The sequence below is a fragment of the Eurytemora carolleeae genome, unplaced genomic scaffold (assembly GCF_000591075.1).
Source record: "Eurytemora carolleeae unplaced genomic scaffold, Eaff_2.0 scaffold1266, whole genome shotgun sequence".
Classification (NCBI taxonomy): Eukaryota; Metazoa; Arthropoda; class Copepoda; order Calanoida; family Temoridae; genus Eurytemora; species Eurytemora carolleeae.
Genome location: NW_019397151.1, coordinates 20,686 through 92,774, shown reverse-complemented (window position 1 = coordinate 92,774; position 72,089 = coordinate 20,686). Strand labels below are relative to the sequence as shown.

Genomic DNA, 72,089 nt, shown 5'->3' with positions numbered 1-72,089 from the left:
GAGGGGGGAGAGGTCGCCAGACAAATAAGCTTCCGAGCCCAAGAAGCGGAAAAAAATATTCTGCGTTTGAACCCCTCTAAATCTCGATCCTCTTAATCCAATTAAAAACTTCAACTCCATAATGTTTTCTAAAACTTAAAATCTTCAAAATTTGAGTAGATTTTTATTTAGATTTGTCTGGTCTGTAAACAATATTAAGCGTCAAAACTACTGAACCGATCGGGGCTAAAATCTTTTGGGACTTAGCGTGACCAAAGGGATACTTCTTCATCGTTAGTGATTTAAAGTGTGGTTTAAGAGCTTTAATTACAATGTTAATCTGGTTTGAACAAACCTCATGGAACTGAATTAATAAAAAAAAATTATCTAATAAAAGCATCTCTTGCTAAACTTTTTAAGTGCTTCGAAAAAATTATTGTGCGGCCGACAAGATGTCGTCTTTTCAAGATTTAAAATATTTCGTTCAAAATATTATTTTAATCGTTAATGTGAACGAAATACTTAAAATCTTGAAAAGACGACATATTGTGTCCTATCTGTTATTTGAATTATTCTATGGATTTAGCTTTATTTATAAGCCTTGTAAAACTAATTCTAATGTAAATGTGTATTATTATTATTATATGATATTTTTTGTTTAAACATAATTAATAATGCACTTAAAAGTGGCAATAGCTGTTAACAGTTTATGTAAACCTCCCATTATCTGATTATCTGATAAAGTTAGAATTAAGGAATTTCAGAAATATCTTATAAGGACATTTTACAGGAAGGGTTTGAGGGGGGAAATCTCCCTCCCCGACTGTAAGCAGGCTCCAAAGGCTGCCAGCTCTTTTAGGGATACTCGGTGAAAGAACCTGGCAAACTTATTTCTATATTCTTCCCTATTCTCTGCTATTCTGTTTGGTCGAATATTTTCTTTCTTCAGATTAATTTTCTATTGTATCAAGAACATTAATTAAATATAGCCGAGGAGAAAGTGTTTGGGTGTAGGGGCGGAGCGAGAAGGATGGGTATGGGAGGAGGAGGGAGTTATCTATCTATCTATCTATCTATCTATCTATCTATCTATCTATCTATCTATCTATCTATCTATCTATCTATCTATTTATCTATCTATCTCAAATCCTGTCTACGCACCTGCTTCAGAGACCTAGAAAATTAACATTGTTATGACAACGATTATTTCTTTTTTAAAGGATTAACAAAACAAATGTTTTGATCTCTTTTCAAGACAATTTTTTGGATTTTCAGTAACTTTAAATTCTTTATATTTAACCCTGAAATAAAATATTTTATATTTTTCAGTTATTTATTTTTATTTTTACTTTTATAAAGGATTAAAACACTGATTTTCTAATCCCTATATCTGTACATCACAGTGTCGTTGACCTTAGATATTATAAAACATAATTTCTGGTAGGTTAAATAATTTAAATTTGAAATATCAAAAGTTTTCACGAGTACGTTGCTAGAAAACTTGAGTTTGTGGCAAGAGATTCCTTTCAAACCTCCATGTATAAAATCGTGAAATCCTTCATCTGGTATTTTCTGTTTAATTATTAATCCTCCCTGCCGACTGAACACACTTCCTACAAGTTTGCTGATATCCCTATTCTTAATCCTCCATTGCTTTATATTGCAGTAAAAAGAAGGTTAGTTTAATGAACTGGAGAGGATGGTAAAAAGCAAACAAATCATTAAATATAAACTCACATTTAGAAATACTAAACATTCTTTAACAATACACTACAATAACACATACAGCTAACGAATATATTTGAACAACTAGAAAATTACCGGCTTAATCCATGGACCAAAGCATGTCTATGATATATCCATGCCATGGTTATTATTTTTTAGTTCATACAGTTGCCCGTGCCATACAGTGTTTAGGTTTTGTTGTTCCCGAATTGCGTGTTCCACCACGACCTAATTCTTTTTCACTAGGCAGAAATCAACCTCAACTGTCTAAACGACTTATCTTACAGAAAGTGCCTTCTCTTAAAAAAATCTGCACAAAAGCTTAGTCTAGGGTGAGCCCCTTTAAATGAATATAACTAACGTCTGAATACTGTATGGTGGTGCCCCCTGGCTAGTGGAGAGTTTAATGAATTATGCAGTTTCTAGTTGGAAGTTTAGCTAACGGAGTTAATTAGGTGTCAGGATAGTTTTATACAAGGAATACAAATATAGCCCTAGAGATCTTTCTAGACCTAGGGAACCCGTAGGGGGACCTAGAGGATACCTAGTAGTAGGGGGACCTAGAGGATACCATGTAGTAGGGGGACCTAGAAAATACCTAGTAGTAGGAGGACCTTGAGAATACTTAGCAGTAGGGGGACCTAGATGATACCAAGAAGTAGGGGGACCAAGAGTATACCTAGTAGTAGGGGGACCTAGAGGATACCTACTAGAAGAGGGGCCTAGAGGATACCTAGTTTTAGGGGGATCTAGTGGATACCTAGTAGTAGAGGGGCCTAGAGGATGCCTAGTAGTAGGGGGACCTAGAGGATACCTAGTACTAGGGGGACCTGGAGGATACCTAATAGTCGAGGGGCCTAGAGGATACCTAGTAGTAGAGGGGCCTAGAGGATACCTAGTAGTAGGGGGACCTAGAGTATACCTAGTAGTAGGGGGACCTAGAGGTTGCCTAGTAGTAGAAGGGCCTAGAGGATACCTAGTAGTAGGGGGAGCTAGATGATACCTAGTAGTAGGGGGACCTAGAGTATACCTAGTAGTAGGGGGACCTAGAGGATACCTAGTAGAAGAGGGGCCTAGAGGATACCTAGTATTAGGGGGACCTAGAGGATACCTAGTAGTAGAGGGGCCTAGAGGATACCTAGTAGTAGGGGGACCTAGAGGATACCTAGTAGTAGAGGGGCCTAGACCTGGAGGATACCTAATAGTCGAGGGGCCTAGAGGATACCTAGTAGTAGAGGGGCCTAGAGGATACCTAGTAGTAGGGGGACCTAGAGGATGCCTAGTAGTAGAGGGGCCTAGAGGATACCTAGTAGTAGGGGGACCTAAAGGATACCTAGTAGTAGGGGGACCTAGAGAATACCTAGTGGTAGGGGGATTTAGAGGATACCTAGTAGTAGGGGGACCTTGAGAATACCTAGTAGTAGGGGGACCTAGAGTATACCTAGTAGTAGGACCTTGAGAATACCTAGCAGTAGGGGGACCTAGAAAATACCTAGTCGTAGGGAGACCTAGAGTATATCTAGCTGAAAAGAGACCTAGAGGATACTTAGCGGTAGGTGGACCTAGAAAATACCTAGTATGAAGAGGACCTGGAGAATACCTAGTAGTAAGAGGACCTAGAGTATATGTAGCAGTAGGGAGACCTAGAGGATATCTAGTACTAGGGGGACCTAGAGGATACCTAATAGTAGAGGGGCCTAGAGGATATCTAGTAGTAGGGAGACCTAGATGATAACTAGTAGTAGGGGGACCTAGAGGATACCTAGTACTAGAGGGGCCTAGAGGATACCTAGCAGTAGGGAGACCTAGAAAATATCTAAAAGTAGGGAGACCTAGCGGATACTTAGTATTAGGGAAACCTAAAGTATACTAGTTGGAGGGTGACCTAGGGGATACCTAGTAATAAATGGAACTGGAGAATACCTAGTAGTAGGGTGGACCTAGGAGATACTTAGTTGTAGGGGAACCAAAAGTATACCTAGTAGTAAGGGGACCTAGGACCATAGTGTTAGGGAAACCTAGAGGATTCATAGTAGTCATGGGGACCTAGCAGTAGTAAGACCTCGAGGTTACCAAGAAGTATGGATATCCTTAGATTTAAAAATGCCCACATTGAATATCAGAGAAATCTCAATTAATGAAGTCAGAAGGCCCCCTTTTTGTAGTTATTTCTCTCTTTTGCTAATTTTACATTCATATATACTTAAAGTAAAAAATAATTCATTAAAAATAAATGTTTACATATATTTCACAAAAGTATCTAATACAAATATATAAATATAAAGATATAAAAATATAAAGATCAGTTCAAGTCAATCACTGGTTTTCTAAAGTTCACGACAATAATAAAAATAATTAAAATTAGGTTGGTTTAAGGCTATCACAAGAAAAGAACATTTGAACCAGATATATAAGCAACATCTGATTTTTAAACCACCTAGCTCAGTTCATTGTAGATTCAGTGTCAGTGTCAGAAAATATGTGTTGGTTTGTTTTTGTTTAAAAATCTGTTTGGCGAACCTCTTCGTGTCTCTTTTTTCTAAATCTTATTCTTAGTTTGAAGATTTAACAATTGTTAATCAAGGTGAAAAATATAAATATTTTATATACATCATACAAGGTTGGAAATATACTCTTATAATATATTGAACATAAAAAAAGTACTGAAAGTTTTGATTTTATAATTTTGAATTTATTTTTCCGTCTTGATGAATTCATCTTGACCAGCCATACTAACAGTCAGCTCCCTGAAATACAGTTGTTAGACAAAGTGAAAATTATAATTAAGTTTAAAACAGATTTATTAAAATTGTCAACTCACCGATTGAATCTATTAAGTTTAAAACAGATTTATTAAAATTAACAACTCACCGATTGAATCTATTAAGTTTAAAACAGATTTATTAAAATTCAACTCACCGATTGAATCTATTAAGTTTAAAACAGATTTATTAAAATTGTCAACTCACCGATTGAATCTATCTGCTTCCCTTTCAAACTCTTGATTACTAAACAAAATAGTTTTTAAAAATTAATTTAGATCATTAAGATTACATAAATTCCAATGTCCAAAAGTAAAGAGCTGGAGTAGTTAAAGTATGTTTAATATGTATAATGTATATATATAAAGTTGTTATCTCTGTTTAGGTGTCTGTTTATATGTACGATCGTAACTCATGAAACCCCCCTTGACCAATTTGTCTCAAATTTAGATTGGGGAACTCGTGAGAACCACGACAATGTTCTTGGCTTGGCTTTGAGTTTCTAAATTGAGTGCCGAGTGGGTCCACCTTTTAAAGGAAAAATAGCTAAAATCGTAATTCACGTCCAAGCGCGGGTAAACGACGGGAGGAGCTATACGTACCCTGGGGCCGCATCGCTGGGTTCTAAAGCTTGTATCAAATTTATTTGTACATTTGCATTTTTTTTTGGGGGGGGAGGGGGAGGATTTAGGGGCCGAGAGACGTTTCTTTGCTAGACTAAGTTTGATTTGTTTGTTTTGTTTTCAAGGAGTCAATGTAAATATGTTAAAGAATGAAAAAATATTTTGAATTGCTAATACCTGAGAGCAGATTTAACAACACGTGACATCATGTCTCGTAACTTCACTCTTTTCGTTCTAGAAATAATTTAATCAGTAAAATTCAGTATTTAGAATTTAAAGATTAGATAAGAAAATTTAAAAATGGGGAATATTGTAATTTTGATATTGTATACCATTAATCCTAATAGGTAAAAAATCTAAGTTAGAAATGTCAAAGGTTTGCATCATCAGGTTGCAAAGAATGAGCATCATTGCATGCAGTACAAAAGTCAATCTAATCACTTTAAAGCCTTTGGTTAGAGCATACCAACCTTGCACTTGTAAATTTTGAGAATTTCAAAACATCAAAACAGCTTGTTTCTAATTCCAGAAGTGAAAATCCTAATTATACCTTGTAGGATTATGAGAAGGGGATCCAGGTTCAGATTCTTCTGTTTTCTCAATTGTGAATTCTCCAGGAGCTGGTTCCTCGTATACTCTTTCAGTTCTTAAGTTTTATATATTATTCTCCATGCACAAAACATTTTGGGTTCAATTTTTTGAAAATAAGTTTAAAATCACAATAAAAGCAGAATCCTTAAAATTTGAATTCAGTTCAAATATTCTATTAAAGGTTTATTTTCTCGTTACCTGAGTCGATCCTCAGAATTTGGTGGACAATTGAAAACAGTCCCTTTATCTTCTTCAGGTTCGATCTTTGGTGGTCCATAATCTGTAATATAAAATCACAATTTCGAATATCGTCTTCGATATTTCCATTATGTTAAATAATATGTTTGGATATTTTTGGATATTTTACCTTGTGTTATTGGTGTGCTAAATTGGTGGAAGGAAAACCCTGGTCTTGTTGAACCAGAATCCACCAAATAACCTGTAATCAATCATTTATTAAAAATGCTAAAATTCATAATAAAATAGAATAGTTAGGCTCTTTAAACAATCTTTAAGATATAAATACTTTTTTTCGAGGATTTTAAAGTACAGTACGGTACAATACTGAACACTACAGCACAGTTCAGTACAGTACAGTACAGTACAGTACAGTACAGTACAGTAACGTACAGTACAGTACAGTGCAGTACAGTACAGTGCAGTACAGTACAGTACAGTAAAGTAGAGTTTTGTGCAATTCAGTACCTGAAGGTTGTTGGAACCCGGGCCGATGGGATAAATTTGAACTAGAGAAACCGAATCCTTAAATATATATGTTTTTTCTTCTTCTAAAGATCAAAATTATTTCCCATGCAAACATTTTAACTCGACAAACCGATGGCGAACATATAAAGTCCAGAATTATTTACTCGACATCATCGCTATCGGCACATATAGTCGGTGAAAATGTTTCCTGGGTCTGATTTTTTATAAACGTTATTTCTATAAATACCTGGGTTTGGTTGAAATCCTGATGGGCCGGAGAATTGATCTTGAAACTGTCCTCTTTGATTTGAAAATTGACCTCGAGGTTGACCAAGCTCTTGATACTGTCCTCCAGATTGTCCTTGGTTGTAGGATTGGCCTCCACCAAACCCAGTTTGTCCTGAGCCCCACATTGTCTCGGAACTTTTCTGTTTAGAACTTTTCGGTGAATCTTCGATATCCGACTTTTTTTGGGGTTCTGTTGATCGGCTACCAGGAGTACTAGGAGTACTTGGCGATGATTCCAAAGATGATTCCGAGGAAGGAGAAGATGAAATGTCGTCGTTTTCTGCCGAGAACCGTGAGAAATCTTCCATCTAAACAAGAATGAATTTTTTAAATTCGAAAAAAATTGTAATGATATAAATTAAAACATGACTCCCCGCAGTAGGATAGAAATGTTCTGGGCTGTAAATATTTTGTTCAAAAGTTTCGTTTTTAATTCAAAAGATCAAAATTAAGAATCACAATTTTATAGTTAGAATTATTATTCAAAGTTTGAAATATCAAACGTTTACACTATCAAGTTGCAAGGATATAAGGATACGAAAACTTAAGTTTTATTTTTTTTAGTTGCCATCCAATTATCGGTTATCTTATTTTTTTATGCTTATAAAGGCCATACTCTTTTAACTTTCAAAATATAAAATACAGGATTATTTATAATAACTTTTAGTATTAAAGGACTGTAGTCGTAATTTCAAATGACTCTCCATTTCTAAAGTGAGATGTCCGATTGACAACGGCGTCCTTAAAAGCTTTGTCTGATCAAGGATACATAAAATATATACATACAAGGCTTTTAGGGCGCTTCGCGCCCATCTTCTAAATTGATTGTGAACATGTTCTCTTTGTGTACATCGTAAAACAAAACAAAAATAATTCGCGGATTTGCGCAAAAAATTTCGTGGATTTTCAAAATTTTCAAAAATTTAATGAAGATCGAATTTTGATGGAGACAAATATTTGAAATTTTGATCATTCAGAAACCTTCCCTGGGGTCCCTAGATGTCCCACAAAAAAATTGGGCCCGATCGGTTCAGCCGTTTTGACGTTTATTGGATACAAACAGACAAACAAATAAACAAACAAACAATTTATCTATAGATTAACTCATAATTTTAAATATGGTATGTCTACATTGTTATCTTCACATTTTCTGCTACAGAACCATTGGGAGGAAATAATCAGAATAAAACACTGTTGTCCAAGCTAGAAAAACGACCAAATCTTCCTCAGTTTTGGTCAAATGAGGGTTTATAAGGTACTGTTGTAAATCGTACATGCCACTCTCTTTTAAATGGAGGGTATTTTGAAGTTACATTTACAGTTCCTTTCAGGATAAAGTGTTTATTTACCCGAGGAGATATGGTAGTTAAGATGTATTTATAAATACTGATCAACAATTAGAATTTGCTGAAAACATTACTTCCGATTGTCATGTCTCCAAATCAGGGACAAAAAATATTTTCCTTTTAAACCATATTTATTTTTTAGCTTAAGAAAACACAATCAGACCTGGTCATTATAACTATTTGGAAAGTTTTATTTTAAGGTAGAATTAGTCAAAATTTTTTCTGAGATAAAATTTTTAGGGCTGAAAATCATCGAATTCATAGTTTCAAGATTGGCTTGTTTTAAATAACCCCCCCCCCCCCTCCCCTCGATGATAAAAATAGTTTTATTTAAATCTTCCTACACCCCTAGGATGAATGGGAATGGGTGAAAACTAGATGATAATTGATTAGTTGCATGTTTACTTGGATCTCAGGTGTGATGCTACTAGATCTACAACATGTAATTAGGTAGATAAATAGATAGATAGTTATCAACTTGTGTCTTGTGGTTGATTAATATCATTCATATTTTGAAAATGTTTCTGACGAAAAATCAAAGTTTTTTCCCTGAGTTTTTTTAGTTCGACAGTCTACTTCAAATTTGTATTTGATTTATTATTCAAAAATCATAAAACAAATTTTATTCATTCATTAAATTAGGATTTTAAATATTGCCTTATTTAACCGGGCCAACAAAATTTAGTATTCTTCTTATATTTTCAAAACGTCTTCATGAATTTAAAATTAATTTTCAATTTCAATTTGAAAATTTATTTTGAGTCTTTGAATTGTTTAAAATAGAACCATTTAATTTTGTATTCCTTAATTATGCTTAGCTCATATTAAAGGCTTTTATTTGCGTTGTTATTTTTCATATATTGGCTCTTATTTCTCCAGAATATGAAGACGACTTTTAGAGTAAAGTTATGACTTTACATAATCCAATGAGCATGAGACACAGAAATTGTGCAGTGTAAACAGGCCCATTTCACTTAATTAGGGATTTAATAAGTGTCTAGTAAAACTATGTTCTTTGAAACAACATAAAATACACTTTAGTATTGCTGTAAAGTCGTCTTCGTATTTCAGAGTTTTCTAGTTGTAAAATCACTGTAAAAAAAACGATTGATTTTTCCTATAAAAATTTCTTTATTCACCTTACTACCCCTCCCCCCCCCCCCTCCCTCTCCCCTTTTAAAAAAGTAATAATAAATAAATATTTTTAAATGTTTGGTGGGTAAAACAAATACTCCGACAAAAAAAAACGGAAAAACATTAAAGAATTGGTCAAAGATACAATTTTATCAAATTAATGAAGCTTCCCACACAATTATAATCATTACTATATATATACAGAAATATATATATATATGCTAAAATCCTTGGCAAATATTATGTGAAAACATGAATGATATTAGAGACACTAATTAAACATGATTTATTATTAATAAGCTGAGAAGAAAAGTTGAATGAATGGAGGCTAGAATATTATCATGTGGTCAGAAGTTTAAACTCTAACATTCATTCATATAGATGTATTTCTTCTTTCTTTTATTTATTCTATATCTTTACTGTTTATACACTACCATTCATATATACGTATTTATCCTTTCTTTTATTTATTCAATATCTTTACTGTTTACACAATACCATTCATTCATATATTTATCCTTTCTTTTATTTATTCTATATCTTTACTGTTTACACAATACCATTCATTCTTATATTTATCCTTTCTTTTATTTATCCTATAGTTTTACTGTTTACACAATACCATTCATTCTTTTATTTATCCTTTCTTTTATTTATTCTATATCTTGACGGTTTACACAGTACCATTCATTCTTATATTTATCCTTTCTTTTATTTATTTATTTTTTATCTTTACTGTTTACAAAAAACTCATCCACAGGGAATAAATGTACTGCAATATTTTACAGCAAAGGATGTTCTGAGAAGGTTTATAGGGATAATTATTCTGAGAAGGTTTATAGGGAGAATTATTCTGAGAAGGTTTATAGGGAGAATTATTCTGAGAAGGTTTATAGGGAGAAATGTTCTGAGAAGGTTTATAGGGAGAATTATTCTGAGAAGGTTAATAGGGAGAATTATTCTGAGAAGGTTTATAGGGAGAAATGTTCGGAGTAAGTTTATAGGGAGAAATGTTCTGTGAAGGTTTATAGGGAGAAATTTTCTGAGAAGGTTTATAGGGAGAAATGTTCTGAGAAGGTTTATAGGGAGAATTATTCTGAGAAGGTTAATAGGGAGAATTATTCTGAGAAGGTTCATAGGGAGAAATGTTCTGAGAAGGTTTACAGGGAGAAATGTTCTGAGAAGGTTTACAGGGAGAAATGTTCTGAGAAGGTTTATAGGGAGAACTGTTCAGAGCAGTTTTATAGGGAGAAATGTTCTGAGAAGGTTTATGGGAGAAATGTTCTGAGCAGGTTTACAGGGAGAAATGTTCTGAGAAGGTTTATAGGGAGAAATGTTCTGCAAGAAGGTTAATAGTGGAGAAATGTTCAGAGAAGGTTTATAGGGAGAAATGTTCTGAGAAGGTTTACAGGGAGAAATGTTCTGAGCAGGTTTATAGTGGAGAAATGTTCAGAGAAGGTTTATAGGGAGAAATATTCTGAGCAGGTTTATAGGGAGAAATATTCTGAGAAGGTTAATAGTGGAGAAATGTACTACGAATATTCACAGTGGAAAAGTATACTAAGACGATTTACAGAAGAAATGTACTGAAAAGGTGTACAGTGGAGAAATGTACTGTGAAGGTTTAATGTCCTGAGAAATTTTACAATGGAAAAACTTACTCAGAAGGTTTATGAACAAATGTACTGAGAGGGTTTAAGGAGAGAAATCACTGAGAACGCTTTAGGGGAGAACTGTTCTGTAATGAGAAGGTTTACTGGGGAGGTTTACAGGGGAGAAATGTACTGTACTGAGAAGGTTTACAGGAAAGAAATGTACTCTACTGAGAAGGTTTACAGGGGAGAAATGTACTGTACTTAGAAGGTTTACAGGGGAGAAATGTACTTAGAAGGGTTTCAGAGGAAAGGAACTGAGTTTTTGACACAAACTAAAATTTTCTAATCCCTTTATCTCTGCAACCTGATGGTACAAACCTTAGATATTTCAAACTTAGGCTATTTGATCTTTCAGAATTAAGAGTTTGAAATATTAAAGATCTACGACATTGGGTTGCAAAGATAAGGGGGTTAGAAAACCAGAGTTTGTGGCAAAAACTCAGCTCCTTTACTTAAAAAGAATTACAGAGAAGAACAACTGTATTGTTGTATTCAAATGTTTTAAAAAAGTCTTGTTGCAAAAAATATATCGAGATAACTCTACGGAAGAGCTGTTTTAAAGATGAATAACTGGATGAAAAACCTACCCTGTATGGAAGTATCTGGGTTGGAATGTATGGAGGTATCCAGAGCTGAACCCATCCTAAAACTGTTTAATCTTAAACACCAGGGTTTCCGTTTATAACCCTAGGACAGTGCTCGGATAGCGGGGTTTAAAACATGAAATTTAAAGGTTGTGTTAATATTGAAAACAATATATTTAGACATCGAAACATCTCAGAAGTCTTGAATCCTTTTATTACTAAAACTTACAAATATATAAAATCAAAACAAATTAATTCTTTTAAATTTCCGCATAGACATTTAACAATAGAGTTGACCATGCACCGGACTTCTTCATAAGAATCTCCAATTTTAAAAACAGTTTATTTCTGATTTTTTTCTTTACAAGAAAGTTCATCGTATGTTTACATACACAATATACGGCCATAAAGAAAAGAATATATAGAGAGGAATTTACTAGAAAAAAGTGTAAAACGGCCATTTTGTTGTACTGTTTCCATACTGCAGGTGTACTTCACATATTTATGCTATATAACCTGTTGGGCCCTGGAACATCATTTTATAGAAAATCTAAAATTATTGTTAAAAGAAAACCAAATTATGAAATAGGCTGGTTTCATAATTGACCAATGATCATTTCACATAGACTCTATGCCTTCCACTTTACAAACGATGATTTTCCGTTATAACTATAAATCAAATGATGTTTTTATTCACCTAATTCATTATAAAGTTTATTTAACAGTTTAGAAAATTCGAAATTGAAATGGATAGTCTAGGGAACATACTGTATTAATGTACTCTACTGCATATAATTTGTGAACATTTACATGATTTGTACACTTTGAACTCCCTTTCAGGCTGAAAGGGACTGAAAAAATTCATACCGAGAGATTCTTTTAATTCCTCTCTATATATTCTATTCTCTATGTATACGGCATATATGAAGTCAAAGCTTTTGTGCTGTAAATCTCCAGATTAAATATTGATCTTCATATTTAATTGAGGGTTTCATTATTTCTCCCTAGATTTAAAATTGCCCACATTGAATTATTAAGATAAAGCATTTAAGATTAACGGTACTATACACGAAAGATAAGTTTTTTTTTCAGAATAAAGGAATTGAGTCTGATTTTCTAAATTCTATATATTTGCAACCCAATGGCATAAAACTTTGATATATTAAACGATAAATTAAGTCAGATCAAACAATCTTAGTTTAAAATAGCAAAGATTACACAATCAGGTTGCAAATATACAGGGATTTATGTGCGTGGCAATAACTCAATTCCTTTGTTATTCTAAAACTTTATTTAGTCTTCAGAATAAATATTTTACCTAAAAATGTTTTTGTTCTCAGTGATATAACTAATTAGAAAACAAAAAAGGAAAAACAATTAGTATTTGTAAAAGTCATTTTAAAAACTCTTTAAAGTTTAGAGAGAAACTATTTTTCTTTGAAATATTAGGAGAAACATTAAACAAAATAAGTGCTAGTCTTCCCTAACAATCACATTGAAATAGAATATTGTCCCAGATGATAACTTTGATTTCTTATTTTTTTATTTTTTCCCAGTGTCCGAATTGAATGAATTTTAGCCGCGTATCGAATCCGCAAAAACTGGTTTCAATTAAGCGCCGGCTTATATTTTAACATTGAATACAATTTTATGTGGATACAAGCATATTTAAGCCGCGTCTGAAATTTAAGAATTTCAGAAACTTTCATTCCGTTGAATTTGAAAACATAACATGAAGTGTTAAGATGAGGGTTTTCTTCTAAAATTTTCTAACTTTTGATAATCTTTCCTTCCTCAATAGAAAACTGTTTCGATGTCTGATCTTAACTGAGGAACCCCTGGACCAATTTGCCTCAAATTTTGAGTGGGGAACTCGTTAGAACCACTTGGATGTTCTTAAATGGTTTAAAAGTCATGTAGATTGACTTTAACAAGAGACATTAGGTTCTAAGTACAGCTGGGTTCCTAAGATAGGTTTTTATGTTTTAAAACATGCATTATTTCGTTTAAAATATTTTATATGTATATGCATATATATACATATATATATATTCATTGCATATTTTCATTTCAGCATTCTCTCCACTGGGAATACAATTTGACCAAAGACAACTGGACATAAAAGTATGAATTCTGTCGAGTTTCAACAAACTGCTTTTATCCACATCACTCAACCAATTTATGGTTACTTGAAGCTTTTTTCAGTTTTACCCTTTATTACTTTTTAATTATCTGAAGTTAAAGCTTAAACCGAAGTTAAGTCGGAACCGAAATCGGAGCTAAACCGGAGCGAAAATGGAGCGAAACTGGAGCGAAATTGAAGCGAAAATCGAAGCACAAACAGGACCGAAACCGGAGCGAAATCGGAGCAAAATCAGAGTGAAATCAGAGCTAAAATCTAAGACGAGAAACCATCATCGACTTTATATTAAGTTATTGTAACGTTGTTTTCCCTCATTTTATATGTAAGATCCCTCTTTGCTTCCCCTTTAAACATGGACCATTCCCTCGCCTTCCATTAAAGGAAACCCTGGATAAAGAATTTGTAACGGATGCTCGGACCAAAAATGGGGTAAAACGAAACCTTAGATTTTAATTTCCAATAAATATTCTCTTTACTTAATAAAAGTGACAACTTTTTTTTAAAGACAAATGGTGTACGTGCAAAAATGTCTGCTATAAACCATAAAGATACTTTACAAACTAAGTATGCAAACCACAAATTTAAACATTATTTTTTGAAAGAATTTTCATCTAAAACCAATGGAAGAATATTTTCCCTGTTTTTTAATATTGTGTTCTTTATGTCCCCCTCCTGCCGCCACCAACTGCATCTGGAATTTGCTCGGGTTGAGAAGGAAATAGGCGGCAAACTTTTCTGACAACTGATGTATGATCTTTGAGCGGTTTCATATGATTCAAATACTGGTTTTAGTTCATGGAACTTTCATCATTACATCAGGGTTTACAGCAGAGTTTAAAAATAATTGCGCTCAAAGTTTTGTTTGCGCCTTGATTTATACTTCCTTGTGGATCAAAATTCCTATTTTCGCAATTTCCACACGATCATGTGCAAATGTTAAACAATATATATGTTTTCTTCTGTATCATGCCAAACACATTATTCAATGCGTTCTTTAACTGCTTTCTGCTTTATGATTATAATAATACTTTCTTTAGATGTTTTCTGCTTTAAAAACATCAATACGCTCTTTAGCTGTTTTCTATTTTAACACACCAATACATTCTTTTGCTGTTTTCTGTTGTTAAAATAAAAATCGTTTCTTTAGATGTTTTCTGCTTTAAAAACAGCAATACATTATTTAGCTGTTTTCTGCTGCATCACGCCAATATATTCTTTGGCTGTTTTCTGCTTTATCACATAAATATATTCTTTGGCGGTTTTCTGCTTTATCATGCCAATATATTCTTTGGCAGTTTTCTGCTTTATCACATAAATATATTCTTTGGCGGTTTTCTACTTTATCACGTAAATACATTCTTTGGCGGTTTTCTTCTTTATCACATGAATACATTCTTTGGCGGTTTTCTGCTTTATCACATAAATACATTCTTTGGCGGTTTTCTGCTTTATCACATAAATGCATTCTTTGGCGGTTTTCTGCTTTATCACATAAATACATTCTTTGGCAGTTTTCTGATTTATCATATAAATATATTCTTTGGCGGCTTTCTGCTTTATCACAAAATACATTCTATGGCGGTTTTCTGCTATATCACAAAAATACATTCTTTGGCAGTTTTCTGCTTTATCACATAAATACATTCTATAGCGGTTTTCTGCTTTTTCACATAAATGCATTCTTTGGCGGTTTTCTGCTTTATCAAATATATACATTCTTTGCCGGTTTTCTGCTATATCACATAAATACATTCTTTGGCAGTTTTCTGCTTTATCACATAAATACATTCTTTGTCGGTTTTCTGCTTTATCACAAAATACATTCTTTGGCGGTTTTCTGCTTTATCACATAAATACATTTTTTGGCAGTTTTCTAATTTTTCACAAAAATACATTCTTTGGCGGTTTTCTGCTATATCATATAAATACATTCTTTGGGGGTTTTCTGCTTTAAAAACAGCAATACATTATTGAGCTGTATTTTCTTTGGCGGTTTTCTGCTTTATCACTTAAATACATTCTTTGGCGGTTTTCTTCTTTATCACATAAATACAGTCTATGGCGGTTTTCTGCTTTATCACATAAATATACTCTTTGGCGGTTTTCTGCTATATCACATAAATACATTCTTTGGCAGTTTTCTGCTTTATCACATAAATACACTCTTTGTCGGTTTTCTGCTTTATCACAAAATACATTCTTTGGCGGTTTCTGCTTTATCACATAAATACATTCTTTGGCAGTTTTCTGCTTTATCACATAAATATATTCTTTGGCGGCTTTCTGCTTTATCACAAAATACATTCTTTGGCGGTTTTCTGCTTTATCACATAAATACATTCTTTGACAGTTTTCTGCTTTTTCACAAAAATACATTCTTTGGCGGTTTTCTGCTATATCATATAAATACATTCTTTGGGGGTTTTCTGCTTTAAAAACAGCAATACATTATTGAGCTGTATTTTCTTTGGCGGTTTTCTGCTTTATCACTTAAATACATTCTTTGGCGGTTTTCTTCTTTATCACATAAATACAGTCTATGGCGGTTTTCTGCTTTATCACATAAATATACTGTTTGGTGGTTTTCTGCTATATCACATAAATACATTCTTTGGCGGTTTTCTGCTTTATCACATAAATACATTCTATGGCGGTTTTCTGCTTTTTCACATAAATCCATTCTTTGGCGGTTTTCTGCTTTATCACATATATACATTCTTTGGCAGTTTTCTGCTACATCACATAAATACATTCTTTGGCAATTTTCTGCTTTATCACATAAATACATTCTTTGTCGGTTTTCTGCTTTATCACAAAATACATTCTTTGGCGGTTTTCTGCTTTATCACTTAAATACATTCTTTGGCGGTTTTCTTCTTTATCACATAAATACAGTCTATGGCGGTTTTCTGCTTTATCACATAAATACATTCTTTGGCAGTTTTCTGCTTTTTCACAAAAGTACATTCTTTGGCAGTTTTCTGCTTTTTCACAAAAATACATTCTTTGGCGGTTTTCTGCTATATCATATAAATACATTCTTTGGCAGTTTTCTGCTTTTAATTCTCAAATACATTATTCAACTTCTGTTTTCTGGATTATTCTGTAGAATTAATTTCCCGTGCCGACTTTTCACAAGCATATCCATCAAACTAGGATAAAATACTAAAACAATTTAATTTTAATCAAACATCTAGCAGATTGGATGGACAGGGAAATAGGGGTATATCCACACATATGTAAATTTTTCTTTCTATTATATCTGTATGTTTGCATATTCATGTAAATGGTGTTTCCCAAAACTTTGAACGGAATTGAGTGTTTGTCGCAAACTCTGATTTTCTAATCCCTACATATTTGCAACCCAATGTCGTAGACCTTAGATATTTCAAACAATTAATTAATCAAATAATCTAAGTTTGAAATATCAAAGATTTACAAAATCAGGTTGAAAAGATAAAGGGATTTTAAAATCTTAGTTTGGAGCAAAGACTCATTTCCTTTGGTAAAGTCTTGGGTGGGACTTGAAATCGCTCAGATGTATTTATCGCTGTTCAGGATTAAAATAGTCTTTTATTGAGAACCACACACAACTGAAAATATTTAGTGATAACTTCATCAGACGAAGAATTGAATGACATCGTTTCGAATTAGACATGCAAAAAATACATAAAAGAAACCATGTATATCAGATAATGCATACATAGACTTAACATACTCAATTTTACTTTCTGTAAACCTACTCTAAACCAGTAATAGGAAAATTTGATGACAATAGAAATACGATTAAGAAATAAGATGATACGTAGTATACATCCTAAATGAAATACAAGTATCATGTATAATGTTTATGTCTGATTTAATTAATGTAAGTAGCGCCATGGATTCCTAGTTTTAAACAAATAAATTGTCAAGTACAATATATGGCAACCGAAAAAACGACCAATTACACACGACCTAACAAGCGTAAATATGTAAATGTAAAAATGTAAAAAGAAAGAAGACATTTTGTCAAACTAGTTGATGATTTACAAGATTCAGCGTTGCCAGCTATTGTACTTCACAATCTATTTGGTTTTATATACACCCTGGATTCCAAGGTTTATACACACTGTTTTATATACACCATGGATTCCTAGTTTTATATACAGCCTAGATCCTAGGTTTATATACACTCTAGGTTCTTAGTTTTATATACACCCTGGATCCTAGTTTTATATACAGCCTAGATCCTAGTTTTTTATACAGCCTAGATCCTAAGTTTTTATACACCCTTGGATTCCTAGTTTTATATACACCCTAGATCCTAGTTTTATAACACCCTAGATCCTAGTTTTATATACCACCTTGGATTCCTAGTTTTATATACACCCTAGATTCTAGTTTTATATAAAGAATTTGTAAAATAATATTGGTATAAATGTAGGACTCCCTCTGGCGATTTAGTTTTAAATATTTCAAACTCAGAAATTGTGTTTAAACTCCATATAGGGGATGGAAGACATGAATATATATAATATATATATGTATATATATATACTTATAAAATCCAGGGTCTCCGAAAAAAGGATGAGTTGTGTTATTCAGCCCTTTTGTGCATTTTTAAGCCAATGATAGGACACATATTCATCGGCCCTTTGTTTTGGGACACCCTGTATAAAACAGAAAATATATTCTGGTATTCAGACAAGATTGCAGGTATTTAGGGGGGGGGGGGGCTGAACATAATCTTAGCAATCTTTGAAATGTACAGGATGTTCAAGAAACCGGTACACACTGCTGATGGTTGAGAATACTTAACGGTTTCGTAATTGGGTTAAGACAATTTTGTAGATAAAAATTGTTGGTTCGAATTATTATATCAAACGATTTGTATTTTTATTTCTAGTTCTACTAATTAAAATCTACATTACACAAATGTCTAGACACTCGGGAGTTTATCCAACGATATTCTCTTCAAATTCCGTTTCAGGGGTATTGATATAAATTGTTACTGCATACTTATCTAGTTTTATTTTGATTTGTGATTTTAGATTTTTACTGAAATTGAATGGAATCGATTGTATTGGAAGCAATTTTTATTTATTGATTATGTTTATAATAAAGCACTAAAATTTAATCTGAAACCAAAAAGAATTATTATTGGATACAGAAATAAACATTAATATTAATTATTCTATTTTCTCATTTAAACATTTTATATTTTACGCAAGGCAGCAAACAAACAAACAATAATATGATGAGTATAATTAAATCCAGCTTTTGAAGTAAAAAATAACAAGATGCAGAAGATCTAAAAACTTTCACTGTTCTCATCATGGCTCCATGAATTAACACAAGCTATATGAGGCCAAAGTAAAAAATAACAAGATGCAGAAGATCTAAACACTTTTACTGTTCTCATCATGGCTCCGTGAATTAACACAAGCTATATGAGGCCAAAGAAAGGTCTACACTTAAGTTATGAAGTAAATTTGATAATAGAGGCTTTATGAATTTTTGTTGTATTGTGCTAAACACGACGAATCTGGTTTACATAATCTCTGACCAGCTGAGGATTATAGAAGAGCATATCTCTATCCACTGCTCCCTTTCCGAACAGTTTATGATGATAGTTGTATTCATCATCACATGCCTAGAAATCAACCAATCAATTTATTTATCAATCTTAAACTTAATGCGGGTAATTTATAATCCCAAGTTATTAAAGTTAGAAAAAGTAAACCAAAAAGAAATTTAGCAAAGTGATTTGGAAAATATACGGTCAAAAGAACAGCATTAGATAATCAGAGTTTGAGTAGAGTATGAATTCTTTTTCATCGCAATATCTCCCAACGTATATTTTTTAATTGAAATCTGATCTATCTTCGATTACGCGCTGAGATAGTGTTAGAGTTGGAATTTTAATTTTTTATTGTTTCGTAGTCATCAAATTTTAAAAATGATTTGAGTAAACTTTGTAAACCTTGTAAACCTTGTAAATCTTATAATATATATTTATTATATATCATAGAGAGAAAACAGACTATTTGAAATATCATGGCCTATTTAGCATGATTGGTAATTCCTTATCAAAAAGTAACTAAAAAATAGAAAATGATTGCAAATAGAAATACTTAAATTGATTAAAAGATATGTAAAAATCTCGACATAAGAAAGATGCTCCTGGTGAATGTAGTATAATAAAGTAAGATTTTTAAGACCACCATGTTTGCACATAAATTAAAAAAATCGGTCAGGCCTACCTTCTTCGGACAGAATCAATATAATGTTTTTGAAAAAAAGGAAATTGAGTCTTTGTCACAAACAATGATTTTCCAATCTCAATATCTTTGCAACCCAATGCCGTAGACCCAAGATATTTCAAACTTTCAATTCTGTTAGATGAAAGACTCTAAGTTTGAAATATCAAAGGTTTGCACCATCAGGTGGAAACAATATAGGTATTAGAAAAGACTCAATTCCTTTAGAGCACAAAAGTTCTCAGATTTGTTTTTAGAAAAAAAAACATTTAATGTTTTAAAAGCATAAAATAGACATCTAATACTTATAATAAAGGGATTCTGGATCCTACCTGAATAAAGGGATCCTACCTGAATGTCCTATACTGAATAAAGGGATCCTATACTGAACAAAGGGATTCTAATTGAATAAAGGAATCCTACCTGAATAAAGGGATTCTGAATCCTACCTGAATAAAGGGATCCTACATGAATAAAGAGATCCTACCTGATGGGATTGTATGGAGTATTAACGTTGTCGAGTGGTGAGTGAGGTTGCCTGCGATCACTAACGATGGATTTAATTATATTCACACGTGCCATTGCTGAAACAATTTATAATTAGTAGATTTCTTATATTCCACCATTTTCTGCAAAATTCTGCAAAATATTTGCAAATTTGAGATTACCTTGCTGTCTCATTTACAAGGTTGGATGATATTAACTGCATTGTACTGTACTGCAGGAATATCAACAAAGGGTTAAGTAACTAAGCATCTGCCCGGGAAATGACAGGAACAAGAGAAGAAATATATAGGTTCACTATTTAGTATTTAGCATAATTCTATAGAATTCAGAGTTCAGAAGAATGATGTTTTGGAACACACTGTATTGAAATCTATATGCCCAGCCAAGGAGCTGAAAGTATTTCAGAATTCAAACCCTGTCTAGCAGATTCAAGACGATCTCTCATTTCTAGATAAAGAAAATAATTAATTTGTTAAAATAATACTTAATTATTATACTTTTCCTTTTACTTTTTTCCCCCAAACTATCGTTTCTATCTATATTTCTACTTTCCTCAACCATTCCTTTCCGTTGCTTGTGCTATGTAAAAGAAATTCCCTTATCTCAAATTTTTTTTCCCTTTGCTAAACTTGTTTACTTTTACTTCTCTCCCAGATTCCCCCAATTCTTTTTCACATTTTGGTTTCCACTCAACCAACCCGTTCTCTTCTTGAAATGAAAAAGCAAACATTATTTTTCTTTATTTTCCTGGGTTCAGTGGATCTCGTTCAGTGTAATCTGGTTCTTTTTGTTTGAAAGTGCAGATTTTTGGTAAATTAGCCATTTTAAAAACCATGTCATGCAAGATACGGAAAACAACGTCTTAAGGGAACGTAATTTCTAGAAACCCTTGAAGAGGTGAATGTTCGATTCACAATGTAACCCTTTAAACCTTCGACTAATCAAGGGCAAAGTTATCCTTCTGTTTTCCGTAGAAACGCTTTTAATTGCTGAAAACGTTGTAAGATAGGGTTTACTCCAGGAGTCATCGAAAAAAAACATTTTTTATTCTAAAGAAGAAAAATGTTGGAAATTGAATATATAAAGGGAATCGGACACAACACTCTATAAACAAATAAAAATATTTTGATATTTGCAAATAAACTGCCCTAGTTCTGCTGAATCCATGTTTAGAGAGAAACTACAAATGTATCATTTCTCCACATATTCATATTACGTAGCTTAGAAACCCAGTTTTGTCTGGAAACTTGTTGTTTTTCCTGTAAAGTTAACCCACTCAAATTAGAACTTTTAAACCATCCTAAGAATATTCCCATCGTTCTATAACTAGTTCCCCAATCAAATTTTTAGGCAAATAGTTTCAGAGATTGGTACAGTGAGAACTAGAAAACATGGAAGACGACTTCTAGACTCAAGTTATGAATTTAAATAGTCCAATAAACATTAGACGCAGCAATTGTGTAGTGTAAATAGAATGATTATAATAATGATTACAATTCCTGGGGGTTTCGTGGTTCATCATATCCCTGCAAGCATCCCTTATCCTGCACGCGGGTATTATATGATTGTTTTTAAAAACAAATTTATACAAATTTCATTTAAAGTGAAAATAATATAAAATCTGTTATAGTTATTGATGCTGGAAAGCCTTATGTTCTATTTTTAAATGAATCATTGTTTCAAGTTAAAGGCAAATGATTTAAAAAATGTATTGATTTCGCACGCTTTTAGTTTTTTCTTATATTTCCTTGCTAGTCTATTCCGTTGTTTGATCTCGTTGTATAAGGATTCTCCCATCTCATCCCTCTCCTCTCTCTCCCTCTATACTCACAATTCACAATCAACATTTCACAATTCAAAACTCACATATTATACATTGGTAGGCAATTATATCAATACCATGATGACGACTTTTTTCTTTAAGTTGTTTGTTAACAAGCATTTTTCGAATTACAAGTTTACAAGTATTAAAAAAGAAGGTTGATTAATTGTAAATCAAAATTGAAATAAAATTTTTAAATTTTTGCTGAATAAAAAAGTCTCGTCAATGTCATGCAGCCTCTCCCCCAGAGAAAAATTAAAATTGGAATTTAGTTTGAGGCTTATTTATAATAGAAATTTTGTTAGCCCATGTTTTCTATTTAGATAATTAAAATAACAGATAGGACAATAGATGTCGTCTTTTCAAGATTTGGATGAAATTCGTTCACATTAACCCTGAGGCAGAAGCCCAGTCGGTGAATAATTACAAGACAGACAGAGAGCCTGTTCTACGCCGACTGCGCAAAACTCCTCAGGGCTCCTGCCTCAGGATTATTGTGAAATAGTTTCATCCAAATTTTAAAAAGACGACATCTATAAATGATCAAAACTAAAAGTTTAATTTAAAATGGTGTCAGAAATGTCAAAACAGAAAGAAAACTAAATAGATTGATACACATAAATAAAGAAGTCAAGAGAAACTGTCAATTCAAAAAGCTTCTCAAGGATTACTTGTAAATTTGTTATTCGAGAAAAGCTAGTTAGCGATCAAAACTGAAATAAAAAAGTCGTCTTCATTGTATTGTTATTGCCTACCACTTAGGAAAAGATAAAATTGCCACTGTTAAAAAATCATGAATTGTCTCTTCAGAACCATGACGTCATAGTATCAGCTGAATTTTGCAGTGGAAAGAGATATATGCTTTTAGTCCCTTACGTAATATCAAGTATAAATGATGTAGGTCATGTTAAACTTTATGTTTATGTTGCCCAGGTTATTCATAGGAACTCCAGTCGTTTACCTGTGCTTGGTCTTAAATTACAATTTTAGTTTTTTTCCCTGTACAAGTGGACCCACTCAACTTGGAATCTCAAAACAAAGCTAGTTGAACATCCCCGTGATTCTCCTGAGTTCCCCAATCAAAATTGAAGCAAATCAGTACAGGGGTTCATGAGTTATGATCGGACATACAAACAAACAGAGATTACAACTTTATATATATATATAGATAGATTCTCAACATTCTAGTTATAACTCAAGTTAATTCATAAAGGAAGCAGCATATTTCAATGAATTCCCATTTAGAATAAAAATAAATCTAAATAAAATAAATTGTAATTAACATTTATAGGATTTCTGATCCATCACATTTGAATTAAAGCAATTTTTACCGAAGTGTATTTTATTACATGTATGAACTAAAAATTATATGTACAGGAAGACCAATAAAACTGTGGACTATAAAGACGACATTTAAGTACTGTTTTATGCCTTTATTGTTGTTATAGGGCAAATAGTTTTTCCAGTAGCTTCAAATCAACTTACAGGAGAAAAGACCGTTTGTGTAAACTGTTTAATCTATATTAAAATATTATAAATCTAATAATCGTCTTCCTATTCCACAGTTTTATCATTTATTTTGTGACTGTGAGCCTATGCCTGTGATTGAAGTAATGACAGTTCTCTTAGATATTCTTTTCTGCATCTGTATAACAGGTAGGAGAACAGTTGGAAGCCATCATGAAAATATGCTCCAAACATTTTTAGCGAAGCTTCATAATAAAATAAAAAACGAAGACGACAATAATTTCAAAGTTTTCCAACGTTCAAGGTATGCTTGTTAGTGGGAAGTACAGTTGGATAGCGTAGTATATATATATATATATATATATATATGTACCACTGTGGAATGTCCATTAGGGTACATTGTTTTGCATACATATACGTGAGATATAGATAAGTATCAATGAGGTCCCCCGTTTGAAAACCAAAATCTTACAACCTTAAATGGACAGTAGTCGGAATTTCAAGTGGACCTTCCTTTACAGATTGGTGTGTACGATTCACATCAGTAACCATCAAACTTTTGACTGATCAAATTAACCTTGTTTAATCCACAGAAACATGTATAACTTTTGTTATTAAACAAATATTATTATTTACTCTCCGGTGTCCGAATTTAATGAATTTAAGCCACGGCTTAAATCTGCCAAAAACCGGTTTCAATTGAGCGTCTGCTTAAATCTTGAAAAATTTAATACATTTTTAAGTGGAACCAATTCTTTAAATTCGGGCACCGGAGTCAAAGAAAATTAATATTTGTATTCGAATTTTTAAATCCGCGTTGTACACATTTGAAGTTAGTTTAAAATATACGCTAGCGTACACTCCAGTTTCTCAATATTATCTGGTACACCTTGATCAGACCAAGGGTTAAAGAGTACCGTTGTGAATCGGAAATGCAGTTTTAAAAAAATGTTCACTTCAAATATGTTTCACTGTAAACTCCGGTTCATTTCAAGGACTAGGCCGTTTAATTAGGTAGATCAGAGAAAGCTGTACAGTACAAATACAGACTTTATGATCCAAAACGGGACTGTACGCCAAATAAATTGAAATTTCTGTGGTCTACAATTCCGTTTACTAAAATTATCTCAATTGTTCCTATTCCTGTCATTTTTAGCAAAACATCCGAGTAGTTGGCGGTCAGAGTAGGGTGAACACATCCGCCCACCAGCGTCATGAAGCTGATTGTAGTGTACTGCAGCTTTAATAAAACAATAAATCAGCTGATTGTAGTGTACTGCAGCTTTAATAAAACAATAAATCAGCTGATTGTAGTGTACTGCAGCTTTAATAAAACAATAAATCAGCTGATTATAGTGTACTGCAGCTTTACTAAAACAATAAATCAGCTGATTGTAGTGTACAAGATTAAAATCTACTTTACAGCGAAAAACATGCAGTAAACGCAATATGAGAGTTAAAAGAAGACGATGTTATAAAATTATATGTATATTTAATACATTTATATATATATTTAATATATTTAATAAAAAAAAGAATACAGATGTTACATCTGTTACAAATGGAAACTTTTGATAAAACATTAACTTCTTTGAACACTTTTGATTTAAAATCAAGATGAAAACATTCAATTATTTATTACAAATGCGTTTTTTCTGCGAACAGTAAACAAATTTTAACGATCTGTTTTTTCATTTATTTTCAAACAAGCTAGATTTAAATCCGTTGTAGTTTTTGCTATAGCTCTAATCGTTGGATTGTATAGACTTATCTCATGAAAATGATCATTACTTTTCAATTGTTTAATTGAAAAAATATGTAATGTCAATATTTTACATGTATACTAGAAGTAGAGTAAGAGAGCTATTATAGTTTTTCGTTTCAATATCTAGAAAACTTTCAAATCTATGATCTGAAAGTCAAAACACGTGTCTGAAATGTACAGGGTGTCCCAAGAAACATTACAGTAGCATGACAAATTGAAGGTCGTCTTTATTCCTTGAAATAATTTGCCAAATTTATTCGTAAACCTAATTTTAGAAGTAAATTTCTAGAGTTAATATTCACTAATTACCGGTATCTCTGATAATATTGAGAGTACAAAAAAGGCAGACCACATTTTGGAAATACCAGGACTAGGAGAATTTTATGGTCGTTGTTTTAAGAATCATACATGTGAAGGTGGATTGACGACTAAATGTAACAAATAAATTCAAAGTTCAAAGATAACTTTCAAGTCGTCTTGCTACTGTCATGTTTTGAGGGACACCCTGTATAATCAAGAAAACTTCAATCTTAATGATCTACAAAACTCCAGTATCTCTGATCTAAAAAACTAAAATCCCTACATTCAAGAATTTTCTAGAATCTCTAAGACAACTCTAGAATCTAGAATCTATATTCTAGAAGACCCTATAATTCCCAAAAGCTCTATAGTATCTATGATCTAGAAAACCTAAATATTTACTTAAAAATGAAGATTGTTTCCAGATTTAGTAAAAGAGTGGGATTCCAAGTTTGTTCCGTAGAATCATCTGTTCTATCTGCTTTATGTAATGATCCCTACCGTAACCAGTATATTCAAATACATGTCATTTCAATGGAAGATCTTCGCAGACTAGTAATTATTTGTATACAGATTAACCCAGAATTTATAAAATGTACACTTCACTATTTTTCTATGGGTTTGTATACCATCCCATCATACCTAAATCTACATAATTGTAAAATTAATAAATAGTCATAAAATATGCAGAAACGTTTAAAGAGCTCCATATAATTATCAAATTAAAGATCTAAATATCTTCATCATTTTATTATATATCAGAAGGTTGAAGGGACCGTTCACTTATTTGGGTAATTTCAGGGTAAACTAAACAGTCTATTCGCTCTTGATTGGTAATAATCTTACTTTTCAAAGACAACTGTGGCCGGAGAAAAAGCCGATTTTTCGTTCAGAATTCGAGCGCAAAGGGACGGTCCCTCTCTATAGACACTAATTGATGTTTTTTTCAGTATGTTGTGAATCAAAATAAATTTCGAATATAAAAGTAAACTGTAGTATCTGATCGTTAATTGTAAATGTCATTATTTTTAAATTTTTGTTGTTTTTTAACTTTCAATTTCTAAAATAACACTATTTTATCGCATTCAAAATTGTGTATTGCCTGTGTAAAAAGCGGAATTGAACGCGGCATGACAAATGAAAAGTTGTGCACATACGTAAACAAAATCTACAAAAACCAAAATACGAGTAATGATTAATTGATTGTCGTAGAGACGTCGTCTTTGTATACATATTTTACATGTTTTAATACGAAAAACGTAAATTTCTTGCTAACTCAAATATCAAAAGTTTTCATATTTTAGTTCATAATAACGAACACATAATGACATTAAAATATAATAAATTTAAATGTTATTGGGCTGCTGTTACTGAAAAAAACATCCCTTTCCGCTCAAATTCTGTCCGAAAAATCGGCTTTTTCTCCGGCCACAGTTGTATTTAAAAAGTAAGACTATTACCAATCAAGAGCGAATAGGCAGTTCAGTTTACCCTGAAATTACCCGAATAAGTGAACGGTCCCTTTAAGAAAACGACAATTTAGAAATTTAGTCGATGTCTTCGAAGTTCTGTGTTAATCTGTAAGAAAATGGTCGGAAATTTTGCTCTTGCAGTGATAAACGAAGGAACACAATAATTCTGTTAAAGGAACTATATTGCGAGGATTCATTAATGAAGCAATTAGTAGAAAAATGAAAAATTTGACTATTGGTTTGATTACCAATGTTTGACCATTTGTTATTACTTTTTCCGCAAAAAATTGTTTATTTTCTTCCAAAAGTCATTATGGTCATCACTGCCGAAAAAGTTAAAGTTTATTTATCTGAAAAATTTTGCAAAAATATTTATATTTAATTTGAAATACACCTTATAAGTTTGCTACTTCTACAACCAACAAAGATGAAACATATTGAAAAAAAAAATTATTTTTGTCGAAACATAAAAGTCGTAATTTCAAGCGACAATTATAGAATGGGATGTCTAATTCACAATAGTACCCATCAAATATCTTTATCATCAGATAACAAATAAAGGACCTATTCTTTAGTAATTCTCAAAAAAATGATTATTTTCAATTGTGGTTACTCTGTGAGAAAATCAAGGAAATTGTCAGAAAAGCAACCATTCCTTCCGCATTAGCACTTATATAAACTCATCGTATCGTTGTGAATCGGACATGCCAAATCATTCATATTTGTGTATGTCTACGAAGTTACCCAAATTATAATCTCAACACACTGTAAAGTTTAAAAAAAGTTTTGTATGAAAAAGATCTTTGTATTCTCCTTGTAGGGGTCAGATGTGTATTGGTTTTCTCTCCTCTTATTCTCAAATTCAAAACTAAAACTGAAAAAACAAATCTATCCAATCTTTTATCAATTATACGATTTTGGTATAAATAAGATCATAAATTGTAAAAAACATGGTTTTCGTCTTAGAACTGGTTCTTCTTTTCAATATCTTAGCAATAAAGCGGAAGCTAAAAGTTAAAGTGGACGCACAAAATTTGATACACTACAGAAAACACTATAAAGTGGACGCACAAAATTTGATGCACTGCAGAAAACACGATAAAGTGGACGCACAAAATTTGATGCACTGCAGAAAACACTATAAAGTGGACGCACTGATGAGGAAAATCTAAGGATGACGCACAAAAGTCTTCCACAAAAAACGTGCATGCAGCTTTACTTTATAATTTGGGTATTAGGAGTAATTTGATATTGTTAAATTACTTAGTTGAATACATTATTAGATTCAGTCTTCATGAAATAACAACTACAGCCATCCATGGGGGGGGCAATAAAAAACTTTTTTTTAAATAGAGAAATTTCTAAAGGTGCATGCATAATTTCAAACACATTGTTGCTAGCAAAATTGTGTTTAAAATGTTAATATGTATAAAGCTTGGATCGATTGGAAGTTTTTAAAAAGGGGTAGAACAAGCAAGCAAAGGATGATCATTTCATTTTTTTTATGCTCTTAGTAAAAATTGATTTGTATAAAATATAGAAATGTGATTATTTGTTTTTGAGCAAAAAGAAAAATGAAGAAAAATTAAATGTTGCAAGGGGAGAAGATGGGATATTGAAATAAATTGTGCAAAAAGGAAAAATTACTATTTTCTAAACAACAACGATTTGTCATTTATTTTTCATGTTCAGTAATAGTTTACCAAGAAAACCTTTGTTCTTACATTATTATCCTTCTTTTTATACTTTTAGATTTCACATTCTCGTATATATATATATACACATACATATATATATATATATATATGTATATATATATATACATATATATATATATATATATATATATATATATCATAATTATTATGTTCATCATAGTCAGTTTTATATATATAGCTTAACCCAGAACTTCGGAGCATCGAACGAATGTATAAAATGTCGTCTTCTAAACCAACTGATAATGGAATGCTGCAGATATTTAGTTTTTTAATTAAATAATTATATGGAGCTCTTTAAACCTGTTCTCGAATATTTCATGGATGTTTATTGATTTTTCACATTTAACGAGATTTAGATATGAAAGTGTAAAAACAATGGAAAAATTGTTAAGACGACATTTTATTAAATTCTTTTGATGCCTCCGAGGTTCTGGGTTAAAAACGTTTTTTTACATACTTGTAATACTTGATTTTAATTTTGGCCAAAATATTTTTCAACTATTTTTTTTATTCATAAAAATTAGGAATAAAGTAAATTGTCCAACCTGTTGTGCCATTGGTCTCTTTGATCTGCTTTCTGTACGCATTTTTCAAGAAATCGTCCAGATTATGTTTGGCCGACGATTTATCAGTATACCGCCTATTTAACAAAGAAAGTAAACCTTTTCACACAACACATGGCTCACTATCAGGTCCAACATGTTTATTATTGAAATGTTTTCTAAAGAGTAAGATTATTTTCTATTATTTATAATATTTATCTAAAGAACTTTCCAAATATTATAAATGAAAACGTAAAGAGAGCTATTTAGAAACCTAATTGTTTTTAAAAACTGTTTAAATCTCCGATTACTTCACACATACCTTTGCAATCTAATGTCGTAGATCTTTTATATTTAAAACTAGGAATTCTACAAGATTAACAAGTCGAAGTTTGAAATATCAAAGTATTACACTATGACAAGGGATTAGAAAATTAGAGTTTGAGGAGAGAAAATAGTTCCTGGGTCCTGATCTAAAATATGATTTTAAGTAAAAAAACTACAGGGTCCCAGCTGTTGGTGAATATTTTTAATGTCTTCCTCCATATTCTGTATCAGATATTAACGACTTTTTGCATTTTTTTTGTTAAACAAATCAATTACTCAAATATATTTTAATTTGTTATAATTTGACCGCAATATAATATTTTTATTGTTCTCTTAGGTACTAAAAACTTATTGCAGACGACATTTTAAACTATTTACCAACTGTCATTTTTGGTGGGACACCCTTTTTAAAAACTTACATGTTGTTAAACTTGTCTGATGTGACCTCAGCACTGTGTGGTAGGTATACTGGTGTCCTAGTGTGGTAAGGTCCATAGATCTCCTTCTTATTCAAGTACTGGATCATCGGCTAGAAATAGAGATTAGTAATCAGAGGGTATGGATGGGGGCTAAGCCCCCCTGAATCAGAAAAATTCATGGTTTCCGGGGTTTTCCGGCCCCAGCGAACACTGAGCCCCTCCTTGAAAGAAATGTTTAAGCAACCTTCCTCCCCCCCTCTATGGTCCAATTCATGTGCACGGCCCTGGTAGTAATGCACGGCCCTGGTAGTAATGCACGGCCCTGGTAGTAATGCGCGGCCCTGGTAGTAATACGCGTTTAATTAGATCAAGGAGAATTGAATACAAGGAGGGGGCGATAAGGTTTCCGTGCACTTTGCTGTGACGTTTTTGGACTGCTGAAGAACTAGTTTTTGCGTAACACCAATAATAAAGATTGTAAACAATAACACAAATGATAAACAGACATCTGGCGCATCTTTGGCGTTAGATGAAGATTTGCCGTATACTAACTCATGTTTGTTTACATTAGATCGGCTGCCTTTATTATTGTTGTTACGCTAAAACTAGTTCTTCAGCAGTCCAAAAACGTCACAGCAAAGTGTACGGAAACATTATCGCCCCCTCCTTGTATTCAATTATCCTTGGATTAGATATACCTTGTACTATTTGTACAGGGTATCATGATCGAGTAAACTGATACCAATCTATGACTTAATAACTCTATAACTCCACCGTCTCGTACACTTTCCAGGGNCCATCTTCACACTAAGCTGTTTACATGGGATCCTTTTTCCCCTTATGTGGATTTATCGTATTTTGTGATAATTATATATTGTAAAACTTTATAAATTCTTCATGTATAATATTTAATTTCATTTGATATAAGTTAGAAACCATAGAGTACGTTTAGAATACCATATTGATGTTTTCAATATTTCCTAAACTGGGGTGTGCACTGCAGTTCTGTATTTCCTTATCAAAAATAATTTCAGTTCAAAACATTAAACTTTAAAGGGAGTGGCCGGCTATGTAAGGTAGTTGAACTGAGTATGCAGTGTTGTAGAAACTCCTACTTTGGGAGTGAATACGTTTTCAGAATTAGTTTTTTTAAATTATTAAATAACGACGACATAAAATGTAAAAAAGTTCTACAATAAACTACAGACGTCATGCATGTTGAGAAAATAAAAATTAATCTTATCATCGAAAATAAGTAGAAAGAAAATAAGAAATTCAATATAATAATGAAAAAGAAATAATCGATTTTGGCATTGATTTATTGACAAAACTTCTTTTGAGAAATATGTTCCTAACCATCTAATTAGATTACTGTATAATGTTACTTTATTTTTCGTTGTCGTTATTTAAGTATTAAAACGAACTAATTCTGAAAACGTATCCACCCCAAAGTAGGAGTTTTGAACGTCGAATTTGCGCTCAAACTCAGGATTTACAGATTTTTAAAAAGTTTAGTATGTCTCAAATGAATCCGAAAGAAGTTTTCCACAACACTACATACTCAGTTCAACTACCTTACATAGCTAGTCACTCCCTTTAACCTTTATTCGTAGAACATATTTGGGCTTTTCAAAATTAAGAAATATGTCAAGAAAATATAAACACAAAATATTGTAGAAACATTCCTTGATATTGGATTTTCATAATTATACCCTACGTACTAAATGTATACATATTTATTTGTAACAAATCTAAACTTTTAATTAATTTCTACCAAATAAACTTGTTTAGATATGCATTGCATATGCATATACTTTGCATAGAGATAGATATTATAAATTTGATTTTTAAAAACCACAAAGTTTCTTTGTTAAATGGGAAAAGAGTTAAATCGTTCATTTTGTTCATGAAGAAAATAATTAATGCATTAAAATTAGAAAAAATGAGTCGAACTTGCTCTGTCTAGTTGAACTACATCCGAGATTAACTTGATAAGCAAGAAGAAGTGGATCAACTAGCCATACCTAGTTAAACTTCTTCTCACTATTCATTAGTTCCATCTTATGTCACCTGCTCGGAAGGACTTTACCATTTAAAAACTGCTCGTTTTTTAAATTTTTTGTTACATATTGTCAAACCTTTCCAGCAATTAAAAAGGTATTTCCAGCGTACTAATGACATATTGCAGTGTAGTATTATGATATTGATTTTACAAAAGAGAAAAGTGTGATTAATTCTTTAAACTGTAGTAGATCAAATATCAAGTGAACAAGGTTAAATATATCTGTATAGTGTATACCAGAGGACGAAACTTTGTAACAACAACCTCAACTCTATATCAAGAATAGATATCTTTAGTTTGAGCGATTACGTGCTTTATCCGTGAAAATATTTGACTAACATTTTATTGTTTGCAGACAGCAAATAATTGGTTGAACCTTTTCGAGATATCTAAAAAGCAATGATTTAAACCGTCGGACTTTAAAGATAGGGATTAGTGTAATTTAGAATGGGTTGACGTTACAAAAGTTCTAACCTCAGACCTGAAAAATTTAGAATGGGATATTCTAAATCCCGATCGGTTCATTTATCTGGAGATTAATAACAAGAGGAGAACAAGTATTATTTAACATGGAGATTAAGAAAAAGTGTGGATTAAGCATTAATCCAGATATCCACCATTCAAAAGTTCCCAGCTCAGAGCTGAAAACTTTAGAATGGTGGATACCAAGATAATTGCTTGATCTCCAGATTAAATATGGCTTGTTCTCCTCTTGTTATTAATCTCCGGATTAATTGACAGATCGGGATTTAGGATACTCCATTCTAAAGTTTTCAGCTCAGAGCGGAAAACTTTAGAATGGTGGATATCGGGATTAATGCTTGATCCTCTCTTTTTGATAATTTCAAGATTAACATAATCTTGCAAGATTATCTTAAAAGTGTACGAAACACTGCAGTAATCATCAGAGAAACTGTAGCAGCCAATCAGAGAAAAGCGGGCAACCAATGAGAGAACAGAAATATTCTTATTGGAGAAAACAATTAACGGATATCCAAGGAGAGAGAAAAAGAGTGGATTAGGACAAAAATGAAAAGTTTCCACAGTGGATATTCGGATTAAGAAGTCAGGATTAAAGTTTATCCATTCTAAAGTTCCCAGCTCTGGACTCTTAACCTTTGAAACTTTGTGTTCAAAGCTAATAAAGCAATTTCAATTATCTCTTCCTAATAAAAGCACGGTTGATTAAATTAAATGAATTTAACTTTAAATAACTTCTGTGAATTTCAAATAATAATTAACTTTATTTTCTTACGCTCTGGCAAAAAAGCATAACATTTTTTGGTAACACCAAATATTCAGAGACGTAATTGAAGATAAAATTGAAAATTAAAACAACTTATTTATTTTGAGTTATGGGTAGCATCTATTCTCTCATAGCTACTAGTCTAAAATATTTAGTCCCTTGTCTAGTCTGTAATCTGTAGTCTTTAAGTACATTTTACACTTTAAGCTACAGTCCACTCTCCACGAAAACCCGCTATTCATTCGGTCATTGTACTAGATCACTGCAGTACGTACAAGAAATTGATTTAAGGTGATCGACTTAGCCAAGAAACTACCGAACCGAACACAATCCAATGTATAGGTGTGGGGACATATCACAGAGAAACATTTCATTTTTACAGTGATAACCAGAAAACTCTGAAGTAGTAAGACGACTTTTAGAATCAAGTCATAACTTTGAAAACCCAATGAGCATATAAAACACATAATAACTTAATAAATTAGTGATTTAATAAGTGTCTATAAGTGAAACAACATCAAATACACAAGTATTGCTATAATGTCGTCTTCCTATTCCACTGCATTCTGGTTATCAATGTAGAACATTTCAACGACAAGCCATTTCATAGATAAAGTAAAAAAAGATAAAAGAACACTTTTTTATCCTATTTTATAAATCATACAATGTTATTTCTACGATCAATCAGTTTGAAATGTCCTGTCTATACAATGTTATTTCTACGATCAATCAGTTTGAAATGTCCTGTCTATAAAATGTTATTTCTACGATCAATCTGTTTGAAATGTCCTGTCTATACAATGTTATTTCTACGATCAATCTGTTTGAAATGTCCTGTCTATACAATGTTATTTCTACGATAAATCAGTTTGAAATGTCCCGTCTATAAATCTATGAAATGTCAGTTCTATGAATTAAGTTGATGACTAGATAGATGAAATAAATTAAATAGATAGAATATTTAAGAAATAGGACATTTCAGAGATCTATAATCTATGATATGTCCGTCTATGAAATTTCCTGTCTATGAAATTAAATTAAATAAAAATAACTCCTGATTGTACTGTGTACTGTGTATAACTATATGTTTATGTATCTGGAAATAATAACCCCAGAACTCCTGATTGTACTGTGTACTGTGTATAACTATATGCTTATGTATCTGGAAATAATAACCCCCGAACTCCTGATTGTACTGTGTGCTGTGTATAACTTTATGTTTATGTATCTGGAAATAATAACCCCCGAACTCCTGATTGTACTGTGTACTGTGTATAACTATATGTTTATGTATCTGGAAATAATAACCCCCGAACTCCTGATTGTACTGTGTACTGTGTACAACTATATGTTTATGTACCTGATAATAATTACCCCCGAACTCCTGATTGTAATCATAAACCTTCATCCTAGGCCTCCTCCATGATCCAGCAGAAGTCATCTTTAACATTAAATAATTAACGTACAATCCCTTTGTTTACCATCTTTAAGAAAGATTTAACTATTATAAAATTAAAAACAAATTGTTTAGATTTAAAATATGTCTTTCGTAGTTTAAGATACAACGACGGTGTACCACTTTTAGAAAAATAACGCTTAAAACAGTTTTATTTCTATACTACATATATTGCTTTGTCCTTAATCTGCTTTTAAATCAAAGACGATTTAAATGTCGTCATCTAATTCCCATCTATATTTGGCAAGCAGTTTAAATTTGGTAAAACTTAACATAGAGAAATTACAATATTTTAGAGTATTAAGAGAATTACTTTCATGAGATGAATTTGTTTGGGCAATTTTTTATATTTTTAATTTTACAAATACAATATAATTCTTTTTTATATTTTTCCAGGAACTCACTTCACTAAAAATGCTGATAAGTTCTAGTGAATAATCAATGAATTTACAAAGTCAGGCATTTTTGACAAAGAAAACAAGAAGAGATTATTATAAATCATAAAAATAAACAAAATATTATTATAAATGTTGATTTAGAGGCCATCTACTCATATCTATTTCTGGTGTTTACAACTGTGTTTAACCTTTAAACAAGTGCTGGCTAGTACATACTAGCGAACATTCTTAGAGCTTTCTCATATAAAAATAAGGATATTTTTATATCTATTTGATTAAAATATCTCCCCCATCAATGTTGACTACACAGTACAGCTGATGAAGGTCAACTCAAGTTAGTTTACCCAATTTTTTTTTGTATAATCAAAATCAAAATTAATTAAACAAAATTCTTAATTTTTGTTTATTTTTCAGTAAAAATGTAAATAAAAACATTGAAAAACTAGATATTTAATTAGATATTAAAATATTATTGTTTAGTTCTAGAGTCTAGAGTAGTATATATTACCGTGTATGAGTGCAGGTCAGCGTGAACCTGGAAACTAAAGCAACTAAAGCCTATTCTGGCACAGGGCCTGATTCTGCCTAGATTCTAGATAGCTTAGCTCCCGGCAACCTATAGCATTTTAAGAAAAATCTCTTTTTTAAAGATGGGTTGCATATTTAACTTGTATTTTACATAAATACATATAAAAATATAGCTTTAAAAAAAGTATTTACAAAAGATAATTTTAGTTATATTTATATTTATTGCATGGCTAAGTAGCATCAAAATTGTGCCATCATATTGAAGTTAAAAAAAAAAAATTATAACAATGTTAAAACAAAAATTTAAAAGTTGTTGTGACAGCTGTATGCACACCGAGAATTTAGTGCTGGATACTAAAGCCAAGAGAAAGCTCAAAAAAATTTGTATTGGTAAAAGATACAGAAAAAAAACACTTATGATCGCAAATCTATTTCCTTTATGTATTTTTACCTATCGTAGTTTGGGATTGCCTGTGTTTACAAAAATTTATATGATGAAAATTAGTTGAAAGAAACTTTTGAAAATGTAAATTTTATTCTATTTCAATTTTCTCTACTCATGTCACTGTGCTTATTAACTAATATAAAGACAAGTTTTATTTCAATTTTCTTAAAATTTATCATTCCAGTAAACTAGAAAAATGGAAAGAAGACTTTGGTACGACTTTGTGACTTCGGAGCTTCTTTGGTTTTGAATTTACTCACAATGCGCTCTCATTATTCCCATCTAGAAATTGGGGGGTGTTTTTACTGGGCCGGTCGAGTCCTCGTACTGTACTGTAATCACTTGTACCCCATGATATAATGCTTGGCTGTATTTCAATATTTCGTTAAAATAACCAGATTTAAAACAGTGATTTTCGCCGTATTTGCAACCTCTATGGATCTATCCAGTCTGTAGTTAGTCTACATATATTACATATTAGATATTCAAAACATTTTTTTTTTCATCTTTTTAATAAGTCCGAATTTCTGGTAAATTAGTGAATTTGACGTAATTTCAATTAAAAGGGGTCGTATTCCGATTCATAGCGGAACCACTTAAACCCTCGGCTGATTAAAAATATCTGTAAAAGGAAAAAATAAAAAATTTCTATTGCAATTTGCTAAAGAACCGTGGAGGGAATTAATTATATAAATTCATTTTTGTTTATAACAGAAAAATTAACGATTTTACTTTACTACTTGCAAATCAGTTACAGTTCAGCGCTTATATTATACAAAATTTGGATATTTTTGTTATTAAACTTAAATAGGTGACCAATTTCTTTGTTATTAAACTGAAATAGGTGACCAATTTCTTTGTTATTAAACTGAAATAGGTGACCAATTTCTTTGTTATTAAACTGAAATAGGTGACCAATTTCTTTGTTATTGAACTGAAATAGGTGACCAATTTCTTTGACTACAGAGTGCTCCAACATTTAGATCGTCTTTAATTAACAGTTATTGTTTTCCGAACACCATTATTTTCTTGATTGTAACTTGAAGAAATACTAGCAGTTCCTCACATAATTTCACATAAGTTCATTTGGTGTACTGTTCCGCTTTGCCTTTTATAGTCTATATGTGTACTGTACAGCTTGCCATAGCTGCCGAAAATTCGGACCGGTACTTGAAATGGACCGGAGTTTACAGTGTGCTTGTTTTAGTAAATTCCTGATCTTGGGAGTTCCAAACGGAACCCCATTTTTAAATACTCTTCATACTTTAAGCATTTCCTTGAAGCAATCTTTGTCATTTATCTCTAATTTGTCTCTAACATTCAGGGATATGAAAAAACTGATTAACCATCGGTATATATATTATAAATATAAATATTGATATATTATCTCTATATTCTTCGATTCCCACCTTCCTCAATCCATCTCCGGTTTCTAATTCCTTTCCTTAATAATTGTTTTAGTAGTTTAGTTTATAATGTTGTGTGCTAGAGTATATATCAGTGTGTGATTACAGGATGAAAATATCACTGTTACTCCTGCTTGGAGTATTTACTAACAGTTTACTAACAGGAATTTTCTAAATGTCCAGCTTTAGAAATAAATAAAAATAATTAATTGATTGGATTCAATTTCTGCTTTTAAACGACGTTTGGGAAAACAGAAGTTTTAAGCTAGGGAGGGAGAAAGGACATTTGTGAATTGTATCAGCAATCTCTTTAATTTCTCCGCAAATTGGAGAAAAAGTTACGCGCATATTAAACAAGCTGTATACCCGATTAGCAACAGTACCATTAAAACCTTTATCTTAGCAAAAACGAGGAAGATATTCTTTTTATTTCTCTCAGAAAATTGATGCTTTTGTGATAAAAATTTATTTAGTATTTATTTACTAGCTTAAGGGCCCGGCGTTGCCCGTGAAAAAAATTTTAAAAAATAATTTTGAAAAAAAATATTTTGAAAAAAAAATCGAGTGTCTAGAAAAAAATTCAGTCCAATCCGTCCAGACGTTTGGCCGGCTATAGACAACATATATATATATATATATATACAAATGTCTTGATTGATTATATAGCTTAGCTATAAATTTGTGCTTTTATGATAAAAATTTATTTATTATTTATTTATTGTCTATAAAAATGACGTGTGGATTTATGCCGCTAAGAGAAAGAAAGGAATTGACAGAATTGTTGCTTGGATAAAGACCGGGTTACCGTCGTGAAGCGGGAATACAACTGTCAGGGGCGTATTTAGGATTTTGTCCATAGAGGGGGGGGCTTAAACTTTTTTTCTTTACAGGGGGGGCCGGGGGGAGGACTCAGCGCCCATTGGAGCCTGAAACCCCCATCAAATACATAGATTTCACTGGTCCAGTGGGGGGGGGGGGCTGAGCCCCATAATTCCGCCTGAACACGCCAACTATTTAATAGTTGGGTCACTTCGTTTACATATTCCCTCTTGGTTGTTTCTATAGTATTATGAAATATAATAATTTAAAAAGGAAGTTTAAAGTTCTTAAACATTATTTAAACTGATATTTTAAGTTTTGTGAATAAAGTGTAAAGGCGTAACTGAAGTTTTATCCTAAATTTAACACAATTCTTGTTTTAAAATCGACTTTACAATGTTAAGAGTATCCAGGGCACGAAATATTCTAAAATTATGCGCAAGGAATTCAACTTGAATTTCCCATTGAAAATTTTCCAAAATTATTTATAGATTTATACTTAGAATTATTCTAATTTAATTCAATTAAAATATTCAGTCTTTCTGAAATATTTTTACTTAATTTTTATAAAAAAAATCCTACATATTCAAATCTTGAAAGATCAGTAAAAGTTTGTTTTGGCAAAACTAAAATTAAGTTTGTTGTTGCTATGGCTACAAAACCATGAGCACAGATATATTCTAAAAACTTGTTTTTCTTTTTGCACAAAATATATTTTGCACAAAATATATTTTGCACAAAATATATCTTGCTGGGAAAGTTGGTAGATAAAGAATCCCCGTCACGTACTAAGCTTCCCATACATAAAGAAAATATAACAAATACATTCATAAATGGAATGGGGCCAGTTTTATAATATTATTATAATATTAATATAATATATTGTACGGATAGTTTCAACGACCTTCCATACTGTTAGATGAAATTCTATCATTGTGTTCGATTATATATAAAAGACAGTTAGGCTAATATAAAACTCAGATAGAATTTAGAGTACGTACATATAAGATAGATGGATACATAATGAAGAATTTTTATCGAATCTTGTACAACCAGCTAGATAGGTCATACAGATACTCGTACCGGCTAGGTAGGCTATGTTAGGTACTTTCCCAAAGGCTTTTCCCAAGCGGCAACTTCCCAAGGGTATTTTCCCAAGTGGCAACTTCCCAAGGGTATTTTCCCAAGCGGCAACTTCCCAAGGGTATTTTCCCAGGCAACTTCCCAAGGGTATTTTCCCAAGCGGCAACTTCCCAAGGGTATTTTCCCGATTGTGCAACTTCCCAAGTCAGTGCTAGTCGCAGCGCTCGGCCCCCTAGCCCATCCTAGCCACAGCGCTCTTATAAAAAATTGAAGATAAAGTAGTTTTCTGATTCAAGAATTGTTTAATTCTGATAATTTCGATCCAGTCTTACTAACTAGCAAGAAGTTCGCAAGTCCTTTTCGCAGTGTAACAACAAATCAAAATAATCAGTTTTCAAAAACAAAAACATGGAGTTCTAATTCATAATTTATCGATCATGTAAAGTTTTAAGGGTACCGTTGTAAATCGGACATTGCAAAACTGTGCACGGAGGTTCACTTAAAACTACGCTTACAGTCCCTTTAAGCACAACTAGACTGATGCCCCTTATGAGGGTTAGAAGAACATATTTGACAATCAAGATTCATTACGGTTTTTCATTTAGCCTCCATAGGAGTGTTAATTATACAAACGTCGATAATTCTCCATAGACAGTCAGCAATTATGTTCTGGTTATATAATTGTATCTACATACTGCAGTATATCCCATATTAAAGAAGACAACAAAAGAATTGTCATAATGTTGCCTTAAAAAATATCATTGAACACAATGCCACTATGCGTCATGTACTCAAAAAGATCACTGATCCTGTCTTTTACTTTTCCAAGCTGTCAGAGGTTTCTGATCCTGTCTTTTACTTTTCCAAGCTGTCAGAGGTTTCTGATCCTGTCTTTTACTTTTCGAAGCTGCCAGAGGTTTCTGATCCTGTCTTTTACTTTTCCAAGCTGTCAGAGGTTTCTGATCCTGTCTTTTACTTTTCCAAGCTGTCAGAGGTTTCTGATCCTGTCTTTTACTTTTCCAAGCTGTCAGAGGTTTCTGATCGCAGCTTCAAAAGTTCAAAGGAACTTAAAGGAACTGTACGAGTAATTTCAAGTGATTTTCCATGCAAAAAAGGCCAGGCCATATTTACAACAGTACCCTTTTAACATTTGATAGATCAAGAAAAACAAAGAATCCCGTATTTATCTACTATATACATTTTCTAGTGAAAAAACTAATTATTTGCGAAAACGCGTATAATGGTTATATAATAATATAATAAATAATAATGAATTTATATAATAATATAATGAATAATAATGAATTTATATAATAATATAATGAATAATAATGAATTTATATAATAATATAATGGATAATAATGAATTTATATAATAATATAATGAATAATAATGAATTTATATAATAATTGATTGATTTTTCAGTTTTCACTTGATCCTGATTGATTTTTCAGTTTTCACTAGATCCTGATTGATTTTTCAGTTTTAACTTGATCCTGATTGATTTTTCAGTTTTCACTTGATCCTGATTGATTTTTTAGTTTTCACTTGATCCTGGTTGATTTTTTTAGTTTTTCTTGGCCACGATTGATTTTTCAGTTTTCTCTTGACTAAGATTGATTTGACAGTTTTTACGATAAATCTTGATTGATTTTTCAGTTTTCGCTAAATCTTGGTTGATTTTCAGTTTTCGCTAAATCTTGGTTGATTTTCAGTTTTCGCTAAATCTTGGTTGATTTTCAGTTTTTGCTTAATCTTTTCTACTTGCAGTGGATCATAATATTTGTTTCTATTTGTTACCAAGGTCTCGGCCTAGATAAAGTAATATATAGATGATGGACAGTATCAGTATGTTTACATGGAATTTTAATCAAAATAGTATGTTCTAATGCATTGTCCAGAAAAGAGAAAAAGGACATTTTTAACCAAATTCTAAACTGATTCCATGAATCTTCTTATAAAAAATTGACTATTCTGATTTATATCCTTTAGTGAATTTTCACTTTTAATGAATTTGATTTAATGAATTGAAGAGGTAGCTGAACTATCAACCTCGCCGATTCAAATCCTAAAACACTGATTAAAATCCTCGTGAATCTTTAAAATTGAAGCGGATTCAAAATTTGAACCGGTGGAGGGTGGTTCAATTTTATTAAATTCAGTCCCAGCAATCAAACTTTTACTGTCTATGAAGAAGAAGAATATTCTTTTGAATATGTACGTCCGTTCTTTATCATCGATCTTTATAAAGTTTTAATCCTTAAAAGGGGCAAAGTTGACAAAAATAGCTTAGATGCGCAATTCAAAAAACATTCTTATCATGGAAAGCCGTGCCGGTACGAGCATGGGCTATCAAATTCGATCAGCAGTTTTTATCATTTATCGTTGGATTCACAAAGGAACGAAATAAAAATATGTAACATGAAACAAATAGTAAATTCGGATTCGTTAAAACGAAGTTCGAATCCAAAAGAACATTTGCTCGTAAATCTAAATACCAAAAATAAATACTATGTATATTAGCTTCCTTAGGCAAAATTTCTCACTTAAAGGATCAATCGTTTTGGGCCGCAGGAAGATCTTTGACATTGCTGAGATCATAATCTAATCATTTTTAAATCTCATTTTTTGGTTTTATGTGAACAATCCCTTTGAGTGGAATCTGCAGTATCATATTTATAATGCTAAAAATACATAAACAATTTAGAAATAATTTCCGTAATCTTGTTTCAATAGAGACTTTAAAACTGGCAGTTTAAGAAACTCACTTAATTTTAGGTTTTGCCAAAAACTTAGATTCTTCAGAAAAAAAGCCTGAGGGAGAAAATTTTTATTTTAATTCTTGATTTAAAATTCATGAAAAGAAAAGTGTTTCGCAGGATTTTTTAAAATTATTTTTTAAAATAATTTAACTGGCCTTTAACCCTATCTAGCCCTCCCCTCCTTACCGCTTTTTTGCCATAACTTAAAAAGTATTTGATCTAGGAAGCTCAAATTTTCTGGCTTTTCTAATTAACACATGCTCCTCACTTAAGGCTTAAAGCTGGGCTTTTATACCTACTGCCTGAGTCCTACTGTCTAAACGCCTTATTTTACCTATACCAGATTAAATCAATATTAAGACCTGCTTCCAGTCATTGGATGTCAACAATTATAGCTCTTTGGAAAGCCTATAACATAGAAATTTTGCACAGATTTTTGCCTAGACGCATTTAAAGGGAATTTTCAGTTTTTCTTGAATACACATTCAGGTTTTAAAAGTTTGCAAATGTTTTTTCACATTTGACTTAGCTGGGTCAAGGGCTTTTCAAAAATGTATAATTTGTTGAAATTTGGGCATTTTTTGCACATTTTTGCTTAAAAACTAGATTTCAGAATAAATATTTGGATTTTTGCAAATTTACCATTTTTTGGCAGATTATTGAAATGTTATAGATTCGTATCACAATAAGAAAATTGAGCGGGGGNACCCTATCCAGAATCTAAACCTGAAACACCCTATCCAGAATCTAAACCTGAAACACCCTATCCAGAATCTAAACCTGAAACACCCTATCCAGAATCTAAACCTGAAACACCCTATCCAGAATCTAAACCTGAAACACCCTATCCAGAATCTAAACCTGAAACACCCTATCCAGAATCTAAACCTGAAACACCCTATCCAGAATCTAAACCTGAAACACCCTATCCAGAATCTAAACCTGAAACACCCTATCCAGAATCTAAACCTGAAACACCCTATCCAGAATCTAAACCTGAAACACCCTATCCAGAATCTAAACCTAAATCCCCCTATCAAAAACCTGAACCTGAAACACCATATACAGAACCTAAACCTGAAACACCCTATCAAGAGGCTAAACCAGAAAACCCTATATCACCCTATCAAGAACCTAAGCCTGAAATAACCTATTCAGAACCTAAACCGGAAACCCCCTATCCTGAACCTGAACCAGAAACCCCCTATCCAGAACCTGAACGAAAAAAAAACTCTCAAGAACCAAAATCTGAAACGCCCTACGCAACACCTAAATCTAAAACACCCAACAAAAGTGATAAATATGAGCAAAAAATAATTAACCAAGATATCAGGTTTAACGAAGGTAAAAACACATACTCTGTAGTAAATTTACATGAAAGGCCAATCACTTTAATTTTTTTAACCAAGCAAACCATATGGTTCTATCGAGTTCCACAGTCAATTTTTGGAGTATTTCTGTCAAAGAGTTCACGAGTTACGATTGGACATACATAGAAAAAAAACAGAAATTATTACTTTTGATATATAGATATATACATGTATCCTTACTAGAAAATTGGTATTTTGCTGCCACTTTTTCTTTCCGAGACTTTTTTATGAATTCTAAAATTTCATCCATTCATATCCATTTCATGATCATTTATCTGATCTCAAAATATTTTAAGATTTCTTACAGGACCGCTTAGATTTTGTTATCGACACATGTGATACAGATGACAAACATTCCTGAAAATTAAATTAATTTTTTTATCCGTTTTTTACCCCAAGAGAAAGCTAATAATAAATCCCTTTAAACCAAGAAATATATAGACCAGGAACCACCATATCTGATGCGTCAAATCTGTGTACTGCAGTGGGAGGAGATCAAAACAAAGAGATCAGGGGCAACGCAAAATTTTTGAGGGAAAAGGACCCAAGGTGTGGAATAAAAATATATTGCTATTGTACTTTCCAAATTGACCAGAAAGCCAAAAATTATAAGTGTTCGCTTTGACTTCATATATTAACTTGTTTTTTGTTGGACTGTAATATCACTTCATGCTCTAGTCCTTTCCCTTCAACTTCTGTGGGGACACTGGGTTTGTTTACATTCCTCCCAAAGAGTACAGTACACAATTTGCGTATATCTGAGTTGGGCGTTCCTGTATAATAGTTCCTTACTTTAAACTATTGTATTATCAGATGCTAGAGAAGATTTTAAGAAGCTATATGACGAACTCATCTACCTTGAACAGTATGTGCATTCCCTTACATCTTCGCATGCTGGATACAAACCATATCCAGCGGAGACACCAGATACTGGATACAAACCAGGCCTAGTAGAGACACCAGATACTGGTTACAAACCAGGCCTAGTAGAGACACAAGATACTGGATACAAACCAGATCTAGCGGAGAAACCAGATCCTGGATACAGACCTGCTGAAAACCCAGATGCTGGATACAAACCAGACCTAACGACGATACAAGATACAGGATACACACAAGATACAGTAGTTTCACAAGATACTGGATACACTCCAAATAAACGAGAATCTAATGCAGGTAAGATTTAACCTGTTTTTACTAAACTTGAAATTTCCAATCCTTTTATCTTTTAAATTTGATGATGTCAATTTTTGATATTTCACCAGGTTACAAAGATATCAAGGGTAATGTAAATACTAAACCTCCGACTTTGTGTGTGCAAATCTTCATAAACGGTTCCTTCCCATTTAAAAATTCTGCTTTTTAAAAAAAACATTTATTGTTGTAAATTGAAAAAAAAAGTTTTTAAATTTTTTAGTTTTTTCATTTATAACTTAAAATGTCACAAAAAATATTTTGCATGCTGATTTGGATAGATGAGTTTCAGTGTCGAGATTACGCACTTTGTATATATATCGTTTAATTACTGTTTTGCCAGGATTAAAATATAAAATAAAAACTGAACCACACTTAGATTGTATCAAAATTGGACTATTTTTAAACAGTTCGTCTGTCCTCCTTTTTTCATCATCTATTTTTTTCACTCACCAGTCACCAAACCCNACAATTTCATCAGGACTTTCCAGCTTTTCACAGAATCGTTAACAAGTCTCGTATTCTAAATCTCTTGTAGACGTTGTTATGTATACGTCTAGTAACGGCCGAAGTAATTACCAGTATAATTAACGCGATAATTAATCGAAGTTAATTGATGTAATTGATTTGGTAATTTCATTACTGCTATCCTTCTAATTAGGATTTGTATGAAAAGAGAATCTAATCTCTGGACAATCTTTTTATTTAAATGTTAACTCAAGTTGGGATTTGCACAAAAATAGAAATATAAATGTTAAAATAAAAACAAAAATAAATGAAAATAAAAATTTTACTCCAATAAAACACTGTTCTATTGAATAAAATAGAATTCAAGGCGTTCCGTGCCCCTCCTTTATGCTTTGCTGACCTTTGCACCTTTCAACCAATAGGTCGCGAAGCATATTATTGAGGTCTTACATTCTGGTAAACCATGTTTTTTAAAACTTGCAAAGACGATTCTTGAAACTAAGATTGGGTCAATCATCTTAAACTGTTTTATAAAATGTTTTATAAAATGTTTGTGCATTTTATCATTCACTATTTTGAGAACCCAGCGTTGCCCAGAGTACTCGTACTTAGTTCTCCCAAGTTTACCCGCGCTTGGTCGTAATTTACGATTTTAACTTTTTTTCAGTATAAAAGTGGACCCACTCAACTTAAAATCTTAAAACTAAACTACGAACATTCCATGGTTCTCTCAAACCAAATCGGTACAGAGGTTCATGAGTTATGATCGGAATCTAAACAAACAGAGATTTCAACTTTATATGTATATTATATATTTGTTTTATTTCTTTGTAGCAATGCTGTAATATTAACTAGCTGTATAGCTCGGTGCTCTAAAGTTAAATTAGTTCCCAAATATTTTTCAAAAAAATTAATGATATTTCTAGAAAAATATTTTCTATTTCAGTGAAAATAAAATTTAAATTACCTTTTTATTTTCTTTGTCGAAAACTGTTTTATATAGAAAAAAGGGTAATGCACTAAAAAATCACAGTGTATTCTTAATCTCACATAGGTCCAGACTTATGCAAAGTCACATTTTTAAAACATGGGTCTTTTGGCCTTTGATTTAAACTCATTAACTAACTTCTATTTTTTGTAGCCCTAGATATATAAATTTTAAACATATAAAACTCTTGTTTTCAGCTTTAGTTTAAATAAGGGATCAGAAATTTCTCCTCAAATTATGCGTCCAAGTTTGCAACCCTGAATCACTGTAATAATATCTTAATTCACTGCAGTTCTAAACTAAACCCTATCAAAATTTGTTTTAAAAATAATTCAAACAGCCCTAAATCACATATTTTTTGTAAATTGTATATTTAGAAGAAGATATGAAGTATAATATGCTGATGATGGAGATGAAGAAAGAAGAAGAGGAATTAGGAGAATTGATAAAGTTAGTGAGAGAAAACATGAAATCTTAAAAATAAATTAACATTACAAACATTTTGTATTTTGAGAACTTTGAACTTTTGAACTTTGTGTGTTGGTCCATTGTGTGTAAAGGTAAATACATAGATAAAGATAGATTGCGCATAAGACGACATTTTTCATCTTAAAAGATATAAATGTACAGAGATATTCCTATTATCATGGAACAACTAGATTAACTAGGTTGGTTGTGAACATTGGCTGTTCTTATGTCATTGAGTACTTGTGGTGTACATGAGTTCTGTAGAGAGAAATTTAAGTTAGTTTAGTCCTTCTCATGTCCTTCGTCAGTTCTCGTCAATATGATACAGGGTGTCCCAAAAAACATGGGAATTCATTGACGAATTCGATATCGTCTTTATGAATAATTCTTTGATTTAGTAAAGTTATACCTACTGAGAAAGCTGTAATCTGTAAGAGTTTCGTCTGCTATGTTTACATTTTGTTTGTTTATGTTTTGACTGCAACCGGCTGTACTTAGTAAAATAAGAAAATTACAGTATACAAACAGAGTAAACTTGTCCGTATTCACTGTTCATCTTGCGGAGACATTATAGACACATCTTTTCAGTCTTTTACCCTTTTCATTAAATAAACTCTAGCAGACATAATAATATTATGGCTTTTGAAATTAGGTATTACAATGCTAATTCATAACAAAGACGATATCGAATTCGTCACTGAATTCCCATGTTTTTTGGGACACCCTGTATATTGCTCAGTGAAATATTGTTGTTTTAATAGTTCCATTCCTGGAGTTATTTTAAAATCTATTATGAAATCCATTAAAACACCAAACCACCCGGCTTATCATTGAAGTACACTTTGACCCTTAGAAGTATGAGTTCACGGACTGTACAATTCTTGGTGATTTTGTGTACATAAGCTTTCTATGTTTATTTATTTATCTATGGGTAAATAAGATGCGGCTCTGGGACATTTCTAAGCTGAAAACGAAATAATGTGCTTATAGAAACGAATCTTTTTTATTTTGACTTTTACTCGTTATAAAATAATTGCTACATACATATTACTTGAAGTTGTAAATTTAGTGAGGCTCTGACAGTAAATAGTATAAAATAAATGTCGATAGCATCATAGTTAAAAATTGTTGTGGTATATCCACCATAAAACTAAATTTTATTACATTGTATACTTTTTTACAATCTAAACATTGATTTGTTTAACAGGGCTATATTTTTTCCCATTGTAAATATTTTCTATTCGCGTAAGTTTTGAGAGAGAGTTAATAATGTTGGTTCAAAGAATGAAATTCTTCAGATAAGATTAAACCCTGTATAAAGTGTATATCGACTTCTGCTACAATTATACAAAATAAAATACTATAAGATTATGAAATTATGCTATTGTTATATTTCCTTAGAATAGAAGGAAGGTACTTAGATACAGTATCATTTTACATTTAGACAGAGACATACATTTTAGGGATAACAGGCGATAATAGGAGATAACAGGAGATAACAGGAGATAACAAGAGAAAACAGGGGATAACAGGGGATAACAGGAGATAACAGGGGATAACAGGAGATAACAGGAGATAACAGGAGATAACAGGAAATAACTGGAGATAAAAGGTGATAACATGAGATAACAGGAGATAACAGAAGATAACAGGAGATAACATGGGATAACAAGAGATAACAGGGGATAACAAGAGATAACAGGAGATAACAAGAGATAACAGGATATAAAAGGAGATAACAGGAGATAACAGGATATAACTGGAGATAACTGGAGATAACAGGAGATAAAAGGAGATAACAGGAGATAACAGGAGATAACAGGAGATATCAGGAGATGAAAAAAATATAAAAAGCACATAAATAGAACGGAATGGAGAGAATATAACTGGATATAACAGGAGATAACAGGATATAACGGTGGATAACAGGAGATAAGAGGAGATTAGAGGAGATAACAGGAGATAACAGGGGATAGCAGGAGATAACAGGAGATAAGAGGAGATAACAGGATTTAACTGTAGATAACAGGATATAACAGTAAAACAGGAGATAACAGGAGGTAACAGGAGATAACAGGAGACAACAGGAGACAACAGGAGATAACAGGAGATAACAGGAGATAACAGGATATAATAACAGGAGATAACAGGATATAACTTGACAGGAGATAACAGGAGATGACAGGATATAACTTGAGATAACAGGAGATAACAGGATATAACTTGAGATAACAGGAGATAACCGGAGATAACATGAGATTACAGTAAATAAGAGGAGATAACAGGAGATGAAGAAAAGATAAAAAGCATATTTATATATAGGACGGAATGAAGAGATGGTGGGTTAAATCCGAATAATGAACCAATCAGTAAACTAATTAAACTTGTCAATCTCTCTCTCTAGATTTATTTTCCAATCTTATTTCTTTTGTTCTAGTTCATCCTTTAGATTCCTATCGGTTTTAACGAGTTTTATCGGATTAAAGGGAGTTACCTGCAATGTATGGTAGTTGAACTGAGAAAATGTAGTATTTCAATTGTGGAGAAATTTTTTAGGGTTCATTTGAGACACATAAAACTAATTAATGATGTTTAATTACTGAGTTTGTGCGCAAAGTCGACGTTCTAAATCATTCATTTGGGTAGTTACGTTTTGAGAGTCGATTTTTTTTCAATTATTAAATAACGACGACCAAAAAAATTGTAAAAAAATCTTCAGTAGGAAATGTTCTGCAAAGTGATAATTTAATGACCATATATTGCAATAAAAAACGAGCTATTTTCATTTCAAAAATTCATTCCCTTAACCAAGAATTTTATTTTAACAGTCCTGATGTTATTTTGAAACTGTATAATATTTCTTGTTGTAGTTTTTATGGATCTAGTATTTGGGACTTGAGTTCCCAATGTGTTTCAAAATTGTATAAAGCATGGAATACTGCTATTAGAATTCTTTTTAATGTACCTGATTGAAAGTTACTTGATTGAAAGTATTTCACAATGTTTACATGTAAAAACTATGTTAGCTAGCAGATGTGTGTCTTTTTATAAGACTATTGATGCATGTTCTAAGCTTTTCATTAGATTTCTTTCTAATTTATGTAAAAATGACCTTAGCAAAGTTCTTGGCAGAAATTTATTTTCTATTGCAAATGATTGTTCTGTAAATCCTTCGGATATTAGTAAAATGTTAGTTAAGAAACAAATGAAATATTTTGATGTCCCATTGGAACATGCATGGAAAGTTCCGGTTTTACAAGAACTTTTAAATACAAGAATGAATAGTTTATATGTTGAAGGATTCGATGATTACGTAATAACTGAAATGATAAATATGTTATGTAAAGAGTAATAATCAATGTTGTCTATTTGCATAATTTTGCATATTTTTCTCTATTGTGTTGGAAACCGGTATTTTCAAAACTTTATTTTAACAAATTTAAACTACACCATTTATAAATGTATTTATATCTTTGTGTGTGAATAAATCTTTATAATATAATAATAATTAGCTGTTTAGGAACATATTTCTCAATTGAATTTTTTTCGATAAAGCAATCTTAGTATCATTCTTTCTTTTTCATTATTATATTGAATTGTTTATTCTTTATGAATTTGTTCGCAGATTTTTTCAAATGTCGTCTTTTTAATCAAAAGTCCAGGAAATCTACAGAAAAGGTTTGTGAACAATGGGACATTACAGAAACCAATAACTGAATAGGATCACTTATTTTCGATGATAAAAGTTAATTTTCATTTGCTCAACCTGTACCTTAACAACTAATTAGTTTACTGTAGAATTTTTACTGCATTTTTTGTCGTCGTTATAGAAGCTATGGTTAATTCAGAAACTTTCACTGTATAAAACTTTTCATTTCTGCAAACACCATAAAACAAAACCCGATTCTCAAAATCATCCCTCAAAAATCTATGAAGATTTTAAAGAATGGATTTTCTCTCTTGCTGAACAAATATGCACCGTATAAATGTCTTTTAGGTCTCAAATGATTACCAAAAACGGAATTGAGTTTTTGCCACAAGCTCAAATTTTCTAATCTCTATATCTTTGCAACCTAATGGTGGACACGTTTGATATTTCAAACTTAGATTATTTGGTCTTACATGATTCACAGTTTGAAATATCAAGGGTCTACGACATTGGGTTGCAAAGATATTGGGATCAGAAAATCAGAGTTTGTGGCAAAGACTCAATTCCTTTCTCCACAATAATGTATTCTTTTACAGCAACATTTTTAAGATAAGATTTTTACCGTTACAGGAAAAAAGCTAGAGAAAGAATGCTATGTAGAAATGTTCACATTCATGTTTATTTCAAAATACTTTTGTACAAAAGATATTTTGCATAATTAATATGGCGCCAGGAGAGGAATGTACCTTACTACCTTTTCCTGGTTTAAATATATTCTAACCTGACCGTTGAGGGGTCATGCTTGCTTTCAGGACGAAATTGTAAACAGTCAGACATTTATTTTGTTATGATCGGTTAATAATTAAGCCTCTGAGAGAAAATGTGTAAAGAGTTTTTTTTAACACCCTTTATTTGTAGGTAGGTAGGTACAGTAAATATTTTAAACGGTTTTTTTTGTGTTTCTCAGAAATACAACATAGACATTACACTGCACATCGGACTAACCAGAGTAAATAGCATTCGGTTTCTTCTATTTAAAATCAAACGTGTTTTGGTCTATAATTCAACAATCTTTTACGTTACGGATTTGTTTATACTATACATTTTCATTTAAAATGCATATGCCGATAAAAAATTATTCAAATTATGTTTAATGGGTCAAATTGTGATCGAAAGTTACAGCTTTCTGTAATATTGACAGAACCGTTAAATCCACGTGACTGGTTGCTTGTATATGTACAATAATCACAAGGAAAAAATGGCTGCGTGGAAAAATATAAAAATTTCTGTAATTACATATAAACATTGAGAAATCAGCAAAAACTGTTTCTATCTGATTGCGATTATGGTATTATTAATACTTGTGTTCACTCCACCAATTTTCCTACAAAAACATCCTCTCTGTGGTTTCTGGAACAGATCAGATTCCCATTTGATCTTATCTTAGCAATATTACAAACAAAATTAGCAAAGTTTTGGAGGAGAATGAAAGGTGGGTTATCGTTGAAAGCACAAAGTAGGAGTTTTGAACGTCGAATTTGCGCTCAAACTCAGGATTTACAGATCTTTAAAAGGTTTTATATGTCTCAAATGAATCGTAAAGAAGCTTTCCACAACACTGCATACTCAGTTCAACTACTACGTTCAAAACTCCTACTTTTGGGGTGGATACGTTTTAAGAATCGTTTTTTTTTTTAATTATTAAATGAAGACGAAAAAAATGTAAACAAAACTCTGCAATAAACTAATTAGTTGTTTAGAAACCAGTTGAAAAAATAAAAAATTAATCTTCTCATCGAAAATAAGTCATCTTGTTCAATTATTAGTTTCTATTTTCTCATTATTCCTAAAGATTTTCTGCAGATTTTCTGGAGTTATTATTGAAAAGACGACATTTGAAGAATTTGAAGAAATCTGCGAATGAATTCAAAGAAAATAAGAAATTCAATATAATGATGAAAATTGAATAATTGATTCTAGCATTGATTAACTGACAAATTTCTTTTGAGAAGAATGTTCCCAATAATCTAATTAGATTACTGTATGATTTTACTTCATTTTTCGTCGTCGTTATTTAGTAATTTAAAAAAAACCGATTCTGAAAACGTATCCACTTCCAAAGTAGGAGTTTTGAACGTGGAATTTACGCTCAAGCTCAGGATTTACAGATCTTTAAAAAGTTTAATATGTCTCAAATGAATCCTAAAGAAGCTTTCCACAACACTGCATACTCAGTTCAACTAACTTACATAGCCGGTCTGTCCCTTTAAGGCTAGTAATTCTGTTTATTTCCCGTATCTATCGTAGTAAACTAGCATGCATGCAAGCAGGTTTTAAACTTAATTAAACTTATTAAAATCCAATGAGTAAACTTGATCACAATTAAACTTTAGAAAACTTCTCAACTAACTATAGATAAATATGTCTGTCTGCCCTTCAAAATAAATTTTGTCCAGAGTCTAAAACTAAAGAATGCGCGAATTTTAAGTTCGAGGTTAAAAGTTCTGTAAAATAATGAGTAGCTACTTAAATATTAAACTTTCTCAATTTTAAATTTGAATTTCCCGGGAAAAATCTGAACCAATCAGAGAAAAGGATTTAAAGAAATATTACGTAATTGTATCGGTTTTCGGTAATCAGCTGTTTTTAAATTTTAAATTATTTACGGGACGGAAAACAAAACATATTTCCAGTTACAACCGTATTTTGGGTTTACGTGCAAACATTAATTAATCTAAAACGTGAAAATTTATTAAATCAAGGTTTTTACTTTTAAATATATCGTAATTAGTTAAATGACGCTTAGCGCTGAATGATGATAGACAAATCGGGATTGCGGGATTTCAAGATTTTAACCTTGTGTTTAAATTTTAACTCGTCGATTTCGGCGAGTTAAATATTTAACCTCACGGTTAAAGTCCAGGTTTAAATTAAGTCAGAAGTGGCATTTAACCATGAACTTAAAATTTAAGTCAAAACTTTTCGTTCTTTAGTTTTAGACTAAGGCCAGACTAAAATTTGCCCAAAAAATAGATTCGAGGTCGGAATTCAGCTTTGAAAAGACCCTTGGAAATCTGAACCTAATAAGCTTTAACTATGTTTTCATCTTTACAATAACTTATTTTAACATTTAATTTTAATATTCGAAATCTTGTTTCCCTTAAATGATGACTAATACATGATTACATAAAAAAGGACTGTCTGTCGACCTAATTTTTTTCAAGCGTAACTTGTCCTATTTACAACGGTACTCTAAGCCGTGTTCGGATCAACATAAAGAAAGATGTTGTCGTTTTCAAGGATAACTCTTTAATATTAAATGCCATCTATGAACAGTTTTTCTCTGAAATATGCCAACGATTGTCTTCTTTAAATTTTACGGCAAAACTTTATATTCTGGAAAACTTATAAAATGATATTTGATAATACAAATTAAAGATTTCTTTTAAAGATTATATTAAAATTGTATGGGTCATAAATCTTAATAAACCTGATGCAGAGATGTTATATAGAACCAACCGTGTGATAAAAATGAAAATATCATTTCAACACAATTTTAGACATTACTTGCAACTGATTGGGCTTCAAAACTATCTATGTCTTGATGTTTGATAATTTGATAGGAAGACGACAGTTGCGAGGAAATAAAGGAATTGAGTCTTTGCCACAAACTCAGATTGTCTAATCCCTATACCTGTGCAATCTGATGGCGTAGACCTTTATTATTTCAAACTTAGATTATTTGATCTAAAAAAATTCAGTTTGAAATATCTGAGGTCTACCCCATTGGTTTTCAAAGAAATTGGGATTAAATAATCAGAGTTTGTGGCAAAGACTCAATTCCTTTTACCAATGACCATTTTATCTGGCAAAATTCATAATTTGAACGTTCGAATCAAAGATGCTACACGATCAAATAATACAAATAACCGATATAAAGAACTTTGTAATCTTAACAGTAATCTTTGCATTCTCTGTACAGTGTACATAAATACATGTACTGTACTGTACCGTAATATATGCATAAATGATATCATAATATTTAATCTTATCAAATAATTATCTTCCTTATCCTTTAATATCATTGATAGTCAATCCATTTTTTTACATTTTAAGATAAAAGATAAACGATAAATATAAACTGCACTCTGTAATTTTTTTTGCAATTTATTATTTTATGAATTTATATAAAGAACTCAGTTATTGTAGAAATAAAGTTTCCTCTATGTTAATGTATATAAAAGAATCAACCGGAGTAAGCTTTCATAGAAAACCCATGTTACTCTAGCCATTTGTTCCGTTTCAGTCTATACCATTGATCCTTTTACTTAGTTCTCCATCCTTCTTTCAGTTCTCCATCTTTCTCTCAGTTCTCCATCCTTCTCTTAGTTCTCCATCCTTCTCTTAGTTCTCCATCCTTCTCTCAGTTCTCCATCTTTCTCTCATTTCTCCATCCTTCTCTTAGTTCTCCATTGATGCTTCTACTCAGTTCTCCATCCTTCTTTCATTTCTCCATCCTTCTCTCAGTTCTCCGTCCTTCTCTCAGTTCTCCATCCTTCTTTCAGTTCTCCATCCTTCTTTCAGTTCTCCCATCCTTCTCTCAGTTCTCCATCCTTCTCTCAGTTCTCCATTGATCCTTCTACTTAGTTCTCCATTCTTCTTTCAGTTCTCCATCCTTCTTTCAGTTCTCAATCCTTCTCTCAGTTCTCCATCCTTCTGTCAGTTCTTCATCCTTCTCTTAGTTTTCCATTCTTCACTCAGTTCTCCATCTACCTCCTCTTAGATCTCTTTCCTTCTCTCAGTTCTCCATCCTTTTTTCAGTTTTCCATCCGTCTTTCAGTTCTCCATCCTCCCCCTCTCAGTTCTATATCCTGTGTTCAGATCTCCATCCTTCTCTCAGTTCTCTATCCTGTTCTCAGTTCTCCATCCTTCTCTAGGTTCTCCATCCTTCTCTTAGATCTCCATCCTTCACTCAGTTTTGCATCCTTCTCTCAGTTCTAAATCCATCTCTCAGTTCTCCATCCTTCTATCAGTTTTCTATCTTCTCTCAGTTTTCTATACTTCTCTCAGTTCTCCAACCTTCTCTCAGTTCTCCATCCTTCTCTCAGTTCTCCATCCCTCTCTCGTTTCTTGATCCTGTTTTCAGTTTTCTATACTTCTTTCAATTCTCCATCCTCCCCCTCTCAGTTCTCCATCCTTCTCCCAGTTCTTCATCATTCTCTAGTTTCTCCATCCTTCTACTTATTTCTCCATTCTTATCTCAGTTCTTCTTCCTTCTCTCAGTACTCCTAATTCCTCCATCCTACTCTAATTTCTCCATCCTTCTCTCAGCTCTCCATCCTTCTCTCGGTTCTCCATCTTGTTATAAGTTCTCCATTCTTCTCCCAGTTCTCCATCCTTCTCTCAGTTCTTCATCCTTCACTCAGTTCTCCATCCATATCTCAGTTTTTAAAACCTTAACTCAGTTCTCCATCCTTCTACTGATTTCTCCATCCGTTCCTCAGTTCTACATCATTCACTCAGTTCTCTATCCTTCTCTTAGTTTTTTAACCTTCACTCAATTCTCCATCCTTCTACTTATTTCTCCATTCTTCTATCAGTTCTCCATCATTATCTCAGTTCTCCATCCTTCTCTCAGTTCTCACCCCTTATCTCAGTTCTTCATCCTTCTCTTATTTCTCCTTCAGTTCTCCATCCTTATCTCAGCTCTCAACTCTTCTGTAAGTTCTCCATTCTTCTCTCAATTCTTCATCCTTCTCTCAGTTCTCCGTACTTCTTTCAGTTCTCCATCCCTCTCTCATTTCTCGATCCTGTTTTCAGTTCGTCAACCTTCTCTTAGTTCTCCAAACTTCTCTCAGTTCTCCATCCTTCTCTAGTTTCTCCATTCTTCTCTCAGTTCTCCATCATTCTACTTATTTCTCCATCCTTCTCTTAGTTCTTCATCCTTCACTCAATTCTCCATCCTTTTCTCAATTTTTCCATCCTTCTCTTAGCTCTATATCCTTCTCTCAGTTCTCCATCTTTCTCTCAGTTCTCCATCCTGTTCTCTGTTCTATATCCTTCTCCCCGTTCTCAATCCTTCTTTTAGTTCTCCATCCTTCTTTCAGTTCTCCATCCTTCACTCAGTTCTCTTTCCTTCTTTCAGTTTTCCATCCTTCACTCAGTTCTCTATCCTTCACTCAGTTCTGCATCCTTCTTTCAGTTCTCCATCCTTCACTCAGTTCTCCATCCTTCTCTCAGTTCTCTATCTTTCTCTCAGCTCTGCATCCTTCTCTCAGTTCTCTATCCTTCTCTCAGTTCTGCATCCATCATTCTCTCAGTTCTTCACCCTTTTCTTGGAGCTCTCCGCATTTCTCGCATTTATAAGTCATGTATCGCGTCCTGATGAATGTCTTGATGTTCACAACTTTACATTTTGTCGTCTAGCCTCAACCCTGGTTTTAATTCTCCACCCTACTCTCTGCTCTTCCTTTACGTTCTATCTTCTCTCAATTCTCCTTTCTAGCTCTCAGTTCTCCGTCCCGTCCCTCAGTAATCCGCCTTAACCCCCGGTGCTGAGTTCTCCGTTTCTACCGGAGCACGACTCCGGTACATTCAGCCAGTCTTTACGTTCCTTCACTCTCTGTTTCCTTAATACTAGATACGTTAGTTCTCCTTAATTCACCTTACCTGTGACTATGGAGACACGTCGAAAAATTTTGTATGAAAAAATAAGATTGTTAACGATATGTGTCGGAGCATTTGTGAATATTGTCCTTTGACTTTGAAACTTTTTTTTACATTTTACCACAAAATTAACCTCAAGAAACTATCAAAAATACCTTCAGAACACCCACCCCCACCTGACTTATTTTCAGGATAAATCTGATCCTTCTAACTCTACTGTCTCCTGTGACAGGATATGTCCTGCATCCCTTGAATGTATTCAGAGGATTTGAAAGGGTTTAGAAAGCAACGGTCAAAAATGTATTTAGAGTCTGAAGCCAAGATAACAGATACATTGTATATATTTTTGTTGTATACAGAACTTAAAAACAATGTTTCAACTCTTTCCGTAAAGAAATGTCCTTAAACATGCATGCAGGGGAATGAATCGCTTGAAAGGATATTTTGCAGCGTTAATAGTTAAGTATGAAAACTTTCAGTGAAGAACAAAAGAAACTAATTGTAAATTTATTTGTTTTTTAAGAAACTGAAACTATTCTGACAATGGTTTGACAAGTTTAAATCGGGGCTATTTATTTGGTTAGTTTTTGACCTTACAACATGTCCGTTGGAAATATAATTTATAGATAAATTATTTATTGTATAATTATTGTATCTTTTAAATCTTTGTCTGATCCATGGATGAATTAAAGATCAGGGTGGGAATAAATAGTTTTCAAGTGTGGTTTCTCTATAAAAATTAAAAGTTTCGTATTTATGAACGAAATTAACAAGATTTAACACCTACTTGGATAGAAACAGCGATAGCTAGAGCATGGGCATTTATTTATAAGAGTTTCAAGTAACCGTCCATGTCTGATTCACAAGGAACCATTTATACCTCAATCTAGTAATGGGAAAGAAATTGTCCAGTTTTCTAGCATTAGAAGTGGTTAGTTTTTACAAAGGTCAGTTTAATAGAGAATGGATTGTCGTTTTGGACGTTTTGAATAGTGGTTGAACTTCCTCTCCCTGGTTCAGCTATGCCTGATACACAATGGTAAAGAAATTGTCAATTTGTCTAGCATGAACAGTAGTTAATTGTTTACAAAGGTCAGTTTAATTATAGAGAATCCGTAATCAAAAATAGATTGTCCTTTAGAACGTTTCAAATAGTGATTGAACTTCCTCTCCCCTGGTTTAGCTATGGTCCTCATGGTCTTAAATTATAAAGGCCCCTCAATTTTGAAATTTAATAAGCATCTCAGATTCTTTTAAACCTCTTGAAAGTAAAAATAACCTTAATAGGACTGTAAGCATAGTTTTAAGTAACCCTCCATGGCTGATTCACAAAGGTACCATCAAAAGCATCAAGTATGAATTTGGTATCAACGTGCCTTGTGAATTTCTACTGCAGGAACTAAAGGAATTATCAGAATTAAACACTTTTATACCTAGAAAAATTATCTATCTTCCAAAATAATAACTATATAAAGGTTACAAGGGTACTATTGGTTACAGTCCCTTTAATGTTTAATCTCTCAAACTATGGCCAGCCCATAACTACATACACTGATTAGTTTCCTTCTATAAATAATGGTGTTGTATGCTATTCTTCACTTATATATATACATACATATACAGAGAAGAATACAAATGAAAAATATTAATATATCCAACAATAGAGAGGCTTGATGAATTCATACCACTGTACTACAGTATAGGGAGTTCTAATCATTTTGGAAAGAAAGCAAAAACTTTCACATCGTCTTTAATTTACGCAGCATAGTTTTGTAAACTTTAAGCCTGTAAAATTGTAAACTGTCTATAATACCAACTCATAAAGCTAATTTTATTCCGAAATTGAATAAATGTGATTTTCTTTTTTAGAGTAGATATTTCACTTTTGTCCCAAAAAATTGTCTTTTAATGGTTTTCAAAACATTATTAGAAATGGGAATCTTAATAATAGGAAAATGTTTAGCATATCTAGAGTCCTTAAAGTAATCTCGTAACAAAAAAAAATCTCAAAATTTGGAGAAATTATACTTTTAACATAATTTTAGAAATTCTATATTCAAATACATTTTTTCAAGTTTGCTTGCTAGTTTTTTCTATTATGCGAAATCAGAATTAACCGTCTAAAAATCAAAACAATTTAAACTGAAGTTTGCTAGAAAGGGAGAGAATGACTTTTTCCTTGTTAACCTGCACATTAAATGTACAGACTTCTGCAGATTTACAACGATTGTTGATTTAATTCTAAGTGATCCTCCATTTATAGGATGGCATGTCCGATTCACGGTGGTTCCGTTCAAACATTTACTATTTGATCCACAATAAGGAAGTATATGATTTCTACCTGATAAATTGTTACATCCTGACAATTTCATTTTTTACGCAGTTGGATAAAGTCACAATTTTCTTTTACATAGAACCCACAATTAGAAACAATAAAATTTTAGAGAGAACAGAAGGATAAAGAAGTGAATACATGAAATGAAAAAAGGAGGACCACTTGTAATTACGTGTAAAGTCCTTGAAATCTATGCCGCCAAACTGACAATTATTTATTTCTTATTTCTCAGACCATAAAAATAATAGCTTTCCGTGGCTTTAAAAATAAGCAAGAAAATTACAAAAAAAATTGTTTACCTTGTTTACAAAGTGCCAAGCATTACTATCAAAATGTAAGGAAAGTTTTCAATTTTCTTTTTCTCTGCATTTTGGACTTTTCATTTAAAATTATGTATCCTGTTTACATCTACTCTCTTCCACCCCACCCCCGTCGCATCAACCCAAACTTATTTGTTTGAAGCCTTCCCGTATACTGTTTTCATCTACTCCCCCCCCCTCGCATCAACCCAAACTTATTGTTTTTAGCCTTCCCGTATCCTGTTTACATCTACTCCCCCCCCCCTCGCATCAACTCAAACTTATTTCTTTTTAGCCTTCCCGTATCCTGTTGATAAAAGTTTATACATTTAGTTTCAACAAATTAAAGTTTAAACCCTACAGAGTAGAACGCATCTCCTTCCATATATTCTCATCATTTAACTTCCTTCTTTCTATGATTTTGGGTGAACCATGCAATCGGAACCATATTTTTGTGGAGCTTTAATTAAAAGCTAGTAGAATTAAAATTTATTTGAATATCCACCGACAAAAAATTGCACAGGAACCGAGTGTGCCACCAACTCAAATTTTTGAGCCCCGATATCTGTGTAACCTAACGGTGTAAACCTTTGGTATTTCAAACTTGGACTATTTGATCTGAATGCATTTATAGTTTAAAATGCCAAAGATATAGAAATTGACCAATTTGAGTTTGTGGCAAAAACTCATTTGCTTTTTGACATTTTGTAGATTTTTAAAGCACAAATAAAGATACTAGCGGCATGACTGCAGATAAGGCAACTGAATTTTTTTGTCTTTATCATGATTTCTTATGTCTCATATTATTATTATTTTTATCATTAACACTTATTACTTCAACATAATATTTCTAAATAATATTCCTTTTTAATATTCAATGGCCGGTGGTCCGTGTCCTTTTTTTAAGATCGTCCAAATCTTGCAGAAAAAAAAAGCTTAACCATCGAAAAGTCTAATTACCTATCCTAAGAGAATGCAAGATTAACATTATTGAATGTCATTTTTGAACATTTTCCCAAGGTAATAGGGTGTGGCCGCCCATAGGTAACATACATATACCAAATACATACATATGTCGGTGCCCTGCTTATTTTTAAAGATAAATTTAAAATTTAGAATTTAAAATTTATACTCTGCGAGGTCACCACAACTAAATGCTATTAAATGAAATTGCTAGAAATTTTTGAAATATCAACAGATAATCTAAATGCTGCAAACTAAAATACTAAAATTTGAATTTAAAAAATGACAATGAAGTATTGACCATAACTAAATCTTCTGTCTTTGTTGAAATGTCATTTAGCTTTCTATGACCTTTGTCACCAAAATGATCTATCTTGACATAAATTTGTTCTGCGTTAATCTTTTAAAGAATTTAATTTGAAGAAGAATCTTGGGAATGAGTGCTGAGTCAAAAGCTTTCTTTTCTTAATTGTAAATCCAAGATTTGCGTGTTGGAAATTCTATATATATACATACATATATATATATGGATACATATATATTTATATATTTTGACTCCATCATCCCTATAGAGGAGTTTCTTCAAATTCAGAAATTATTGAATGCATTTAGTATAAAGCCAGCGCAATATACAAAGCACCAAATATAAATTCTTCCAAGGCTTTCATTAGGCAAATTATTCTTTTTATTTTGAGAAAGTTATTTTGAATTAGAAAATATGATTTTTCTTAAACTCCACTAGAAATGAATAAATGGTCAATATTATTCAACATTACTGGTACAACTAAGTCCTAGAAAAGCAAATTTATTTGGTTGCATATACAGAAATTAAAAACATTTTTTTACTCGTCAGCTTTCAATGAGAGTTATAATTACAAACATTTCAGTTTGAATGTATCGTGAAGTTTAATCTAACTTGACGCGGGACTCATCTTTTTTGATCTACAAATCAAAATCTGTCGATAAAAGTCTCAAAGACTTATTATTCTTTAATATTTATAAGCTAAACTGTGGGTTCCAAAATGTTCACCAAGACCCTAGTTTATGGTGTAGAAACTATAATTCTCTGTGTATTTTCATACTTTGTGTATTTCTGTTCCCTTTAAATGTCATTTTGTCCAATTTAGATTTGTTAAGATAACTTCAAGTGTGAACACTGTTGGGCCAAATATACAAAATATCAAGTTTTGTTTTTGTCAGATTTTAAACTTTTCAAATTGTATAAAATCAGAGAAATATTAGAGAAAGGTTCTTGCGACACTTGCCGGATTCTGGCTATTTAGGCAAGGTTCAGACGACGTACATAGGCCAGACTCCAACAACGCAGGTCAGATTATGGCTACTCAGGCTAGAATCTGGGTATTCAGGCAAGGTTCAGGTGACGTACATAGGCCAGACTCCAACAACGCAGGTCAGATTATGGCTACTCAGGCAAGAATCTGGGTATTTAGGCAAGGTTCAGGCGACGTACATAGGCCAGACTTCGACACGCAGGTCATATTATGGCTACTCAGGCAAGAATCTGGGTATTCAGGCAAGGTTTAGGCGACGTGCATAGGCCAGACTTCGACACGCAGGTCAGATTATGGCTACTCAGGCAAGAATCTGGGTATTCAGGCAAGGTTCAGGCGACGTGCATAGGCCAGACTTCGACACGCAGTTCAGAATATGGCTACTCAGGCAAGAATCTGGGTATTCAGGCAAGGTTCAGGTGACGTGCATAGGCCAGACTCCAACAACGCAGGTCAGATTATGGCTACTCAGGCAAGAATCTGGCTACGCAGGCAAGGTTCAGGCGACGTACATACATAGGCTAGACTCCGACAACGCAGGTCAGATTATGGCTTCGCACTACGCAGACAAGAATCTGGCTACGCAGGCAAGGCTCTGGCGACGTACATAGGCCAGACTCCGACAACGCAGGTCAGATTATGGCTACGCAGGCAAGAATCTGGCTACGCAGGCAAGGCTCTGGCGACGTACATAGGCCAGACTCCGACAACGCAGGTCAGATTATGGCTACGCAGGCAAGAATCTGGCTACGCAGGCAAGGCTCTGGCGACGTACATAGGCCAGACTCCGACAACGCAGGTCAGATTATGGCTACGCAGGCAAGAATCTGGCTACGCAGGCAAGGCTCTGGCGACGTACATAGGCCAGACTCCGACAACGCAGGTCAGATTATGGCTACGCAGGCAAGAATCTGGCTACGCAGGCAAGGCTCTGGCGACGTACATAGGCCAGACTCCGACAACGCAGGTCAGATTATGGCTACGCAGGCAAGAATCTGGCTACGCAGGCAAGGCTCTGGCGACGTACATAGGCCAGACTCCGACAACGCAGGTCAGATTATGGCTACGCAGGCAAGAATCTGGCTACGCAGGCAAGGCTCTGGCGTCGTACATAGGCCAGACTTCGACAACGCAGGTCAGATTATGGCTACGCAGGCAAGAATCTGGCTACACAGGCAAGGCTCTGGCGTCGTACATAGGCCAGACTCCGACAACGCATGTCAGATTATTGCTACGCAGGCAAGGTTCAGGTGACGTACACAGGCCAGACTCCGACAATGCAGCTCAGATTATTACGTAGGTAAGGTTCAAGGACGTATAGGTTAGATTCTGGCTAAGCAAGTTTAGAAGAAATTAAGTAAACGTTTTGTGGACTAAATTTTCTTTAAAAAGTAAAATAGTATTTTCTAGATATTTGTGAGTAAATCGATTGGAAATTGTTAATAATCTTCTTTCAAAATATATATCTCTATTCAGTATTAATACGGATCAGTTATCAACTATATATATATATATATATATATATATATGTACTAGGCTTTTAGGGCGCTTTGCGCCCATCTATTATTTCAATTGTGAATATTTTCTCTTCGTATACATTGTAAAACAAAACAAAACAAATTTGCTTATTTTATAAATAAAAGTTCGTGGATTTTTAAAATGATCAAAAATCGAATTGTGTTAGATGCAAAATTTTGTAAATTCGATCATCCATAAAACTTCTTTGGGGTCACGCGAGGTTCCACAAAATTTTGGACCCGATCGGTTCAGCCGTTTTGACGTTTATTGGATACAAACAGACAAACGATTAGACAGACACTCAAACAATGTATATAGATAGATATATCCCATAAACATAAAATTAAGAATATCAGGATCAAACTAAGATCGCTAATTTTAGCATCTGTAAGATGGTTTATCATGCAATAAAGGTGGGTTCAAAAATAGCAAATCCGGGCTAATACAGGACGGGACAAACACAAACATTGAGCCAATGATCCGAAAACCTCCATATCAAATAAGCATCTTTTCATTATTTTATAAATATACACTGCAAAAAAACCTACTTTTGATTTGTCCCGTAAAATATGTTTTATCACAAACTTACAAACAAACCAGTCAACCGACATTCCGTAGAAGTCAGGGCTTAACTATCTTTCATCATTTTAATAGGACGACCCCAACCTTAGGATTTGGTCTGACGGTGTATATACCATGGTATATACCATATATATGTATATACCATGGGTGCTGGGTATATTCACAGAGTCATTTACCCAAGGGTGACTTCCCAAGTGGCAACTTCCCAAATGTGCAATTTCCCGAAAGTTAAGTTAGGTCCTTTGAGGCGCCTCAGGCTGCAATGGGGGGGGGCACTGCGGCTAGTATGGGATATTTGCCGCTTGGGAAATTGCACATTTGGGAAATTGCCACTTGGGAAAATACCCTTGGGAAGTACCTAACATCATACCATTTATGTGGTTTGGGGAAACATATATTTCTTATCCTGAGAGGAAAATTCAGAAACACTTCGGACAACTCGTGGAACTAGAAAAATACTTCGGACAACTCGTGAAACTAGAAGAATACTTCGGACAACTCGTGGAACTAGAAGAATACTTCGGAAATCTCGTGGAACTAGAAGAATACTTCGGACATCTCGTGGAACTAGAAGAATACTTCGGACAACTCCTGGAACTAGAAGAATACTTCGGACATCTCGTGGAACTAGAAGAATACTTCGGACAACTCGTGGAACTAGAAGAATACTTCGGACATCTTGTGGAACTAGAAGATTACTTCGGACATCTCGTGGAACTAGAAGAATACTTTGGACATCTCGTGGAACTAGAAGAATACTTCGGACATCTCGTGGAACTAGAAGAATACTTCGGACAACTCGTGGAACTAGAAGAATACTTGCAGGATTTGGAAAAACACTTTTATTTTGACGTTCAGAAATTTTTAATAATCCGCAAAACCCAGCTTCACAGGGAATGTAGACCAAATTTATAAAGTGACATGTCCTAATCACAACGGTACCCGACCCTTAAACCTTATGTCATTAACAATGAAGTAACAATATCGTTGTATCTCTGGAAAAGTGTTAAACTGACTAATTCTTTCCTCCTAAATTAATCTGCAACTGTAGGTCACTTTATGGAGAACCCGCAACTGAAAATAATAAATATTAAGATAGAAAAATAGTTATCACTCCATTGGTTTTGTCTGTTTGTTTGTCCGATCATAACTCAGGAACCCCTGGACAGATTTGCCTCAAAATTTGATTGGGAAACTCAAGAGAACCACGGGAATTTTCTTAGTTTAATTTTAGGATTCTTAGTTGAGTGGGACGATTTTATAATGAAAAGTTAGTTTCCCGGTAAAATCGTCTAAGTGCGGGTAAACGGTGGTAGTATCGAATGAGTACCCTGTGCAACGTCGGGTTCCCAAGCTAGTATATATGTAAATTTTAATTTACCTTTTTTAAGCAATGTTTGCAAACATTTAAATTTTCTTTCTAATTTTAGAAAGTAAAATAAGATTTAGTTTATAGTTTGCAATTTCTGAACTTTTAAACTTTAAATTTTTTTTTATCAAACTCAACACATTTAGGAGTAAAAACGATAAATTGGCGAATAGTGAACTAAAACTATTTAAATTAATCCCGAATAGAAATCAAGCAAACTCTAATAAACTGACTAAATAGGGATTTAACCTCCTTCAACTCAACTATATTCCAGAAAATAATTACTTTTATACATGACAAAGTCGTTAAAAAAATGGAAAACATTAAAAACTACATTTATATTCAGGTTTTCATGTTTCTAGGTTTATTTACATAAAGTAAGTTTTGCCACATATTTATTAGATTAATTTCCGCTCTACTAGGTTTTCATCCATCTATAGATATATACAGGGTTATTCAAGCTTTATACAGGGTTGTTCAAGCTTTATACAGGGTTATTCAAGCTTTATACAGGGTTATTCAAGCTTTATACAGGGTTATTCAAGCTTTATACAGGGTTATTCAAGTTTTATATCAAGCTGTATACGGGGTTAGTCAAGCTTTATACAGGGTTATTCAAGCTCTATACAGGGTTAGTCAAGCTTTATACAGGGTTATTCAAGCTGCTGTATACAGGGTTATTCAAGCTGTATACAGGGTTATTCAAGCTTTATACAGGGTTATTCAAGCTGTATACAGGGTTATTCAAGCTGTATACAGAGTTATTCAAGCTTTATACAGGGTTATTCAAGCTTTATACAGGGCTATTCAAGCTGTATACAGGGTTATTCAAGCTGTATACAGGGTTATTCAAGCTTTATACAGGGGGAGTAAATAAAAAGTGTGATCAGTGTTGTCCTCACCAAAGCACATTTTTCTCATGAAATTCTGGTTGCAATATTTTGGAATATTGTATATTTTTTTTGAAACTCAACTGATACCACAAAAAAAATCCGCGGAATCACACTTGTTTTTACTCACCCAGTATATCATCAGGATTTTGTTAAAAGAGGGCTCACCAGCATGCTCAGGGACGATATATTTGTTTTGTATCTTCATGACAGAAACAAATCTCAAGAACTGAAATGGGTCAACCCACCTATTTTATTTACACTATGAGGGTTGGAGCATCATTAGCACCGAATTTTAAATGATATATGCATGATATATATGGTCATTGGTAATCAGAATACTATATGACTTTTTTATTTGGAGCTAAGAATAAGAATGATCGAATAGATTTTGTGATTCGAAAGTTATTTATCATTAAAAAATGTGCCCAGAGTAGTTTAAAGGTTATAAACAGGACATAAATTACCAAATCATTACTGAGATTTTAGAAATAAAAACTGTTTTCCGGTAACCACTGTACGCTTCATATCATGAAATTAAAAATACATCTATATTTTTAGATATTTATATTTGTTTGTGGAAGAAATAATTATGACGAATTGTGTAGCTTTTAATTAACTAAAAACAGAGTTGTGACAAATCTATGAATAAAAAATCTGTTAATATTTCGATAAATGAATTCATATTTAAAAATATTTGGAAAACATGCTTGAAACTTTGTTGAATTTTTCTTAAGTTCTCGAAGAATCATTTATCATCTTTTAGTTAAAAGCGTCAGACAGAAATTTGTGAAGATCTACATACATACACTCTACACTCTACACTCTACACTCTACACTCTACACTCTACACTCTAAACTCTACATTACACTATACACTATACACTATACACTATACACTATACTCTACACTCTACACTCTACAATCTACAAACAACAATCTACGCTCTAAACTCTACATGCTTTATTTTGAATAATTTTAAATTTAAAACATGTGTGTCAAATCAACCATACATATCTTTAACAAGCATAAATATTGACTGTTAGCAAGGTATTGAATATTTTAAATAATATTGGGTGTGGGGGAGTTGACCAAATTTGAAAAGTGAACTGCACATGATTTCTACAGACTTGTAAATATCAGCAGTATTTCTGTGAAACTCTACTGATAAAATGTTTTCCAATTAAATATAAAAATGATGTATCTAGTGAATTCAATAAAATATTGAAATAAATGGATTCCATCAATACAGGAAACTGTAGTTGTAATTTCAAATGATCCTCCGTTTAATACGGGTAATGCCGATTCACGACGTTACCGTAAAAACCTATTTTTGGTCAATTTTATGAACGATATTGTTGTTTTGAATTTGACAATTTTCCCTATTTCTGCAGCATAAGTCGTCAGGTATCTTATAGATAGCGAATCCACCATGCCATTCTTTCAATAGAAAGTCACTGTAAATTACGGGTTCTGATCCTTTAAATAAAAATATTCTAAATAAACAGGCAGAAAATTGGGTTGTCAAATTTTGCCGACGATGCAGAGATAAAAATCCTCTTAACTCAAAAATCACGTTTATATGAATCTTGAAATATTTTAACCTATTATAAGTAATATAGGCTTCTGGGCGCTTCGCGTTCCTTTTTTAGTAAAAATTCTATTTATTTAATTTACTATTTTGTGGATTTCCCCCCTCATTAAAGGATATAAATTTACGTGCAGAGACAATTTGTCATCTTCGACCTGCCATAAACCTTCCTTAGGATCAATGTGAGATAAAACAAATAGGGCCTGAACGGTTCAGTCGTTTTAGCGTTTATTAGTCACAAACAGACATTTAACAGCTGTTTTACTTTCTTTAAATTTAATAGCGAAAAATGAAATGAATTAGATTTCAAGTTGAGAATGTAAAATTTTGCTCACATTTTTCCTTTTTTTGTGAGGAAAATATATTAAAATTTCTCTTATCTAAATGTGTTTTCAGACTAGATACTTTCTCAACTTATGCAAGCATTTTCACCATAAATAAAAATTTGCATTGCAGACTTTTAGTTTATTAAAATAAGAAGTTCCAAATTAATTTTACAAGTTTGCCTGAGAACTGGGTTGAAAGAGCTGAATTATGTCAGCATACAGCAGAGACAACTATTTATTAATTGACATTTTTTAAATGTAGAAAGTTTTAGCAAAAATGTCATGGGCCGACAAATAATATTGTTTTGTTCTTCAGAGTTTAAAATGTTTTCTAGTCGTCTTAGAGGATATTTGATTGATTGATGGATTGATTGATTTGAAGACTGATTGCTAGAAAATGTCTGCGTATGATGATGATGATCAATATTATGATTATTCCAATTACTCAAACTCCACCAACTCAACATACTTCTCAGAACCTCTTTACGACCCTCCGGTGAGTAATTTTAAGATAAAGGAATTGAGTTCTAGCTACAAACTCTGATTTTCATATCCCTATATCTTTGCAACCCGAAGTTGTAGACTTTTAATATTTCAAACTATGAATTATGTTAGATCAAATAGTTTAAAATAAAAAAGGTTTACACCATCAGGTTGCAAAGATATAGGGATTATAATATTTGAGTTTGTGGCAAAAACTCAATTTTTTAACACATTTCTAAGAGATTGTAAGAGTAATTTCAAGCGACCTGCCTTTTAATAAAACCTTTGACTGATGAAGGATGACAGACTTTTCCTTAATAATCTACTGGAACTCTTGTTATTTCTGAACACTTTGTTTGCAAGCTGTTTTATATTTTAGGAATATTAATATTTAATTTATAAAAGTGGGAGAACATAAATATACTCATTCGGATTATTGAAAACCGCGTTAACAACAGAATATTATGGGTTTTCCGGGAATAAATATGATGGCATGGGGTCACACAGTACGCTTGCGTAAACGCATATTTTAAGGCCATTCAATAAACGTATAAGAGGCATATAAAATACAATAAGTTCTATGTCCTTGATGACTAGTCAAAGGTTTCAAGGGTACTGTTGTGCATCGAGAAGTCCCACTTTAAATAGAAGGTTACTTAGAATTACATGTGCAGTCCCTTTAACACCTTGAACCACTGATTTAACTAAAACGTGATGTTTTGTTTGTTTTACTACCCTCAAATAGAAACTTCCTGTCCTGTCAAATCTTCAAGCAGCAAAGGTTTATATTCTATAATTCGCAGTCTGTTTAGAACATAAATCTTTATACGCTCTGAACCTGAACTATAATCAAATTCACTGAACTTATCTGAAGAGTAAATGTAAATAATTATATCAGACCATTAAACTATTTGTATATACTCACATTCATTTCCGACAATGTTTAGTATAGTACATTATATGTATATATGCAGAGCTTTAGGTCTTATCTAGAATTATTGAATGTATAGCACAGTACAGTACACATATATATACATACAGAGCTTTAGGAATATTCTAGAATTATTGGATGTATAGTACAGTACAGTACACATGTATATACATGCAGAGCTTTAGGAATATTCTAGAATTATTGAATGTATAGTACAGTACAGTACACACATATATACATGCAGAGCTTTAGGAATACTCTAGAATTATTGAATGTATAGTACAGTACAGTACACATATATATACATGCAGAGCTTTAGGAATACTCTAGAATTATTGAATGTATAGTACAGTACAGTACACATATAAATACATGCAGAGCTTTAGGAATATTCTAGAATTATTAAATGTATAGTACAGTACAGTACACACATATATATATATACATGCAGAGGTTTAGGAATACTCTAGAATTATTGAATGTATAGTACAGCACAGTACACATATATATATATACATACAGAGGTTTAGGAATACTCTAGAATTATTGAATGTATAGTAAAGTACAGTACAGTACAGTACACATAAATATGCATGCAAAGCTTTAGGAATATTCTAGAATTATTGAGTCCCAAGGGAAGCCCTTACCGCATAGGATAACAAGCAACAGAGATTAAGAGAAGTGGAAAGAAGAAACAGAAATCTCGAGACTAACATAATCTGGATACTAACATAATCTCGAGACTATGTTAGTCTCGAGATTAAATATTTAGATCAACAAATTTGATACTAAGAACGCCAGATTTGTTCGTTTTCTTGACTGGAAGGGCCTTCACTTAATTTCTCACCTATTTATTTATTAATACACTTAAATTAGTTTTTAAAAATCTCAACCGTATTATTACATATTTTTTCTCACCAATTAATTTACAAAATGGCTAACAACAAAATCTTCATTTCTTTGAAATTGCGGTGGTCTTATTGGATGTCATTGGTCAATACAATTTACGAACTATATTCTTGCACTCTCATTGGAAAAATCCAACGCACGGATATCTAAACAGAGAAAAAAGGAGTGGGTTAAGGACTAAAATATTCGGATTAAGAAGTCGGGATTAAAGGTTATCCATTCTAAAGTTCCCAGCTCAGAACTTGTACAATTTTCAGTTTTGGTTTCTGTGTTCTGTGATTTGCCGATTTATGCTGCTGAATAATTGGGGAATCACATGAGCTAGAGGGGAGGGGGGGGGGATAGAGAAAGAGACAGAGACAGGACGTTTCCGGAAATAAAGGTTGACTAACGATCTTTGGGTTTTAATTGTTAAAATGTGAATATGAGAAAATATGAGAGTATGCGTGGTATAAAATTATACTGGCCCGGCGGGAGGAGAATGCTTTAAGAAAGAAAAAGAACTTGAAGAAAGAATGGATGAAAAGAATTTATAAAAAGATGAAAGACAAGATATTTGTTCAGAATCTAATTCCTGTCTGTCAACTAGTCAGTTGAAGAGAAGAAAGAAAGAAAGGGGGGTATTTAGGACAGTTTACAGAGATAACTCAAAAGTACGTATATGTATAAATTTATTACATACAGGGGGAACGTTAAAACTGTGGAAAAGACAAATGTTTATACCATCAGGTTGAAAAGATATAGAGGTTTTAAAATTTGAAATTGTCGCAAAGACTCATTTCCTTTGATCAAAATTTACATAACTCAGCCCCCTTTAAATTTGACAATAATGGACACCACGCAAAACTTGTAGAATGTTCCCGGGGTTCTGACGAGATCTCTATTGGTCAGGGGTTTGAAGAGTTATGATCGAATATACATAAAATCCACCAATTAAACAGAAGAACTCCTTGAAAATAGATAGGCATATTAATATACTATTTTCTTCATAGAAACAAATTATTATTACATGTGTTTATATATAAATATCAATTTCCAGCCGTATATAATACAGCATTAAGATATATACCATAGTGAATAGAATTGGTTGGTAAAAGTGCCCATTTTCTGTAGGACATGAAACAAATTTCCATATATTTACATAACATTTTTATATAAATATGTATTTATTCAGTACTCAGTATAATACAATGTTGTATGTGCAAATTATTCATGTATTTTTATATCCTAATATCCAAAGACTAATATACCTATTAACTATCCTAATATTCATAGATAAGTATAACTATCCTACTGTCCATAGATATCCTACTATTCATAAACTTTACATCCTACTATCCAATATCCATCCATGTACTAGTATAACTATCCTACTATCCATAGATTATTATATAGATATCCTACTATCCATAGAATAGTGTAGATATCCTACTATTTATAGATTATTATATAGATATCCTACTATTCATAGATTA

The 72,089-nt window shown here is 32.5% G+C and overlaps 5 protein-coding genes across 5 annotated transcripts in view; 2 read left to right on the top strand and 3 right to left on the bottom strand.

Moving 5' to 3' along the window:
- Positions 1 to 1,116: 1,116 nt before the first annotated feature.
- LOC111712355 (leucine-rich repeat extensin-like protein 5) lies at positions 1,117 to 3,735 on the bottom strand. The gene is made up of 3 exons (XM_023486936.1): positions 3,683 to 3,735; positions 2,303 to 3,493; positions 1,117 to 1,153 (listed from the first exon to the last, which is right to left on the bottom strand). Exons 1-3 carry the CDS (start codon positions 3,733 to 3,735, stop codon positions 1,117 to 1,119), a joined length of 1,281 nt encoding a protein of 426 aa, XP_023342704.1.
- Positions 3,736 to 4,010: 275 nt separating this feature from the next.
- Positions 4,011 to 11,437, bottom strand: LOC111712357 (uncharacterized). Its single transcript, XM_023486939.1, has 9 exons — positions 11,396 to 11,437; positions 6,633 to 6,981; positions 6,386 to 6,442; positions 6,048 to 6,119; positions 5,879 to 5,960; positions 5,640 to 5,735; positions 5,267 to 5,323; positions 4,674 to 4,712; positions 4,011 to 4,451 (listed from the first exon to the last, which is right to left on the bottom strand). Exons 2-9 carry the CDS (start codon positions 6,979 to 6,981, stop codon positions 4,397 to 4,399), a joined length of 807 nt encoding a protein of 268 aa, XP_023342707.1. The 5' UTR covers positions 11,396 to 11,437; the 3' UTR covers positions 4,011 to 4,396.
- An 8,805-nt stretch (positions 11,438 to 20,242) lies between these two features.
- LOC111712353 (uncharacterized) lies at positions 20,243 to 35,868 on the bottom strand. Its single transcript, XM_023486934.1, has 12 exons — positions 35,787 to 35,868; positions 34,785 to 34,865; positions 30,117 to 30,226; positions 29,374 to 29,468; positions 24,717 to 24,813; positions 23,706 to 23,751; positions 22,032 to 22,105; positions 21,784 to 21,828; positions 21,433 to 21,464; positions 21,032 to 21,067; positions 20,446 to 20,731; positions 20,243 to 20,361 (listed from the first exon to the last, which is right to left on the bottom strand). Exons 2-11 carry the CDS (start codon positions 34,863 to 34,865, stop codon positions 20,655 to 20,657), a joined length of 693 nt encoding a protein of 230 aa, XP_023342702.1. The 5' UTR covers positions 35,787 to 35,868; the 3' UTR covers positions 20,243 to 20,361; positions 20,446 to 20,654.
- Positions 35,869 to 41,880: 6,012 nt separating this feature from the next.
- Positions 41,881 to 46,858, top strand: LOC111712354 (cell surface glycoprotein 1). Its single transcript, XM_023486935.1, has 4 exons — positions 41,881 to 41,896; positions 43,022 to 43,666; positions 44,506 to 44,868; positions 46,720 to 46,858. The coding sequence occupies exons 1-4, from the start codon at positions 41,881 to 41,883 to the stop codon at positions 46,818 to 46,820; spliced, it is 1,125 nt and encodes a 374-aa protein (XP_023342703.1). The 3' UTR covers positions 46,821 to 46,858.
- Positions 46,859 to 68,613: 21,755 nt separating this feature from the next.
- LOC111712352 (tachykinin-like peptides receptor 99D) overlaps positions 68,614 to 72,089 on the top strand; it is a gene marked incomplete at its 3' end in the record, with an annotated part of 23,376 nt that continues 19,900 nt past the window's right edge. Inside the window, 1 exon segment of the mRNA XM_023486933.1 lies at positions 68,614 to 68,787. Coding sequence (XP_023342701.1) covers positions 68,689 to 68,787 — 99 coding nt within the window.

What these genes read in the sequence shown, in the direction of transcription:
- LOC111712355 (XM_023486936.1), bottom strand. Translation starts at nt 3,735, where the DNA reads ATGAATCCTCTAGGTTTCCCTAACACTATGGTCCTAGGTCCCCTTACT. An exon ending in CTAGGTCCCCTTACTACTAG is followed by an intron (nt 3,494 to 3,682) that starts GTATACTTTTGG and finishes CCCTACTGCTAG; the next exon opens with GTATCCTCTAGGCCCCTCTA. An exon ending in CAAGGTCCTCCTACTACTAG is followed by an intron (nt 1,154 to 2,302) that starts GTATTTTCTAGG and finishes TTAATTTTCTAG; the next exon opens with GTCTCTGAAGCAGGTGCGTA.
- LOC111712353 (XM_023486934.1), bottom strand. Translation starts at nt 34,865, where the DNA reads ATGACTTCTGCTGGATCATGGAGGAGGCCTAGGATGAAGGTTTATGAT. An exon ending in TGTTTTGCTAAAAATGACAG is followed by an intron (nt 23,752 to 24,716) that starts GAATAGGAACAA and finishes CCTGTTATACAG; the next exon opens with ATGCAGAAAAGAATATCTAA. An exon ending in ATGAACCACGAAACCCCCAG is followed by an intron (nt 21,465 to 21,783) that starts GAATTGTAATCA and finishes ATACATTTGTAG; the next exon opens with TTTCTCTCTAAACATGGATT.
- LOC111712357 (XM_023486939.1), bottom strand. Translation starts at nt 6,981, where the DNA reads ATGGAAGATTTCTCACGGTTCTCGGCAGAAAACGACGACATTTCATCT. An exon ending in CGGGTTCCAACAACCTTCAG is followed by an intron (nt 6,120 to 6,385) that starts GTACTGAATTGC and finishes GATTGATTACAG; the next exon opens with GTTATTTGGTGGATTCTGGT. An exon ending in GTTGTTAAATCTGCTCTCAG is followed by an intron (nt 4,713 to 5,266) that starts GTATTAGCAATT and finishes TATTTTGTTTAG; the next exon opens with TAATCAAGAGTTTGAAAGGG.